This window comes from Pelmatolapia mariae, linkage group LG23 (assembly GCF_036321145.2).
Source record: "Pelmatolapia mariae isolate MD_Pm_ZW linkage group LG23, Pm_UMD_F_2, whole genome shotgun sequence".
NCBI classification, from domain to species: Eukaryota; Metazoa; Chordata; class Actinopteri; order Cichliformes; family Cichlidae; genus Pelmatolapia; species Pelmatolapia mariae.
The window spans coordinates 46,001,803-46,073,295 of record NC_086246.1 but is presented as its reverse complement, the minus strand read 5'-3'; the positions used below and the strand labels follow the sequence as shown (position 1 = coordinate 46,073,295).

At 37.5% G+C, this 71,493-nt stretch overlaps 6 protein-coding genes across 7 annotated transcripts in view; all 6 read right to left on the bottom strand.

Moving 5' to 3' along the window:
• The window catches only part of LOC134621278 (granzyme E-like), a 1,710-nt gene extending 785 nt beyond the window's left edge, over positions 1–925 (bottom strand). Inside the window, exons 1-3 of the mRNA XM_063467704.1 lie at positions 868–925; positions 351–510; positions 38–170 (exon numbers count right to left, since the gene is read on the bottom strand). Coding sequence (XP_063323774.1) covers positions 38–170; positions 351–510; positions 868–925 — 351 coding nt within the window. The remainder of the gene's footprint in view (positions 1–37; positions 171–350; positions 511–867) is intronic.
• A 6,209-nt stretch (positions 926–7,134) lies between these two features.
• On the bottom strand, positions 7,135–8,645 carry LOC134620979 (mast cell protease 1A-like). Its single transcript, XM_063467363.1, has 5 exons — positions 8,571–8,645; positions 8,310–8,469; positions 7,968–8,106; positions 7,573–7,797; positions 7,135–7,453 (listed from the first exon to the last, which is right to left on the bottom strand). The coding sequence occupies exons 1-5, from the start codon at positions 8,626–8,628 to the stop codon at positions 7,307–7,309; spliced, it is 729 nt and encodes a 242-aa protein (XP_063323433.1). The 5' UTR covers positions 8,629–8,645; the 3' UTR covers positions 7,135–7,306.
• Positions 8,646–29,932: 21,287 nt separating this feature from the next.
• On the bottom strand, positions 29,933–31,668 carry LOC134620752 (granzyme B-like). Its single transcript, XM_063467038.1, has 5 exons — positions 31,582–31,668; positions 31,319–31,478; positions 30,949–31,087; positions 30,530–30,751; positions 29,933–30,434 (listed from the first exon to the last, which is right to left on the bottom strand). The coding sequence occupies exons 1-5, from the start codon at positions 31,637–31,639 to the stop codon at positions 30,270–30,272; spliced, it is 744 nt and encodes a 247-aa protein (XP_063323108.1). The 5' UTR covers positions 31,640–31,668; the 3' UTR covers positions 29,933–30,269.
• A 9,675-nt stretch (positions 31,669–41,343) lies between these two features.
• On the bottom strand, positions 41,344–43,066 carry LOC134621058 (granzyme B-like). Its single transcript, XM_063467465.1, has 5 exons — positions 43,002–43,066; positions 42,702–42,861; positions 42,017–42,155; positions 41,661–41,885; positions 41,344–41,513 (listed from the first exon to the last, which is right to left on the bottom strand). The coding sequence occupies exons 1-5, from the start codon at positions 43,057–43,059 to the stop codon at positions 41,361–41,363; spliced, it is 735 nt and encodes a 244-aa protein (XP_063323535.1). The 5' UTR covers positions 43,060–43,066; the 3' UTR covers positions 41,344–41,360.
• Positions 43,067–57,653: 14,587 nt separating this feature from the next.
• On the bottom strand, positions 57,654–59,317 carry LOC134620747 (granzyme B-like). 2 transcript variants are annotated; one of them, XM_063467030.1, is made up of 5 exons: positions 59,232–59,317; positions 58,969–59,128; positions 58,657–58,789; positions 58,285–58,512; positions 57,654–58,207 (listed from the first exon to the last, which is right to left on the bottom strand). In XM_063467030.1, exons 1-5 carry the CDS (start codon positions 59,284–59,286, stop codon positions 58,019–58,021), a joined length of 765 nt encoding a protein of 254 aa, XP_063323100.1. In that variant the 5' UTR covers positions 59,287–59,317; the 3' UTR covers positions 57,654–58,018. The 2 variants fall into 2 exon arrangements, with proteins under 2 accessions (XP_063323100.1, XP_063323101.1); XM_063467031.1 differs by having other exon boundaries at positions 57,654–58,189.
• A 2,609-nt stretch (positions 59,318–61,926) lies between these two features.
• On the bottom strand, positions 61,927–63,338 carry LOC134621277 (granzyme G-like). Its single transcript, XM_063467703.1, has 5 exons — positions 63,281–63,338; positions 62,998–63,157; positions 62,605–62,737; positions 62,190–62,417; positions 61,927–62,094 (listed from the first exon to the last, which is right to left on the bottom strand). The coding sequence occupies exons 1-5, from the start codon at positions 63,336–63,338 to the stop codon at positions 61,927–61,929; spliced, it is 747 nt and encodes a 248-aa protein (XP_063323773.1).
• Between the last annotated feature and the right edge of the window lie 8,155 nt (positions 63,339–71,493).

The following is a 71,493-nucleotide window of genomic DNA, read 5'->3' as shown; positions in this document are numbered from 1 at the left end:
GTTATTAAGTACAAATGAAGTCATTTGCTTCTCCTACCTTAAGGACCATTATGTCGTTTTCAAAAGTATTTGCATCATAGTCATTATGAGGAAAGGCTTTCTCCACATGTGTGTGTTGTACACCATTCTTATGATGGTAATTGTGAAGACCCAGGAATATTTCGTATGTCCTGAAATACAATAAGAGCAAAACTGTTAAGTGACAATAAAGAGATTATTTATTTATCTATTGTGTTCAATAAAATAAACATATATGGAGCCATCATAAAACATATTTCCCAGTTTCAAGACTTATCTTATTAGGGGCATTAGAATCCCTGGTAGTTAAACATAAAGTGTGTTTAACCTACTCAGCTTGGCAGTGGGCTGCAGTCAACACAAAATTCTCATTCAGAAGGAAGCCACCACAGTGTGCTGTATGACCATTTGCCTTGTTCTGCTGTAAAAGCACCATGTACGGTCTGCTATGTGGCACGGTCTCATGGCCACCGATGATTTCCCCTGCGCGGACTGAAAAAAAAATCCAATACCTTATAAAACAAAAACATACTGTCTTATAGTTCAGACATGATGCAATACATAATGGATGCTTTGATGAAGGCACACTATTGGGGGAGCCCCTGTATGTGTTTATGAAACTCTGTGAGGACAGAACTTCAGGGTTAGATGATCATGACTGCTCCAATGTGTCTTCACCAGTTCTGCTTCATAACCAGTGGTGTTCCATAATATTTATCTGTATGCTATAAATTAATTTATTCATCATATAACTTATTCTATGCAATTACTGCTGCACAGAGGCAAAGCAGGTCTCTTCATGAATTACATAATATAATACATCTATCTGTGTGATGAGAAGAATCTTACCTTGATCATGAAGAATCAGCAGAACAGTGAGTATTGCCAGGTTACAGTGGGCAAACATGATGAGACAAAAGGCAGGCTGAGATCCTGAAGAGCAGTGGAACACATCACTGACAGCTTCACTCTTTAAATACTTCATTATATTTGAGACAGAAGGACGTCCTTGTGTTATTTGCATATGCAAATGATGTGGCCTTTAACCACATAAGGAACACCTCCACAGCATGACAAAAACTCTTATTTTCATAGTATTACATTACGTATATATTTAGATTACCAGTTAGCACTTCAGGCTTAATGCTGGTCATAGGACAATGAAGGAAATATATTTGTAATATTATAAGTTAGTAAATAAACTGATTATGAGACACGCATAATTCATTTGGCTATAAATTACTTCAAGATTTAAGCATGTGGGGTGATTTTGTCGGATCACAGCTCAACAAACTTCATGAAAAAAATGCTTCAGTAAAAATCAGTAACTTTACACAAACACACACACACACATATATATAGGTAGTAGTTGTTTTCTGGCATAAACAGATTGTGGTGAAAGGTCTGAGAATATAAATGAAGAGAAGGTCGATCTTGTAATTTTGATGCAGTACACCAACTGCTGGCATTATCTGGCAAGTCAGAAACAACCTAACCTGCAAATAGGGTGCTCTTTGTCTATGTGGCCATCAGTGGTTATGCGTGCAACTGGAAAAATAGCTGAGCTGGTAAAAGCAATGCAGACTTTTGAGGTAAGTAAGATCTTTTCTGATAAATTGTCAAAGGTGGGATGTCTGTTTAGTTCATGGCATGAGTGGGCCACTGTATGCCACTAAGGCCAAATTCAGCAGCCTGGGTTCAACTTCAGCCCATAGCCATTTGCTGCGAATCTTCCGATTCTCTCTAGTGCTTTACTGCTACTCTCTGCTGTATTATCTAATAAAGACAAAAACATAAAAAAAGAAAACTGAAAGTCTTCTTTCAACAACAGCTTGTGCTCCAACAATTATATCACATATTATTAAGAAAGATTTAAATAGTTTGAAAATATAAGTGATGCAGCAGTGTGAAAGAAGCAAGTAATGATGTCAGGAGTGTGTAAAACTATACAACACTATATAAAACTATACTATCAGCTAGGTAAAGATACTTTGTCCTTCAAGCTGTTCTTATCTTTGCACAAGACAATCATAGTTTACTACATATACTGAATTTACTATAGTCATTGTTTAAATGATTGCTTATGAGAATGAATTGTTAACATGAATGCAAATCTGATACGACTGTCTGTGGTTCCAAGAATTGATTTCAAGAAAGCAGTTATGAACAGATCTATGCCATGAAAACTTTCAGTCCACAGATCTACCAACATATACAATAATAGATTACCATGTACTTTCAAAATGAGTAGACCACAACACTAACACTTTCCACCCAAGAGTGGTCCACACACCAACTGAGCAGCGCTTCACTAGCTTATATACTGCTGGGTGGCTGACTGCTGAATGACGCCATCTGTGCACTGTCTCATCAGGAGAGATGGATGAGATATGACACACCCACGCAGCACACTGACCTGCTAAAGCAGTAACATTATATTATGATTTATCCAGTTGTTTCATTTTGAAACAAAGTGCCTTTTAACTGCTGCCTGTCTCAAGTGATGTGGTACTGCTTATACTGCCTAAAGTATTTTTAAACAGTACTTGTAAGCCCATTTCCTGGTGACCTGAAATATTGTTTTGACTTGCTGCGAACAGTCACCTAAAAGGATTTTAAGAGTGTATCCATAAAAACTCAATATTAGATAGACTACACATTTTTGTATATTTTTAATCTAAACAACAAGGCAAAGTAACAGACATAGCACCCAAAATTCTGCATATTCTGTCTTTTACATGAGCTATCCATTTAAGAATAATAAAGGCCTGTATTTAATACTATTTAGCTTAGTAAGTTACATTTTTTGATATGATATGATTACACATTTATTGGGGAGAATATGCACCTGACTCAAATGATCAGTTACTTCTCAATTTCAGTTACTATTTTTTTTTTGTTTCAGGTTTTAGAAAAGTAATCAACCAAAACAAAAATTTGTGAAACATAGCATATTTTTTTTTACTATCACTCTACACTTGCTACTCTGAAGGTCTATTTTAAACCCTCAGTCTTTCTACTCATTTATCTGTTTATGTATGTGAAGTAATGCGTTCATCCATCCCATTCTCTTCTTTGGCTTGCATATAGTTTAAATTTTTTTAAATATTAAAGTTTCCTCTATTTTTGCCCATTATATATATATATATATATATATATTGTTTGTTTGTTTTTTGATGCAGATTGTTCTATGATTCATTTGAACTTCAGTTCATATCTCAGTCTTGTGTAACTGGTTGAAATGTTCCTGCATCTATCAATGTGCCTGCAATTTGCAAAAAGCAGAGATTACTATCATAAACCATTTCCTCTGCATGATTATGTAAAATCTCAGTATTTCACACGCAAATTTCTTTCAGTCTTTGAGGTGGTATTACATGTTTTACTCTTTTTTTTTTCTTTGATGTAAAAGCGCTTGAACAGTTGCACCTTTTCTCAGACTCAGTTCGGTTTAAAATGTAACAATGGATACTGCATTAAATGTGGTAAGTATCAACTAATTTCAGAAGGCTTATGTTGGTGCAGGAAAATCCTTTTACAGCACATAGTGCTCAAAGCGAAAGCGCACGCACATTTCGGTCATTGGCTCTTCTGCTAAGCATTGACAACAAAACAGGGAGACCTATATAATGTAGCGTATTTTCGACTTGCTACATAGTCATAAAGAGAAAATTATGCAAATGATTTTGTGCCCAAGACGATTTATCCTAACCAAGTCATTTTTCATTTTGTAGGTATGCCGTGGCAACCTACAAAATGAAAATGTGCCCAAATGCTGACTATGCTAAAGTGATCACTTTTCTGATGCATTATCTTTTTGCGGCTTCTTATCATTTTATCGCCACTGTACTCCAATCAGTGAAAAATAACTATGCGGGAAAGAAGCCTTTCTGCACGCATCGCTGTGATGAAGAGAGATATGCTGTGAAACGTTCGTCACAGAGCTCCTCAGCAATGTAATGAGCTGGGGATGATAAAAGATAAACAAGAAGTCGTGCACAAACTTTCAGAATTTTGATGGTGGTTAAAACCTACTTTACACTGGTTTCACTACCAGCCAGTAAAAGAAAGAATCCCCTGAAAATGAGGTGAATAGGAACCTACAGTACTGCAAGAAGCAAAGATAGAAATAAATTGACAGCTCTTTAGAATTCATGCATCAGGTATCAGGCATGCAGTGTCCAGGTTCCTGTATTCAGAAAAGATTTGAACATTAAGATGGACAGGAGGAACGCATAAGAAAAAAAGAGAAAGAAAGCAATATACAGGGCAGACATGAATTGAAAACACTGGCAAAAGCACACTCATAGACTGTTTACATTGTTGTAGCTTATGTTCTGTGAAATCAGTGCAGGTATGAAGGGTTTCTGAAAGGTTTCTCCAAACCATTTAAGCAATTGAAATAATGCTGGACTTTTTTTTCTTTTTAATGTTTCTAGAAATATTTGTATCCGCTATAACACGTACATTCCAGGCAATCCAGGTAGGTATGTTGCTGGTTATCTTTCAAGGGTACATAGATGGAAAGTGGTAGAACAGGTACTCAGATTTGTACTCTTGTCACAAATATTTAGTTTTTGTTTATTTTTGTTGTTATTGTTATTTTTGTTTTGTTTTTTAATCTGAATAACCTTGCTTGCACATTAGTAAATACATTTGTTCTGGCCTATTATTCCTTATGCAAAGTGTAAAATTATGTATTCTGCATGAACAGAATGTTTTCGGACGACGACATAAGTTATAGTTTTATTTAGATATTTCCGTAGCCCTACATTTTAATATCACTGCTATATACTGCACAGTGATTTCTATAGTAAATACCTCATTTGAACAAATATATTTCCTCCAGTGGCATTCCATCAGAACAAAACAGAAAATCAATTAAATATTAGACATCAGTTCAAATGTAAGCGAAAACATCCCTCTCCTTTCATCTCAAAGAGCGTCCTGTCATAAAGTTTCTGGCCTGTTTGTGTCCATTCTTTAACCTCATAGGACCTGGCGTCCTCATATGTGGACATCACATTTTTGGTTGTCTAGACCAAAATGCAAAGTTTTGCTGTACAAGGGCCTGATATCTACTTACGAGGATATTTTCATCTTTCTCTCATCTTTCTCAGAAACAAATATTAGGTAAAAAAAGAAAAAAGAAAAAAACCCCATCTAATTCTTTGTTTTTACATTCATTAGGTCTCAATCTGCCCAAATAGCAAAGAGAAATTAAAAATGCATGTCATGAAAGAGTTCGGGTCTTAGGAGGTTAAACTGCTGCCATCTTGTGGTTACATTTGGCTAATGTATTTATGAGCAGGATTAAATCTGCTTCACTGCAGCCAGGGTTCTTGTAATAATAACTATAAAGAGTAATAATAATGATAATAATAGTATATAGCAATTATTTAACTCATAGTATATTGCTATTCGAAGGCTTTGATGTTACTGGAAACTGCCGGGACTGTCCAGCATTTTTTTGTTGTTGTTTTTTTGGGGGTTTTTTGTTTTTGTTTTACAGGAATAGACCAGACCGCGTGTAAACTCATAACCTCTTCACCAGCTCCATGCTCCAATTCAACAAACCCTCAGCTGCCCATTGTTCTTTCTGTCTACTCTGATCTCTGAGGTAAGAAAGCTGCTTTTCGTTGCTCCGACCTCAGTGGATGCGTCCTGTTCTGTAGGTGGTGCTTCAGCACCCTGTAGTGGGTGAGAGAGGTCATGCAAGAGCATGAAGCTTTTACAAATAAAAACATAAATACATGAATACAAAGACTTGACATAACTTTCTCTGGCATTTTTCACATATTAATCCATGGATGGATGGATATTATTTTTTTTTATTAATATGCGCCTTTCCTGTGAGCCGGTACTAAAATGAAAAATAAGTATATAGTACGTATTTTATGTACATTTTCTTTGATATATATCATTTCACAGACAGATATTTTATTTATATTAAAGCATGTTTTTTTTTAAACATGTCCCCATGTCTATGGTATAATCAATTTAAGCTCATTTATGTGCATATGCAGTGATCTGCTGCTCTAGTCTAATCTGCATTACACTTTATGGCAGGAAGAAACTGGAGGATCAGAATCAGAATACTTTAATAATCCCTAAGGAAACTATGTGGGTTACAGTTGCCCCAAGACAGTAACAGTAAGAGACTAAACTAATTAAATAATACAATTTATTACAAAGTTGACACATTTAAGAAATAGCACTAATATATAGAAAGCACTCAATTATAAATACCAAGAATATTACAAATGTGAAATATAAATGAATGACATTTAACTCTAACCTGTGAACTTTGTCATTTGTTATTTTACTGTAGAGCGTGTGCAAAACTAGATGGAGTGAGATACACAACGATTCATTTAGTCATAATGTATACTAGTAGTTAGGGCCATAAATATTTTGACCTCATGCACCTGTGAACTTCGATTTGAACTTCAGCAGATCATCTTGACTATGTCTACATTCCTAATGCATTGAGTTCCAATGCATTGATGGCTGATTAGATGTTTGCATAAATGAATAGTTGAACAATTGTGCTCAGTGAGTGTACATGTTCATAAAGTGTGCTTAAAAGAGAAAAACCTGATGGTGGCTCTAAAGGCAAGCTGAAATGATCACCAAATTCTTATGTACATTCTCAGTGTTACTTAGGTCATATGAGACATCATGGATATACAAAGTGTTGGATGTGTTTATTTGAACAGCCAGTGTACTGTACCTCATATCAGGTCATTTGATGATATATCATCAAATGAACTATGTAACCTGAGTAATTTCTTTCAGATCCCAACCTGATGTCTCCATTTAACAATGTGCTTTTGTGATTCTGTTCCTGTTTGTTTCACTTGTAATGCATGCTTTAGCTTACATGTTTAACATCAAGTGCCTTTACAATGTATTTCCTGATTTTTGTTCATATATCTAGGAAATATATATGTTTACATTGACTTAAAATATGCTGCATAATCATGTAAGATATGTTTTGTTTGCATTGCTATTAAGAAAATAAGACATCAAAGAAAAACAGTGAAAGAACAACAGTTTATTGTCTCATTAAATGTTATAAACAAGCATAACGTCATGGGTTCTCTTTGAATCTACTCTAAAAGAAAGGCAAAGCAATAATTAATCATTGCTGTTTTTAAGAACATGAGCATCAGTATATTAGATCACAATGATATCTTGTCTGTTAGGCAGTCTCAGTTCAGTGGAATCAGTCTAAATATTGATATCTCAGTCATCAGATGTCTTAGCGATCTGAGGTTTAAATGTATTATGACTTTAACTTATGTTTTAGTATGCAGTCAATCCAGTCTCTGTATTCAGGTATCATAGTATAACTGTAGATGTTTTGCTGGTTGGCAGACACCACCCCATACGCCTTTCCACATTCACAGACTAACGGGCCACCAGAGTCTCCCTGGAAGTACAAGCACAATATGTAGTTATTGTGATCATAAGTGAACAATGAGCTAATTATCAATGCTGACCAAACAGTTTCTTTTTTCTTTCTTGTTATAAGATGCAAAATCTACTTACATTGCTTGGTCCAGTTGTGCCTTTAGAGCAGTACTTTTTTTCCTTAGCACAAAACTCAATGTCAGTCAGGTTCACATTGACTTCCCGGAGTACATCAGATGCTTTACCATTCTCTGTGTTTCCCCAACCAAGGACTGCACATGATTTTGGGACAGAGCCAGTGTCATCACGGCCTGCGAGAGCAATAGATGTCACATTCTCGTTGAACTTAGCCTTGGGATGCAACTTCAAGAAAACGAGAAATAAGAAAACTTTAGTATCAATATATACAGTATATAGATTAACAGCTGTTTGTTGATGACTGAGCTTTTCCTAATATAATAAATGAAAGTTGATTATAGCTCAAATTAATAATAATCTTTTTGTTAAATACAATTATTTTAGTCTTTATTTACCTTAAGAAGCATTATGTCATTTTTTAAACAAGTTTTGTCGTAGCCTTCGTGTGGAAAAGCATTTTTCTCATTCACTATCACAGTCTGTACTTTTCTGCGATTTTTGTAATCATGAAGTCCCAGAAAGACTTTGTACGATCTGAAAAAATAGGGGAAAAACATTTTGAAACAATAAAGATAATAATTTTTAGTATTGACAAAAGAAAAGATAAATCCTTCATGAAATCTATATCGCAGTCAAAGGTTATGGCTTGAAGTTGTGTAACTTTAGCATTATTGTGATAACAAAATTTACTTGGCCACATAATTCATTTTAGATAAACATGAGTGGGTTAAACTCACCTGGCTTCACAGTGGGCAGCAGTCATCACAAAATGCTCATTTACAAGGAAGCCATCACAGTATGATTTATTACCATTTGACTTTTTCAGCTCCAAAATCACCATGTACGGCCTGCTATGTGGTGCAACCTCATGGCCACCCACGATTTCTCCTGTATGAACTGGAGAGAAAAAGGTTTACATATTCTATGCATCAAAATCTTAACTTCATGGACTCCGTTCTGACTTTGTATAAAAGTTTGAGCCATGAAAAGTGACGTACCTTGATCATGAAGAGTCAGCACGAGTATCAGTGCTGCCAGGTTACAGTGGGTAAACATGGTGAGATCAAAGTCAAGGTGAGTTACTGAAGAGCAGTGGGGCACTTCACTGACACTCCAGTCTTTAAATGCTTCCTTGTAATAAAAGAGGAAGTGTTTGTGTTTTTGTACATGCAAATGATGGGGTGTCAAACCACATTTATAAGTCATCTAACACCTCCAGAAGCTGAAAAAATGTAGCTTATTAGTCTTAGTTGGAGTCTTTAAGCAGGCTTAATAGTAATATAGTTCTAACAAGGGTCACATTATGCATTGTTATAGATTCGAAATCTTAGGATAAAGATTAAAATACATCTAATCAAACAAAACAAAAAGGTGAATATAACATGCCTTTTTGTTGAGATATTGTGAGACAGGCTTTGCTATTTTGGGGGGTTCATGATGAAAATGAAATTTAAAAGAAAATTAAGAAGCTGATTAACTTAATATACTTTAAGAGTGACAACAGTGTAAATGTGAAAAGTTATTGTTTGTTAGCATGACGTGTTAACTGGAAAGCTATGACTGTTGCAAGAGTTGCAAGAATTTGTGCACATGGCTTCAAGAAAGCATCTTCACAATATTTAGCGACACACACGTCAACCAAGATTGATGATAACAGATTACTAGGAAGCAAACTATTTTCAGAATGTTGGGGGCGCGTGAAACAGGAAGCCAGCTGACATGTAGCACCAGTTACAGGTCAAGTCATCTGTCACCTTGCATTTTTGTAATACTTTTAGAAGTAGAAGAATTTTAGGCTGGTGTTTGACACTTACTTCACACCCTTCCTATTAGCAACCACTATACAAAATGTTAAAAACACAAAAAACATGCAGGGAGCAGACTAGTGAGGAGCCCTGTAGATAGATACCCATGTAGTTTGGGTATCTGAATATATACGTACTGGACACCTCCAATGTGAAGTGTTTGTTGTGTGTCCAACTTGGCCAAAGCAAAGCTATCATGATCTGAAAAATACCTCATCTGCCAAAAATGATGAAGCCAATGTTATATCATGTTATACAGCAATGTAGAAGTAGCAGGATAAATTCTTAAGTATACAGCGTTTTACTCAGACAGCCCTTCGCGGTATAATATGATAAGCCAGTTAGTAAGATTATGTTTATTGTTCTTGTAGAGTCACATGTACAATCACAAAGGACGTGTTTAGTTTGTATTACGATGATGAAAATAAGATTACAGTTTATTGTCTTTTATGTGTTACAAACACGTATCTCATCATCATTGTTATCAGCCTGAATATTGATATCTCAGTCATTAGATCTCTTGATAGTGATTAAGTGTTTCACTTATGTTTCAGTATATAATCAATTCAGTATCTTAGTATAAGTGTGGACTGTTAGATAATTTGGGTTTGGCCTGCTGGCAGACACCACCCCATACGCCTTTGCAGCTTCACAGACTAAAGAGTCTCCCTGAAGTACAAGCACAGAATGTAGTTTTTGAATTCTTAAATATAAAAAATTAGAGTCTATAAAATTGCACAGGTGTATAAAATCAGTAACCTCAACAATTTAATTTCTGCTCTTCCTGCTTGCTTGCTTGCTTGCTTGCTTGCACACAGTGCATAAAAGTTGCCAATAATTTGTTGAGTCAACAACTGCAAAGTTTCTAACCTCCTCTTGCATAAACCTCAGCACAAAAACTGTGCACCAGGAACTTCATGGCACAGCAGCTGTAGGTAGTGTTTAGGTGGCCCAGTTCTTGTGCCATTATGGTGTATGTATGAACTGCATACTCAAGTTACATTATTCCAAATACAAATCACTCTAACCACCTTATTTATGAAATAAATAATGCTTTGATGCATTGCCTTTAAGCCTTTAATTTTTGTCACTTTTTAATCTGTTTTTTTCCCTTTGTAGCTCACTATCAATGATATTTGTGCTTTTGATGAATCAGTTGATGGATTCATTACCAGTTCCAGTTTTGTATATCTGGCTTGGTCACATACCTAGAAATGTTCTTGCATCTATCGTCCTGTTTGTAATTTTCAGGGAGTGTTATTGCTTGTGATAGAATACTATCACAATTTCCCCCAACTGACTTGTGAAACTGCAGTGTATCTTTCACGTTATCTGGGTTATCTTTCAGTGTATGAAGCTATTCCTGTCTGGGTATACCCTGTCTCTCTACAGAACCATTATCTAGGCAAGAGTGATAGGTCTCACATTCTTGCTGTATACTTTTGCATTATATTATATCCTTTATGCATCAATGCCCTTATGTTCAGTAGCATTAGATCATTCATGAAATTCTGTGCAATTTGGTGCTCATGTGGAAATTGATCCATGTTCCTTAACAAACATTTCCACATTCAGTGTATTTTATTACTTCTGCACACATTGTGAACACCTGGTAAGAGTAATAAATCAGTGTATCAGTTTTATTTTGCAATATCTGTGTGTCAATTACCAATTTTATTAATACAAATATTCATTATAATGGATTCTCTTTAATACAGTGGTCATTCTCCTCTTGCATTAACATGGCTTTTTCAGATCTTATCTTTTTCAGGGTCACAGGGGGCGCTGGAGCCTAACCCAGCTGTCATAGGGCAAGAGGCACCTGGACAGGTCGCCAGTCAGTCGCAGGGCTGACACACAGAGACAGACAACCACATTCACACCTTAGCTTACTTGATCAATTAACCTAAACGCATGTCTTTAGACTGTGGGAGGAAGCCGGAATACCCGGGGAGAACCCACGCAAACACTAGGAGAACATGCAAACTCACAGAAAGACCCCACCCTGATCGTGGAATTGAACTCAGGACCTGCTTGCTGTGCAGCAACAGTGCTAACCACCTTGCCACCGTGCTGACTTAAACACCTTTTCCTGATTTTGCAGATATGTATCATTCTTTCAAAAGCTACTGTTTTCATCTAATTGATGAAAATAAAATTAAGGTCATCTTTAAAAAGTAAAGTGAAAGAGCAACAGTTTATTTTTTGATAATGTGTTACAGACAAGCATATCATCCTGGATTCTCTTTGGATTGACTCTAAAAGAAAGACTAAGCAGTAATTTATTTATTTTTGATTTTAAGAGCATCTAAGATCAGCAGTTATCTTACATTTATACTTCTTTTAGACCATAAGTAACATCGACCCTTAGGATTGTAGCTGGCAGGAAATAAAGCAGCTGTACCTTAGAGTGAAAGTATCACTTTAGTTATGCAGTCTCACTTCAGTGGAAACATAACAACTCAGTTATCAAATCACTTCTCTTTCATGGCGAATTTGAAAACAAAAACTCACATGTAGAAGTTTATCAAATTTTGTGGTTTTCGCCATCACTCTGAGACAGGATGTTTCAAATTTTAGGGACAAACATAAGTTTGTAGGATTATAATATAATCCAAATACGCAGGACTGCAGTCCTACATATTTGTTTAATATGAAGGACATATTCTGGTCAAAAATGACTCCAAGATTCCTCACAGTAGTACTGGAGGCCATCCAGAGTAAATATGTTTCTATGATTTTTTGGGGCCAAGTATAATAAGTTAAGTCAAGTCAAGTGGCTTTAGTGTCATTCCAACCATGAGCAGTGGTACAGTACACAGTGAAATTACACAACGTCCCTCCAAGACCATAGTGCTACATATGACATATAACAATCAACACAGGACTACATAAAGTGCAACACTTGCAAAAAACCCAAAAACAAAACAAAGACAGTGCAACACCAGCCAGAACAGAATAACTTCAGTTTTATCTTAATTTTTAAGCAGACGCAAAGACAAGAGAAGGAAACCATCATGGGGCTGAAAAATCAACATAAACTTATCAGAAAGGTAGCAAAAATTTTAGCAGACCAAATCTGGCATATTTCTTAAAAGAAGGAATGCCCTGGCTATAAAGCTCCATGTATGGTGTTTTACTGTGTAGAGAAATGCAGCTACTCTACAGTATGTTTACTAACATGTTGTTGGACAATAACTGTTTAAATGAAGCACAAACAGTGTATTCAATTTACATATAGCTCCATATATTAATGCGCTTGTACTTAGAAGCATCTTTTCACAAGTGGTTTCCACCATGTATATTGTGAAATGTATATTTTTTTTAAATTATTTTTAAATCTAAGCTTTTTGGCTCATTATAAATAATATTTGTAGTTTTGATGGCTCACTCAGTGAGTCATTTCAACTTTGTTCTGGTTTGGTCACATATCTGTGAATGTTCTAGCATCTCTCATCCTGTTTGTAATTATCAGGAAGTATAGATTTCTATCATAGTTTCCTCTGACTGACTTGTGAAACTGCAGTGTATCCCCCATGGTTCGGTATGTCTGAGTCTTTCAAAAATCGTCTGTTTTAAGTCTTCAGTCATAGCAGTAAAAATTTTCCCTAATTATGTCACTTCTTATATGGGTTAATTTTTAGAGAATATCTGTAAATCAGTGTAGCGATGAATACCTGCAATATTTGGTCAAAAGTTTCGGGCCACACTTTTTAATCTTTGAATTCATCTCTCTTTCTAATGGCACAAGTGTATAACATCAATAACCTAGTCAATTTTTGGTCTTCCCAGATAGCCCACAAACAATTGTAAGTAATTTTTTTCTTGCAAAGTAGAAGAATTTAGGAACCACAGCAGCACAGCCACAAAGTGACAGACCACATAGAGTTATAGAGATGCAGAGTGCTGAGGCACATTGTGCAGCACAAGTCACCAACTATTTGCTGACTCAAAGACTGCAGAGTACTAATCCTCCTCTGGCATTAACATCAGGACAGAAACTGTGCTCAGTGAACTTCATGGCAAGTTTTCATGGCTGAGAGGCTCTTGTAGGTGTAGCGTTTAGGTGGCCCAGTAATTTTACCATCATAGAATGTGTATGAACCACATGCTACACATACATATACTGGTAGGTGAACCATATACAAATATTGAATATTTAATATAATTTAGAAATTTACAACAGTGACCCTAAAAAATTACAGTTTTGTAAAAGTAAGTGAATGACAGAAACAAGAAACAAATTAGTAAAATATTTGAATTTAGAGAAACTCTGTGACAAATGACAGGAAACAAACAACTCAACACTTAAATCATAAAAAAAAGAAAGAAAAAGCCTGGTGTCAACCTCTGAAAAGTTAATACACAGTGGAAACGAAGTGCTTTCAGAGGTGTGGAAAAAGTTTTCCCAAGTCTTTTTATACGGAGGTATCGCCCTCTGGTGGCTATTTAAAAGAACGGAGGATTAAGGCTTAAGAAGCTAAGTTTTTAACTTTCTTAACTTAGGTCATCAGTAGGAGGACAGCGGTCCGATTTTGACGGGCTGTGAGCAACGTTTCCAGTATTTATGGTAGCGTTATTTTAATCGCAGCTTTTTTCATTGCCTTTACGGTAGTCATTGTACATCTAGGAAACACACAGACCAGTAGCATGCAGTATAACGCATTCAACGTGACCCTCTTAGCCAATCAAATAATTTATTGAGAGCAAAGTTGCGAATTCCTGTGTAAATCGAGAACTGCGATATCACTTATCAGTTCGATTCCTTATCAATTCTCTTATCAATTGTCATTGGGTTCTCATCGGCTCTGTTTTGAGAGTCTCCACCACTGCTAAGCAGCGATAAAGAAATTATATTAATGCAAATCAATTGAATACTGTGAGTCAAGTGTTTGTGCATGTTTGTTACGTTATTTCCCCTCTTTTTGTGATCAGTGTTGGAATCATTACTCAAAAAAGTCATTATTACACAGAACCACCACAAAGCCTATATTCCAGTAAAAATTCCGGACCTGATTTTGAACCATACACTGTCTTAATTCTAACATGGTGTAAAGGTTTGTGCCATGAAAAGAGCTTGCCATGATTATGAAGAGTCAGCACAAGTATCAATCCTGCCATGTTACAGTGCGTAGATATAGTGAGGTCAAAGTCAAAGTAAGTTACTGAAGATCAGTGGGACACTTCACTGACACTTCAGCCTTTAAATGCGTCCTGATCACAGAGCGAGAAGGAGGGATTTGTGTTGTTTGCATATGTAAATATTTAAAAAAAAAGAAAAAAAAGAAAGAAATTTATAATACTGGCCCTTAAAAGAGATAAATTAGTAAAATGCCTGAATTATGTTATTATTGTAAGAGAAATGAAAAATCATTGCAAGATTTAAGTGTATGAGCATATTTTACCAGATCAGATCAGACATTTTGAAGTTATTTAACATGATGCCCTTGTCATGAAAAAAAAGTTACACTGGACACTCTTGTGGAAGAAAATAAGTATGTTGTATGGAGGAGACAATGTTCATATGTCATAACATTTAAACACCCTACAGTCGATCTATGCAAAAACAAGGCCAGAGATGCACAAGACAATGTGTTAAAAGGCTGTGTAAAAGTGTAAATGAGATGGTAAGATCTTCTTACAGAAAGCTTGGATGTGGTATAAAATACGAAGAAACTCTTTTTAATCAGGGTATAACATCACATCAAACATCTGGGATATTGATCTACTCAGTTCACTAGCAAAGCAGTTTCAGTTTCTTGCGTCTTAATGGAGTTAACAACGGGTGCACTAGAGGGGTAACAGTGAAACAACCCCCAAAACACAAATGGTTTTACAGCTGGACGCCACTGATATTTTTTCCCTTCTTAGATTTTTCTGACTGCTTTTTCAATAGTTTTGCATTTGGATGTGTCGGTGTCACTAATGGTTGCTTGAGGCGATACTTGATCCCTGCAGAGGTTGGAAAGCTAGACAAACTGCTCCAGAATGCCACATCAATGTAGTGATTGCCAGAAGGGTTGCTGTGTCTCCCAGCACAAGTTCAAGAGCATGGGGGAGATTACAGGAGACTGGCAGTTATTCTTGGAAAGCTGAGCAAGCCTGTAGAAGGTCATTAACCCATCAGGAGGACCTGTATCTACTCCTTTGTGCAAGGAGGAACAGGATGAACACTACCAGAGCCCTGCAAAAGGACCTCCAGCACACCAGAGGTGTGAATGTCTTTGACCTCCCAATCAGAAACAGAGTTCATGAGGGTGGCCTGAGGGCCCAACGTCCTCTAGTGGGCCCTATACTCACTGCTGTAGACACTGTAGAGTCTGATTGGGAATTGACATAGAATACCAGAATTGGTATGTCCACCACTGGCACCCTGTGCTTTTTACAAATGAGAGCAGGTTCACCCTGAACTCATGTGACAACTGTGAAAGGGTCAGGAGAAGCCGTGGAGAATATTATGTTGCCTCTAACATCGTTCAGCATTACTGGCTTGGTGGTGGGTCAGTGATAGTCTGGGGGGTTGTAACGCATATTAATATAGATATAGCACTGGTTGTTTTCGGGTGGGGGGTTCCCATTGAGATCTGATATGTACAGTGGCCCTGAGAGGTCAAACAGACACCAGCAAATAGAAAAACGCTGCAAAGGCACACAAAACACTTTCCAAAATTCAGCAACAGTGCTACACGTTGCCAACAGCTTTGGTTGTGTTTGATTAGGTTTGTGTATTTGTGTATTTTGTTGAGTTATGTGAATCAGTTGAACATTGAAATGTTCTAAATTCTGTTTCCAGAAAGCACAGATCACTATCTCAAACCTCTGCCTTTCCTTTCCTCTGCCTTATCGATCTAGTCTGGGGGTTTTGAGATTTTGTTATAGATACATATATCTAAAATGAACACTGCTAAAACAAAATAATATAGCTTTATATATGTGTGTGTATGTGTGTGTGTGTGTTTAAAAGAGTTGTACAGGACCAGGCGCAGACATGAACAATACATGAATTTTCAGCTAGTGGTGATCAGACAATGATCTGAAACACACCAGCGAGTCCACCTCTGGCTGCCTCACAAAAAAGGTGTTGGAGTGACCTAGTAAAAGTCTGGATTTAAATCGGATTGCAGTGCTTTGGCATGACCTTAAATAGGCTATTCATACTATTCATGCAGAATTATTTAAACAGTAAAATTCTTTCTCCAGCTAAGATTACTGTAATATGTGTGGTTTAAACACATATGTGTTTAAACACATAAACTGTTGTGTGAAAATGTTGTTAAATATACTAAATTATAATTTCAGATTTGATTGTGACCAATTACTATTTCATATCATTGTTTTATCAAATAAAGCAATTGTTCTGAAGATGTAGCAGGACATGTTATTTCCCACCATGCCCACAAGGGGGATTCCATGGACTGTACTTAGTGCAGTTGGACCCCTTATAATCAGTTCAGCCAAGCTGGTAGTCACAGTTCAGGGCTCGATCAGATCCATAGTTAATTGCTGCTTGTGTAGCAGTCCTTGATTTTTTATGACAGAGTTATTAACAACAATTATAATTATTTATGACTTTCCAGAAACTCATGCATACACATATTCTCAGTGCTGCATTTAAGAGTAAACCCATCAACACTGTTAGGATTTTTTGTCTGCATTAAGCCTTAGGGGGAAAAAGGGAGCACATTCTAACCGATGCACACTCTGTGATTACCACCAAATGTAGCCAGCATGTTAGTGTAGAGCCTTCACCTTAGCAATAATACATTTATTTACATTTACAGACAGAAGTGGAATGGGAGGATGAAAGGCAGAGAAAACTGGAGGTTAGAGCAGGCAACTAGTCACATGCAGGTCTCAGATTTGAGTCTCAGATGATGTCTCAGATCTCTCTCTCTCTCTTTGAGATGTTTGCAGACAGACAAACAGACAAAAGAATAAGGATAATAAACAAATATCTGACTTAACTAAGATATATGGCACTAATTGGTTTCAATCCATATGTAGCAGGATGGCTTCTATAGCAGTCACTGCAGTACTCAACATTAGAAGACCTTCTTTTCTTTCTTTTGTAAGCTGGGTCATCCAGGAAAGTTGGGGCTAGGTTGGGGAGGGAGAATAGATGGAGGAGGGAGGGGTAGAGAAGAGAAGTTGAAAGGGAGGAGAAAAAGGAAGCGAATTAAAGATTGAGGCGTGAGTGTACAGAAGATGAAGAAAAAGTTGGAAAAGGAGGAGGAAGAAGAAATTATTCTTCTACCTGAGATGAACTATCACTCTCCTCAATCATTGTTGTTGGGACATATTTTCTTTTAGACTCTGCTCCAGATGCCACTCTTTTTCTTGATTTTCTTGTCCACAGCCATTAGCTTGAGTCTCTATTAATTTGCTGTTTGGAAGCAGATAAACAGAAAAAAAATAAGTATAATAAACAAATCTGACCAACATTTAAGAAACTGCAATGATAAGTTATCCCTCCGTTATATACAACATTACAAGTGCAGAGTCTCAACTAGTTTTAAAAGGTTTGCATCAATGAAGAAAAAATCTATTGGAGATGTATAAGTACAAAGGCATATTTATACACTGGCCATTCAGTCTTGAGAATTATCAAACAAGATGTATATAGTATTAATGGCAAAAACACGAGAAGTTGTAAAGACTGCACTAACTGCGATTCCCCAACTAACTATCATGGAAAAGCTAGATGCGGGACTGACATTGAGCGAACTACAAAAGGCCATCAACTGTCTTGCAATGAAAAGGTTACTGGAAGCGATGGCAGTGGTGCTGAGGAGAACCTTCCAAAAGGATAGCCAATTCTGCAGTACTCCACCAATCAGGCCTGCGTGGCATGACCATGCCCAGACATCCTTAATGATAACCTGCTCCAGAGTGCTGTGGACCACAGAACGGAGTAAAGGGTCATCTTCCAACAGGACAAGGAGGCCAAGCACACAGCCAAGATAAAAAAGAGAGAGAGAGAGAGAAAGAACTTAGAGAAATTAGAGAAGGACATACACAATGAGTTAGATCCAAGAAGATTTGAGAAGTTATATTTCTATTTGTAATTATGACTGTATGCATCAAACAATTAACCGATTAAAGTGCACATTTTCTGCTCTAATTCAAGCGATTAACCAAGTATTTTCTTAACTGTTTAGGAAATACACACATTTCTATGCATAGTCCCTGATTTTCAAAGGCTTAAAACTCAGTCCACGAAGGAGAAGTGCAGAAAGAAAATAATAAAAAAGTTGTCATTTTCCAAACAGATATTACACAGTGGAGCTAATGTTACGTATAGATGTGCATGAAGTTGGCCAATGCATGAAGTTCTCAGTTAGAGCTAAAATCTCAAGAACTTATTAATAAGAGAGTATAATTTTTGGGCTCATTAAGTTATATCAAAGGCAAAGTAAGTAGTGATTTAAATTTTGCAAAACTCATGAAGGCAAACCTGGGATAAAAAAAATTGGATATTATAGAAAGATATCTCTTTGAATATACAAGGTATTGATCCAAGTGGAATGATGTTACTATGATGCATGCAAGGACCAATCACACATACATAGCTGATATTTTAAAACCAGCTGAAGATTCTTGTTTGTTTGACATTTGAGGTGTCAAGAATGAGCTGAAACTCCATTCCAAAGAAAGTTACAGTGTAACTCTCACAGAGTATTGCAGTAATGTTACTGAATTACACCATATAGTGTCTATGTTATTAATATGTTGCTATGCTTAAGCATGAAGAGTCCTCAGGCCTATTTTGGATTTTTCCTAAAAACTCTTAGTTATAGTTAACGTTCTGTTCTCCTTTAAAGAAATCTGACAATTACAAAATAATCAAAAGTGGTATCTAAAAGTAGTGTCTTTTCTGTGTCTAATCCATCTATTTAGATGCATTATTTAGATGGATTAGACACCGAAAACTCTGAATGATGACTCAGAAATGGAAGTGAAATTGAGAGCTGTTACTTATCTGTTTTCATGAGCTTGTAATATTACAGTGTTTAGGCATTTACGTACAGACGCAATATAAATTTGCAAAAAAAGGCTTTTCCACAACTTAACACAGACAAGTGCAAAGCAGAGAGAGTTCTGTTGCACACCACATAGATTTAGGAAAAGCTGCTCTTTGTCACTTTTACAGTGTAGCTGTCCAGACGGCTCTCTGGACTAAAAGGTTTTTAGACTGATTTTAGGTCCCTGATGTCAACTAATAAAAGTCTCTGAGGGAATGAATATCTTTAGTCAACTTCTGTCCTAAGCACTACAGAAATGGGTCCAGAAATGTAAAGAATACAGAAGAAAGTGGAGTATTTATTATGATGAAGTAAAAAGAAAACAGTTAAAGTTGGTGTGACACACCACGGACCCACATAGTGTTTCATTATAGTGAAACAGTTTATTTTTACAGGGTGTCAAAACACTACATGCTTTTCTTCATGGCAGCTCAGCCACAGAGCTTCCTGTCTGGTACCTTGGCTGCTCTGGAAAGCTTTCCAGCTGTCTCTGCACACACACACACACACACCTCCTCTCTGGTCCTCAGCGTCACTACAAAAAGAGGAGCGTTCACTAGTGAAATCCCCTTCACCTGGCACTTAGCCTCCCTGGCACTGCCCCTCTAGCCCGCTGCAAGTAAGTAAGTAAAGTTTATTTATATAGCACCTTTCAAAGACATATGTCACAAAGTGCTTTACAAAGTAAAAACATAATACAGTCATAAAATACATCATAAAAACCCTGGTCTAATTAAAAGCTTTTTGAAATAAAAATGTCTTTAGCTGCTTTTTGAAGGTCTCCACTGAGTCCAAACTCCGTAGAAATAGGGGAAGTGCATTCCACAGTCTGGGTGCAACAGCTTGGAAAGATCGGTCCCCTCGGGTTTTAAAACGAGTGTGGGGGACCACTAAAAGGTTTTGGTTTACTGACCTCAGGTTACAAGTGGAGGTATGTGTACGAATCAGATCAGCAATGTAGGGGGGGCCTGTCTCTGTAGTGCTCTAAAAGTTAAAACTAGAATTTTAAAATGGAACCTGAATCTGATTGGTAGCCAGTGCAGCGACTTTAAAACAGGGGTCATATGAGCACCCTTGTTCGAGCGGGTCAGTAGCCTTGCTGCAGAGTTTTGAACAACCTGTAGGCGGGCTAGCCCTTTCATGTTTAGACAAGTAAACAGGCTGTTACAGTAGTCAAGTCTTGTAGAGATAAAAGCATGTATTATCATCTCGAGTTCACTTGTTGACACGATGGATCTAAGTTTAGAAATGTTCCTCAAGTGAAAAAAGCAGGTTCTTACTATCTGATTTAAATGTCTCTCCAAAGAAAAAGCTTCATCAAAAATGACACCCAAGTTTCTAAGGTTATGTTTCTGTGAGGAACCTAAGTCACCCAGTCGCCATTTAATATCAGGTATTGCACTGCCTGGTGCAATAATCAAAGTTTCTGTTTTGGCCGGGTTTAGCTGTAAGCAATTATTGTTCAACCATTGTTTAATGTTGGTTAAACAGTCAATCAGATTGGAGAGCTTATGAGCTTCAGCAGGCTTAAAAGAATAATATAGCTGAATATCGTCAGCAAAAAGATGATAAGATACTTCAAGAAACTGCTGTATTATCTGACTTAAAGGAAGAATGTATATTAAAAACAGAATAGGTCCCAGCACAGAGCCCTGAGGAACTCCACACAACAACTCTGTAGATTCCGACATGATCTGGTTTGCAGACACACTAAAACTCCTTTCAGATATATAAGATGAAAACCAGTCTAGAACAGAACCAGACATCCCAACCAGGTCTCTCAGTCTGTTTATCAGGATGGTATGGTTGACTGTATCAAAGGCTGAGGTAAGGTCTAACAAGACTAGGACTGTGTATTCTCCGGAGTCTGCTGACATCATAATATCATTAGTAACTTTCAGTAGTGCTGTCTCAGTGGAATGCAATTTACGGAACCCAGATTGAAAACGGTCATGGATGTTATATTTCTCCAAGTATGCCATAAGGTGGACAGCTACTGCCTTCTCAAGGAGTTTTGACATAAATGGGAGTTTGGAGATAGGTCTTAAATTTTGAAGTAGTGTTGGGTCCAGGTTGGGTTTTTTGAGCCTTGGTTCCACAATGGCATGTTTAAAAAAGCTGGGGAACACCCCAGTCTGAAGAGAAAGATTAAAAAGGTTCACAACCCAAGGACCAATGGTGTCAAAGGCATTAATAAAAAGCTTAGTGGGGATAATGTCTGAGGGGCTTGAGGATGGCTTCATTTTGTCAACCAGGGCTGCTATTTCATCATATGTTACAGTTGTAAAAGTCGACCAGGAGTACAAAGGGAGTGCCCGACTCGGAGAACAAGAAAGCTTTGGGGAGATTTTAGCATTGATGTCGTTAATCTTATCAACAAAAAATCGGAGGAGTTTATTACTATCTACTTTAGAGTGTACATCTAAAGGTACCACATCTGGGGAGACAATAGCACTAACTTTGTCAAAAAGAAACTTGGGATTTCTCTTGTTTTTTGTTATGAGTCTAGAAAAATATTCTGTTCTGACAGTTCTCACTGTGTCATTTAAGGAGAGCGTGAGATCTCGAAGATGGAGCCTGTGTACGTCAAGTTTGGTTTTCTTCCATAGTCGTTCTATTTTGCGGCATATTCTCCTTAAGTTTAAGATAGACTCATTTATCCAAGGGCATGTCTTCTTTTGTAAAGCCGAGCTTGTTTTAATAGGTGCCACTTGATCCAAAATGGATGTGCATTCCCTATTAAAAGACTGAATAAGAACATTTACATCGTTTCCGGTAAAAAGTGGAGACCTGTCAAACATAATGGAGAACCTCTCAGCAGTAGTCTCAGTTATTATGTGTCTATGAGTTTTTAACTTCACAGGCGTTTGTTTAGAGCTAAAATTAAGTTCAACGAAGATACAGTTATGATCACTCAAATGTACATCCTCAGCAAACACATTGCCCAAGGCCCAAGGAAAAAACAAGGTCCAAAGTATGGCCTTTTAAATGGGTTGGACCAGAGACATGTTGGACAAAGTTAAAAGACTCAGATATAGATAGAAGTTCAGCTGCAGAGTTAGATGAGGCATCATCAATATGAATGTTAAAATCCCCAAGAATTAAAACTTTCTCCAGCTTGATAATAGAAGATAAGAAGTCCATAAAATCCTTTAAGAACTCAGTAGCAGGGCCAGGAGGGCGATAGACTAAGACACAATAAAAGATGTTCGTAGAGCCCACCTTAATTGTTTGCGACTCAAAGGAAGAATAGTTTTCAGTTTGCATACCTCTGCAGGTGAAACTGTCCTTAAAGACAACAGCAAGACCTCCACCACGGCGACCTAAACGGGGGGCGCCCAAGTAAGAGCAGTCTGCAGGACGCAGTTCGTTTAGGTGAATAAATTTGCCATCCCTCTGCCATGTTTCAGTGAGAAACAGAAAGTCCAGGCTTTTCCCTGTGAAGAGCTCATTCAGAGAGAAGGATTTGTTTGCAATGGAGCGGGCGTTCAAGAGCGCAATCCGATTAAAAGCTGGCAGCGCAGGTTTCCCATCAGCTTGTCGGAGTGGAACTGACAGCAAACACCGTGTCCGCACGCGAGGTCTCCAGCAGCGCCACGGAACCGGCGGGGCCAACCACCGGTTGTGCGATGCAGGCTGTGAGGGCACAGCGGTGGGGAGATAATCGGCAAAATCCAGAGCATCAGATGGGCAGGATCCACGCTGTAGTGGCTGCAAGTACGTGTTTCCAATCAAATCCGGAAGGGTAACTGGCAGCAGAAACCGGGGACGCCTCCAGACGAGTCGGGAAATCTCCGATCTGTAGGCTCGTCTGATGTGTACCTGGATGCCGGCCCTACAGCCTCTTTTCCTCGATTTCTTCTTGGAATTGCTTAGGGCACGTTTCGCAGGTAGCAAGAAGTAATCCGGTGGGGTGGAAGAGTGCACAAATGGTGGGGGGAAAGTTTTTCTATAACTGTCCCAGTCATCATAAAGACGTTCCATAGACTCTTTGATGTGGAGCAAGGAAGAACAGCTATGCTGCTGTGATCGTAAATCACAGCAGCATAGCTCCATCTATTAAATGTCAGGGCTGATATAAAAGCATAAAATACAATACAGCGTAGGCAGGTAGACGTCAAGCCGAGCAAAGGCGCCATCTTCCTGTCACAGTCAGCTGATCTTTTTGCAGCACCACCCCTCCACTGCAGCGGAGCCAGAAACCACACCCCTGTCACACAACCCCACCGCCCAACTGAGGCTGGGGCTACATCCGGTTGAACCTACCACTCCCCGGAGTGGGAGACAACCATCTGTGACCCTGGCCTATGGACCACCTTGAATCTAAAGGGATGCAAAGCCAGATACCACCGGGTGATCCCTGGGTAATCACAGCTAAAAATCCTGGCACAACTTCACCTGCTTCCAAGGTGCATGGAGAAGATGAAAGAATTAAAAAAGCAGGAACTCCAGCAACACTTGAAGAAAGAAGAACAACTTTAACAGAAATTTTTTTTTTCTGTTTCCTGTCTTGTATTTAAGCAATTTTTTTACAATGTTTTACTATGACCCTGATGAAGGCCACAAGCCGAAACGCGTTGGTCAATTATTAAAGTTGTTCTTCTTTCTTCAAGTGTTGCTGGAGTTTTTGATCCCTGGGTAATGGCATCCTTCATGGGGTGCAGCCACTGGAGCAGGGCCCTCTGTTTGGGTCTGCAGGATGAAAGGGACGGAAAGGTTAGGAGTGTGGAGCAGTGGCTCCCCACAGAGAGCCTTCTTTACCAACACAAATGCCGCCTGGCACTGCTCAGTCCACTGGACCAGATCTGGGGTGCCCTTTCGGGTGAGATCGGTCAAGGGGTCACCCGCGAACCCAGGTCCGCGAACCCAGGTCCGCGAACCCAGGCATGAACTGGCGATAGTAAGCAGCCAGCCCCAGGAACTGTCTCACCTCCTTTTTGGTCTTGGGGCGAGGGCAGGATTCAATAGCTGTCATTTTCTCCACCTGTGGACACACCTGCCGCACACACAGACAGGAAGCTCCTGCTGCACATGCCCCACCCAGGTGTCACTGTAGATGATAACATCATCCAGGTATTCACTGCATATGCGGCCCCAGCACCTGGTCCACGAGGCACTGGAATGTGGCTGGGGCTCCGAACAAGCCAAAAGTAAATCTGACGAACTGGTACAAACCGTACAGAGTGGAGAAGCCTCGATGCACCATCACTCTCCTCAACCGTTGTTGCTGGGACATATTTTCTTGGACTCTGCAGACAAGGGAATCTGCCAGTAGCCCTTGGTTAAATCCAGTGTCATGAAAAAATAGCTGTGCCTAACCGGTTCAGGAGCTCATCGACCCAGGGCATGGGGTAGGCATCAAACCATAACACTTCGTTCACCCTGCAGTAGTCAGCACAGAACCGTATAGACCCATCTTTTTTCACAACCAGAACTATGGGGCTACACCATGCGCTTCTATTACTCCCATTTTCAGCATTTCAGCCAGTTCTTTCTGAACAATTTGCTGCTTATGTTCAGGCAGCCTGTAGAACAGATTTAACGCCCAATAATTCGTACCGCTCTTTTAGTGTGCGAGACATGAACGATGTGGCCTGGTCAGTAGGTATCTCTTTCGGGATGCCGACTTGGAAGATTACCTGAAACAGCACCTACACCACACTCTTTGTAGAAATGGTGCACAGCGGCACTGCTTCCAGGTATCGCATTGCATATACCACCAGAACTAATACAAAGCAGTAGCCACGTGCACTCCGGTGAAACGGCGCGATGATGTCAATGCCAGTGTGCTCAAACAGGACCTCCATTAATGGTAGTTGGCGCAAAGGCACTTCTGGAATGGCAGGCTGGTTAACCAACTGACATTCTGGGCAGGACGTGCACTCTACAGGAAAGGGCAGAGCAGGCTGTACCTGCTGCGGAGACTCATATAATGAGCCGCCTGGAATATCATTTCCTTTTTAGGCACCAACAACTGGGTGTGTTCTTCCTCTTTGTGAGTGTCATGACCCACTCAATAAAGCCTATTAGTCAATAACAAATACTACACGCTACTAACAGCTGTGATCGCATCCCCACATACGGCCCTGAAGGGTATTAAACCCCAGCCAATTTGTTCCAAAAATCAGGGATGTGGCAGGTCAATTTGGTTGACCTGTATTATTCTGTCATATTTCATTTATTCTATTATTGTTCATTTCAGCTTTAGCTTTTTAGTTTTAACTATCTTCACTCATTTTTCTTCATACATCAATGTCTGTTGTACTGTAGTATGTATCATATTGTAAATCTAAGATACAAAAATCAATTTTTACTTAAAATGAGCTGTTTACTCATTTGCATTTTCATGGTGAAAAGAAGTCATCTTGAAAGATCACAGTGAAAGAGAAAATGTTTCTTGCTTGATAATACGCTGCTAAAAAACATGATATTCTGGATTCTCATTCTCGATTAATCAAAGCTGCACAGCACAAAGTAGGAAATTACTTTTTTGGTTGATTTTCAGGGCAGGAAATCTGAGTTTTGCTTGCCGGCGGATACCACCCCATAAGCCTTTCCACCTTCATAGACTAATGTTCCACCAGAGTCTCCCTGGAAATACATGAACAGTATGTAGTTATTGTAACAATTGAACAATGAGCTTGTTATTATTATTGACCTAACTTTTTTTTCTCTAGTTAAGATACAAAAACTACTTACATAAGTTGGTCCAGTTGCACCCTCAGAGCAGTACTTATTTATCTTAGTACAAAGCTCATTGTCAGTCAGGTTACACTGACTTCCAGGAGTACATCAGAGTCTTTACCGTTTCCCGTATTTCCCCCAGGCAGGAACGTCATGAAAATAACCTTACCTTTGCCTTGAAGAGTCAATACATATATCGTTAGCGCCAGATTACAGAGGGCAACCATTGCGAGATGAAAGTCAGGGTGAACTACTGAAGAGAATGATACGACACTTCACATCTTCAATCTTGAAATGCTTTCTTGGAACAGAGAGAGAAGGAGGCGTGTGTGTGTGTGTGTATGTGTGTGTGTGTGTGTGTGTGTGTGTGTGTGTGTGTGTGTGTACATTTGCAAATGATGTGGCTTTGAACCACATTCACATCCACAAATATTAGCTTTTTAAAAACATTACATCTGATTAAGAAGACAAATGCATATGTTTTTCTTATCTTAGACTGTATTATTATTGTGAGAAGGAAAGTATTTGTTAGCTAAAAAGTTAGCGTATACAAGGTAATTGTGTTAGTTCAGATAAGTTAACTATAGCCTTTATCAACCACATTAATGATGAAGAGATTTTATGGATTTAAAGCAGATTTCAAGCAGTTTATGAGATTAACAATAATGGCCTCAATAACCATGTGGTAAAAGAAAATCTACATAGTCTACAGTCATCTGGAAAAGAAAAGGAGTGAATTACATGAAAATATTTGACACAAGCCCAGACTTACACAAGTAAGTTTGCAGTTTCCACAACTGGTGACTGATGCATGTGAGAAAAACATTAATACAAAAATGTGGTAAAGCATAAAAGTACAAATAAAGAGAAGACGTCTTCCTACAGGGAGATTGGATGTAGTATAAAATATAATTCACGTATGAATACGCGGACCACTGACATTGTCTAATAAAAAGAAAAAAAACAGCTGTGGTAAGTATAAACCAGGAGAGATTAATTTATAAGTATAAATTAATCTCTCCTGGTGATACAGCAATGTAAAAGAAAAACACAAGGAATGCAAAACTATCATGCAGGAGAATATAATTACCTTAATCATAATGTTCTAACCAGTTTTCATTCCTTATACTTAGTTCTGCATAGATTACAGTCACTCTTTAAAATCTTTATTGAAAAAAGAAGGCTTGTTAACTTGAATTCAGATCTGATACATTTTTGCATGAAACAGTGCACATGGCTTCTAAAAATCATCTTTGTACCAATATTGTGATCACAAGAGATAACAAGAGATATGCTGTGAACCTTCAACGCATAGACCATTTTAAATGATAAGAGATTAACAAGAAGTCACGTACATTCATAATGACGACAGTTGTGGTTGACACTTACTACCAGTTCTACTAAAAGTCACTCGGGGAAAATAAGAAAACAAAAAAGAGATGACATTAAAATTCCATGTAATAAAGATGGCCTTCTGTTATGCCAGCTGCAAACATGCTAATGCATCTTTATCAGTTGAGTATTTGATTTTTCACTCAATGAGACATATGTTGTCTATCTGATTCTACTTGAGAGTTGAGAGACTTGAGAGAAAGCGAGAGGGAAAGAAGAGGAGAAGAAGAGTAAAGAAGAGAAATGCCCTTTTCAATATGAAGCTAAATGCAAAAAAAGTCCCATTCGTGGAGCAGATCAGTCAAAAGAACAGTCAGAAACACACCCACACAGCCTGTGAACATGTGTAGGTATAAAGAGTTTTCTTAAAACTAGTGCCTAATCTTTGGAAAATTTAAAACAACCTTGGATTTCAATTTCCTAAAAAAATATCTATGTACATTGTTCTGCGTGTCTAGCCTTGTGCAGTAATGTGAAAAAGAAAATGATTGGAAATTTGTTGAAGCCCATTGTTCTCGCCATTTTTAAATCCATGCTTTCTCCACTTTTGGTCTTTTAAACTAAGAATTAACAGATTTCAGTCGATAAATCAATTGAAGTTCAGTTCGATTCTCAGTCTTGCATATTTGGAAAAATTTATGCATCTGTCATCCAGTTTGCAGCAATCAGGAAGTATAGATTACTATCACCATTTCCTCTGACTTGTGAAACTGCAGTGTATAACACAGAGGTTTTCTCTGTCTTTGTGGGTTTTTGGTGTTATAGTAAATGGCCACACATACACTGTGAATGTGAACTATTCTCTTGAACATTAACAAACATATACACCCATATGCTGCACAGCACTTCCGACATAAAGATCCAGCTATAAGAGACCCCTCAGTACGATGTTTGACCTCATCAGTTATACCAATACAAAGCTAGCATAATGTTTCCTCTTCACATGATTTGATTTATTTCTATATGTGGACAAGGAAAATGAGTTAGATGATGAGACTACCTAAGAGCTACATAGACAAGGATAGATAAAGAACTTACATCCATGTTTCTCAGAACACGGTCCTCTGTAGTTGAGCGTTTACCATTTACTGGGAGCAATTTAACTTTTCTAGTTAACATGCAAGGAAAGGTTTTTGAGTTTGGGCTGGAGCCCCAACACCGTTTTCTAACCTACAGCCAACTTATAGCAACCCGTTCTCACTCCCAAATCGTAACATTTTACGCTAGGTGACAAATCGTCAACATATTACGTTTTCGGGCACCCAAGGCGTTCCTACGTCACGACATCGGAAAACTGCGGACACATGAGAACCGTTTGGACTCAATCTACACATCTTCGCTTTTTCCCTTAAAATCGCTTTAGAAAACACTATTTCACCTCATTAAAGTGCTGGTTAAGGTTAGGAATAAGGTTATGGTTAGGTTTAGCGATAAGGTTAGGTTTAGGCTTAGGTATACGGTTATGGTTAGGTTTAGGCATAAGGTTATGGTTAGGTTTAGGGATAAGGTTAGGTTTAGGCGTAGGGATACGGTTATGGTTAAGGTTAGGAATAAGGTTATGGTTAGGCATAAGGTTATGGTTAAGGTTAGGCATAAGGTTATGGTTAGGCTTACTGATAAGGTTAAGTTTAGGGCTGCAGTACAGGGCTGGAAACCGCCGCGTACCATAACAACGTGGAAGGTCACCTTTCGCGTTCCTCAGGAACGCCGCAGGACGTGACAAAACGTCGGGATGTTACGCCTCGGGAGTGAGAACGGGCTCCTTATAGTCACCATTTAACCTAACATGCATGTTTTGGGACTGTGAGAGGAAGCCGGATAACCTCAAAAGAAGACATGATGAGACACTATGAGGCAGTCAGTGGAGGTTTAGAACCCAGGATCTTCATGCGAGGTGACAGCGCCAACTATAGTGCATGCAGAAAGTATTCACAGTGCTTTATGTGTTCCACATTTTCTCATGTTACAGCCTTATTCCAAAATAGATTAAATTCATTTTTTACCTCAGACAGCTACACAGAATATCCCATAATGACAAAGCGAAAAAAGTTTGTATGAAATTCTTGCAAAATTATTTAAAAAACACACAAACAAGCAAAAGGAAAAACATGTACATGAGTATTCTATTAGTACTGTATTACTACAGGGTCCTCTAAAAAAATCTAAATTATCTCCATTTATGGAGCTAATAAAATTTGCTCTTTGTCATCTCTGTCTGGGTCATTTGCTGAACAATTTTTAAGCCAACAACTACAGCTAAACAATGAACTACAGCTAAACAATGAATGTATGTTGTCAACCTCTAACCTGGGATGTTCTCTGGGAAGCATGTGCAGTTTACAACTGTCATACATACATTATACACGCATACACACAAAAACACACACATATTTTATACATACATATATTCTCATTTATCCATATGTTTGTATAATGAAATATAAACACAGTGAGTAGCACAACAGTTTATTGCTGTTACAATCCAACATATCATCTTGGTTTCTCTCTTAAACTAATCTGAAATCTTAAAATCTGTTGATTTTAAGAGTAGTAAATGCAGTATCTAACATTAAAATTGAAAAAATGGTATTCATTCTACATTTAAATTTAAGATTTTAAACTATGACTAAAATGAAACTACAGGTTTGCAAAGAAAAGGTTTGTAGCTGGAAGAAAAAAGGCAGCAGTGTGACCATTGCACCACCTTGCCACCCATCATTTTAATAGAATCAGTCCAAATATTCAAATCTCAGTTGTGATATAACTTTTTTTAAAGATAGATTCAATACATGAATTACCACTTTCGATGATGATCTATGACAGAATCAATCCAGTCTCGTTTGTCAGGTATCTTAATGTAACTGTAGAGCTTAAGGCCATCTAGCATTGAGTTACTACTGGCGGACACCACCCCGTATGCCTTTCCATCTTCACAGACTAATGGGCCACCAGAGTCTCCCTGGAAATACAAGAATAGTATGTAGTTATTGCAGCAAGTGAACACTATCATTGTCATTACTGACCAAACTTTTTTAAGGTATAAAAGCTACTTACCGTGGATGGTCCAGTGGCACCCTCAGAGCAGTACTTATTTTCCTTAGCACAAATCTCATTCTCAGTCAGGGTTACATTGACTTCCAGGAGCACATCAGAGTCTTTACCGTTTCCCGTGTTTCCCCAACCAGGAACTACACATGATTTTGGCGCAAATCCATCATCACGGTCTGCGAGATCAATAGGTTTCACATTCTCGTTGAACACTGCCTTGGTGCTCAACTTCAGGAGCAAGGAGAGACAAAAATATTTGTTAAAATATTACAATATTACATATTTATGACCCTTCCTTTTAATGCTGTTTGTTTTAGTTGAACATTATCTAAAGGTAATAACAAACAATAATAAGAAATTAAATTTGACTTGGAAGAAATAATAAAAATTTGACAACCCAAAAAAAATACTGTTGTTTATTTTACCTTAAGAAGCATTATATCGTTGCTGTAAAAAACTGGATCATAGTCTTTGTGTGGAAATGCATTGGTCTCAGGCACCGACACATGCTTTACTCCCTCCTGGTTGTTGTAATCATGAAGTCCCAAAAAGACTTTGTAGGACCTAAAATGAAATAAGTGTAGGCACTTTTTGTAAGTGTAAAAGAGAAGAGCGTTGGTCTGATACTAATCAGAGAAAAAAAAATTCCAAAAATTTAATGAGTACATTCATGAAACCGCCATGAAAACTTTTATCCCAGTCCCTGAGTTTATGAGTAACATAAACCCAGCTTACTGCGATAACAAAATATACTGGCCACATACTTCTTTCTAGGTAAACATATGTTAAACTTACTTTGCATGGCAGTGGGCAGCAGTCAGCACAAAGTCCTCATGAACGAGGAAGCCATCACAGTATTTGTTATGACCACCTAAGTTGTGCAGCTCCAAAAGCACCATATATGGTTTGCTATGTGGCACAACTTCACGGCCACCAATGATTTCTCCTGTATAAACTAGAAAGAAAAATGTCATCAGATTCTGCACATCAAAATCTTTATCATGCAGTGTTTCAGTTCTGACTTTAGATATAAGTATTCACTAAGAAAATATACTTACCCTGATCTTGAAGAATCAGCACGAATATAAGTACTGCCAGGTTACAGTGGGTAAACATGGTAAGATCAAAGTCAGGGTGAGCTAATAAAGAGAAGTGGGACACTACACTGACAGATTCAATCTTTAAATGCTTCCTAATCACAGAAAGAGAAGGAGGAGTTTGTGTCATTTGCATATGTGAATGATGTGGCTCTATTCACGAACCATATTCACACAGGATCTCTCACCTCCAGAGCCTGATAGGTCTTATTTTTATCTGGTATTATAGCTGGTTGTTGTACAGTCTTACCTTACAATATAAAGCACCTTGAGGCATCTGTTTTTGTAATTATAATTGTTGCTGTAATTGATGCTATATAAATAAGACTGAATTGAATTTAATTGAATTCAGTTTAATTGAAAACAGTATTAGTGACCAGCACTTCCTATGACAATCCATTTCACTGGAGGAATGGCTAAAAAACTATCAATGTGCAGGTGAACAACAAAAGAGTCCACTAGAGGCCTGTGTGTTGTCAACATACCCAGAGTATCTTTCCATGATCACTTACTGTAATACTGGCAATCAGCATAGGTAGTTACACAAAGTTAACCCTAGGTTTCCTCTGCATGAAAAGAGTGGCATTGGCAGCATCTGACTAATCACAATAACTGATAAGTGTACTCACAGAAGTTTACATGACTTTTCAAAGGAAGATTAAATTGTGCTATGGAAAAAGATATGAATAGATTAAACGAGCAATACAAGTTGAAAGCATCAGAGCAGTGAGTGTAAAAGGAACTGCACAGTAGTGTTAAAAGTGTGCATATTGAGTGCTTTTGTCATTATTAATGTAATAGTAATATCTCTGTTCTATTCCTAAAGTTTAGAAAAATGGAAAAAGGTAAAAGTGCAGATTCTCTGCATTAACAGACTTACCAAAATTACAGCTCTATCATTAAGACAAGGGAAAATCAGATGGATTATCATTAAATATTTAAATGGGAGTGTACTGTATAACGGCATCTATACATCCCCCAATTTCCAAAAATATCAACGATTACATGAAAAGCTGTGTGAAAAGGACAAAGCTGAAAATCAATAGTGACCAACTGTGATCTCGGGTGGCAAAGCATTAAGAGCAGGCATAATTCTGTTGTGGAAATCATATAATGGAATACTTCAAGAAATCAGAAGAAAACACAATTCATAGACAGAAAAAGAAAAGCAATTTTTAAATCCAAGTTCCCGCAGTTTTTGGGTTTGTTTGTTTTTTCCTGTTAATGAGTCAGTTGAAGTTCACTTTTTTTCTCAGTCTTGCGTATTTTTCTGTCTTAGTTACACATATTGAAATGTTCTTCTGTAATCTTTTTTTTTTTTTTGCAGTTATCAGGAAGCATAGATTACTATCACTTATTCCGCTGACTTGTGAAACTGCAATTTATTACATACTCCTCTCTCTAGTCTTCTCTACTCAACGTTGCTCAACGTTTATGGCTCGCTTTACAGCCACAAAGATCTCACTAGACATATGATTTTCTGCTCAAAACCAGTATTGCATGGGCGTTGGTTTATCTCAGTGGTTGAGCAGGTGACCACATGCCACAAGGCCAAATGTAGAAACCTAGGTTCACTTCTAGCCAAAGTACATCAACTCATTTTACTTTTGCAGATTTCTGGTCAGAATCTGTTTGTTTTTTTAATAATGTACCCAACTGCCGACTATGCTAAATCAGCTTTATAAGTATATATTTATACATATTTGTTTTGTGGCTTCTTTTCTTCTTTACATCTCTGCTGTATTCAACCAGTGGCATACAAGACTTCCAGACTTCCAAAAACATCCTACAAAGCTGTAGGATCTACCAACATATCTAATAGGAAATTAAAATGTTTTGTTCATTAGAATGAGATTCGTGGCTGACTCTTGCTTGCATGCACATGCAGTTTTGATGTTCTTATACGGTGCTCATATTTAATTTAATTAATTCAGTTTTATATAGATTGAAGTTGTTCCTTAATTTATTTATTGTTTACTGTTCGGTATTTTGAAGGCAAACCTGATGACATGCAATCGGTGTAGGCTGCAATAAGGGGTGCACATGGCTTCAAAAAGCATATCAGCAAACACTGCAGGAACACTGCAAAAAAAAAAGATATGTAGTTAATGAGACATTTAGTACACAGATCCATATATATGATAACAGATCAACAAGAACTGATAGCTGACACTCATTTCACTCCAGTCCTTCCAGCAAGAAAGGTCAAAAGTACTAGAGAACATTAAAAGTTCTCTGTATCAAGATGACTTTGATTCTTTCAGCTTCATGGTGAAAGATTAAAATTCCTTATTTGAAATTATTAAAGGCTACATTGTTCACCTCACATATGTTAGTGCTTGTATTTTTAACAGGATTCTCAGATAATATGAGTAAACCAGTGGCAGACTGCTCATCAAGAGCACCAGGACATTTTTATCTGCTGTGAGCAGTCAACATATTGGTGAAAAAGTAACAATCAGGAATGAATTGGCAGCCCATTTCAGAATCCATAATGCAGGAAAAAACTCTGTCACTGCCACTGTCCCTGGTTTGAGTGTACCAAAGAAATACGTAGAGCTGCCCAGTTTGAGATGGAGTCACATTCTCTAGTGCAAGCCCACATGTTAACATAGCTCAAAATATAATGAAAAACATATTATTATAACAAATGACATGACTTAAACCTTTGAAAATGACACCAGATGCTATTGTGGGCTGTTAATGCAATATACTGAGATTTATATAGTCATTACCTATCAACTTAAATTCAGTTTGAGCATCAGTCTTGTGTGTCTGTCTTGGCGACATGTGCTGAAATGTTCTTCCGTCTGGCATCCTGTTTATAAGATGAAGTTTAGATTACTGTTATAAACTGTGTCCCCTGTCTGATGATGTAAAATTGCTGTGAGATATCTCTCAGTTTTGAGTTGATCTTTTTTTTAATCATGCATCAAAAGCATTCAACAGTTGCAAGTTTTATATATTAGATTTATAATCCAAATTGTTAGGGTATTGTTACAAATGTCATTGGGAGAGTGCAGCACCTGAATCTGATGCTGGATTACATAAACATCTACAGTATAGCTATGGTTCAGAAGTTTACATCCACTGAAAGGCCAAAATTATGATTCATGCTCATGACGAGTGGATGCAAACTATTTACCACAACTGCATCTTCCATAAACGTTTGCCATGCCATGCCTCTCTCTACAATCTCTTAAACCTATTTTCTGCATATTCCAGCATATAAAATAAAATATTTTTTGTGTTTACACTCACTGTTTCAAATAGATAAACGCAAAACACAGCAAAAACTAAAGCACTAAGCAGCAGCACTAAGTCCTGTCTCTCTTAAATCTATTTTTCACCTGTTTAACAGGAGTAGAGCAGTTGGGGAGTTGCCCGGTGCTGCAGTGGTCATCTCAGTGGGGGGATCCAGGGGTTTCTCTGTGAATTTCACATTCCTGTGGCGGCTTGCCAGGTGCTTGCTCAGATTTGAAGTTTACTTTTTCACTGTGGTAAGAAGTTTTCTTCCCACAGTAGGGACACTAATGTTTTTGTCACTTTTTACGGAGTAAAACTTGAAGGAATGTCAGTAGTTCCATGCTTTTAACACTACATGGTTGTACTCTCTCACACACTCCATATTATCTACATAGGTCTGTTGCTGCCACGGACGTCGCACGCACATCATTGTCATGAGACACTCACAAAAAAATCACGGTTTAGTAATGCAGTAACACAGCATGCTTAAGGGACCTCCGCCTCTCTGGGAACATCTCAGCCCCCCTCAGGTGTGGCGGCCAGGTCTACAACCACCACACTCCCTGCCAGTGGCTGATGCCCTCAGCCGTCGGTGCGTTGGTGGTTCTCGGTGTATGGAGCTGGGTGCTCAGGTATGTATCCGGCTCACTCCCAGCGGCTGCTTGGCGGGGCCTGGCGCCCATGGCTGGGTCGGGCCCCTTCTGGGGGGTGGGGTGCCCTCGGACCTCTGGGACCAGGGCTCAGTCCTCTCTGGCGCAACTGGCTGGGCCTGTGGGCTTGTCCCCGCAGCCCCCTGTGGCTTCTGCACCTTGGCTGCTGGGTGACCCCCACTTCTGTAGCTCTTCTCAAATCTTTCAAGGAAGGTGGCGCAGTTGCCTCTCCGCTGGTCCTCCTTGGGCTTTCGCACTCTGGGCCTCTGGATGTCCGGGCCTGGGTCTCCTCAATGTCTGCTTCATGCTCTGGGGGGCAGGGCTATGGCTCCCCACACCCTCTAGCAAATCGTTACGTGCATAAACCTTTTGAACTCAAGCGCGCTCACGCACACAGGTGTACACACAGGTGCTCACAGACACAAACTATATCTTCCTTGGCTGCTACCTTAAAGCATATTGTGCGCTTTCGGTCTTGCGTGCTGCTCAATAACATTCAATATTTAGTATTTACTGTTACTTACACATATCTAGGTTGTTGCTTTGATGTCTGTGTTGTTCTCTTGTTGTTGTTTTCTTTTTCTTTTTTTAACAGCGATCCAACTGATTTTCTCAGTGTTATCTCTTAGTATCCCCCCTTTCCCTCTGTTTTTCTTTCTCCCTTTCTGTCTGATTGTCTGTCCCATTTTGTAATAACTTAAAATAAAATAAACTAAATAAATAAACAATAATAATATAGATCAATTAAGTGGACCAATATGGCATTGCCATATTTTCTCCACTTGAAAAAATAAATCCGTTGGGCATCTTTCCTGGCCTTCAGACAACAATTCTGATTGCTAAAGTACCAAACGAGACAGGCAGAACCAAAAAAAAATAGCAATAGTAATCCCTTACATTACTCATTACTTGAAAAAAGTAATCGGATTACAGTAACACATTACTCCCCATTTCTGGTTGTAAGTGCAGTGAGAGTAGAGGTTTACTGCTTTATTGCTCATTATACAAATTTCCCACCTGTGGGACTAATAAAAGTCATCTTATCTTACCTTATCTTGTCTTATCTTATCTTATCTTATATTTCTATGCTTATTGTAATCCTTAAATGCATCCACCGTTTTAACTCTGTGTACTTCTCAAACCTTTCATAGTTTGGTCTTTTAAATCTAAAATTTCTTTGTTCGTTTAGCTCATTCATTTTGGTTTTTGTTTTTGTTTTTGTTTTTGATGCATCAGAGTCAAACAACAACTGGAAATTCAGTTTGAGTCTCAGTACACAAAAGTATTCTTGCATTTATGATTCTGTTTGCAGTTATCAGCAAATATAGACTGCCATTGAAACTGCTTCCTCTGTCTGATATGTGAAATTCTCTAAGTCTTAGAACTTGCTCCTTTTTTTCAGACTGTATACAGTAGTTTGGTTTCAGACAGCGGATGTGACATCAAAAGGACCAAGCCTCAACTAACAGAAGGGTTACATTGGTGAGGAAAAAACCAATCTTAACCATAATGTAGTTTTTTCATCTTAAAAGGTAAAATAAGTAAAAGTACATTTAAATTCTTCGTTCATGTGTTCTTTTCTTAAGCATTAACAAAGAAAAATGTAAGTCTACATGCTGAATAACAACCCTGATTTGCCATATAGTCATAAAGCAACCTGATTTCAAAGTGTATAATAGACATGCCAGACCACGGTGTCAGTTTCACACTTTGGCAAAGCTCATATTTATTTACATGTAAATGTATGTAATATGTATTCACATATAAATGTGTTAATAATGTCTGTTTAAACACTTTCCTGCGATTACTTTAATTTTGGCTTGAAAAGAAACATCTACTGGAAATGCATCTTACTGCAATTTACTGAAACTTTTGCATGCATGTCCATTTTACTGCAACCAACGCGTGAAATGGACACCAGCATATCTATTAAACTTTTTGCTGTGAAACTGAGTTGCAAGAAGGGGTCATTATGCAAATTATTTGCTACTGAAAATTAATGGTTCCTCAGAGCACCAGGTCATTTATTCTATTTTGTAGTTTTCTGGTGAGTACCTGCTTTTATAGAGTGCACCCAAATGTTGATTATGGTAAAATGACCACATTTGACAGCTGATATATTTTTATCTTCACCACTCTGTTCCAGCCCCTCCAATGGCAGCCATAGGTCTACCAATTAAAAGGTTGTGGATCAGGCTACTCCTGTTCATGTGTCAGAGTATCCTTAGGAAAGAACCCCACGTTGCATCCATTACAATGTGTGATAAAAGTTAGATAAAGGATAAAATGTAGAACAAAAGCACTGTTTCCTCACAGTCCTGTGTTTTAATCCACTATTTAGCCAGAGCCTTGCTATGTGGAGTTTGCATGTTCTCCTTGTGTCTGCGTGGGTTCTCTCTGGGTACTCTGGCTTCCTCCCACATGCAGTTTCTGAGGTTATAGTGCATTCCTGAATAGGTCTGAAGTCATAAATTCCAGTTCTCAGTTGTAAACGTTTTGTGGAATGCCCTCTCAAGTCGCATTTCCTATTCAGAAAGTTGGAGCACACCAGCATACATAATAAGTAAATCAACATGATGGAACTGAATGTAAAACAATAGTAAAACTGTAAACTTTTGATCTGTAGTGCCCCAGACCCAAGGGCACCCACCCTCAGCAGGGGCCCGACAGAGCCAGGGGGCACAGGCCCCGCCAAGAAGCCACCTAGAACGAGCCAGCACACACCCAAGCATCAAGCCCTGGAGACTGAGGGGGGGTGGAAAAGCCCCCATATCTGGGGGAGTCTAAGATGTTCTAAGAGAAAGGGATGCATTGTGCAAATGACCCTCCGCCAGACAACAGGTGGTGTCAGCTCAGCAGAACCCAGTAAAAAGTGCACATGTCTTAATGAAAGCATCTATTCAACATTACTGTGATGAAGAGAGAGAACTTATGGTACATAGTTCAACCAAATTGTGACATGTGATGACTGATTAACAGGAAGCCTTGTACATTCAAAATGTTGAGGTTTGTGGTAGACAGGTCACACCAGTGCTGCTAGCAGTCGTTGTCAGGAAGAACACGTGCAATGTATATGTGTAACCTAGCAATGTAAATAAGAAAAGTCTAAGGAGCTTGGAAAGAAAAGCGTCTGGACTTCTTTAAGTTGCTTGAAGACGTTTCACCTCTCATCCGAGAAGCTTCTTCAGTTCTAAGGGTCAAATGGTGGAGAGTCCCAGATTTAAACCCCGTGGGAGTGTCCCCCCAAAGAGGGACAAAAGGACCCCCTGATGATCCTCTACCTAATCACATGAGCCAAGGTGTGAAAACGGGTGTGGGTCATAATCAGCCAGGGTTTCGGGTGAGCTCATTGTAAAACCTAGCCCCACCTTATCATGTGATTTCCTGAGGTCAGATGGCCCAGGATGTGAGTGGGCGTTAAGGCGTCTGGGAAGGGATCTCAAAACTGGATTAAAGATGGCAGACAGTTGGTGTCGTAAACCACCGCCTCTGTTCAAAGATGGTCGCTCACAGTGGACATAAATGGCTTCTTTCACTCCTCTTTCAAACCATCTGTCTTCTCTGTCCAAAATGTGAACATTGTTCACGGGGTTTAAATCTGGGACTCTCCACCATTTGACCCTTAGAACTGAAGAAGCTTCTCGGATGAGAGGTGAAATGTCTTCAAGCAACTTAAAGAAGTCCAGACGGTTTTCTTTCCACGCTCCTTAGACTACGATGACCTGGATGACTGAGAACCTTCACAGACGTAAATAAGAAAACAGAGAAGTGCAAGAGAAAGATAAAACACCACTGTTTGAAGGTGACTTTGTTCTGTTTTGAACCAGATAATAATCATGGAATGGATTATCATGATAGCTGATAGTACTTATGTGCAATTCTGGTTAACATTAGGCAAAGCTAGTTAGCACAGACTTTGGTTCTCCCGCTGTCTTCTTGATTTTTCAAGCTGTGTCACACTTTCCTCAGATGCAGTTCAGTTTGAAAAATAACAAGGTATAACAAAATAAACCTTTCCAATGGATAGGAAAAACTGTAAGAGGAGTCAAAAAAAAAAAAAAAAACTTATGAAAAGACCAGGAAGATTATGAAAGGCAAAGTGAATGACCACAAACATCCTGAGCCAGACTGGGACCTGTCCAGAGTGCAACCCTATTACATCTAACAAACGCTAATATTACTAAGGTAATATGATCTTCACAATAGTTGATAGCCATGAAGTCAATGCTGTTGTAGGTACCCATGTACTGTACAATATGCACAGATAGATACCTTCTTAAGGTGGAGAGAGACCTCTTGTGGACACTTTAGAGTGTTTATGATAGCTCTGGCTGTTCTGGGAGATGTTCTGATTTCTTATTTAGCACTTTTCTACTTTTCATACTCATACACATTCATACTCCAGTGAATGCATCTAAGAGCAAATTGGTATTACTATCTTGTCCTAAGGATATTTGGCATACAGAATGGAGCAGGCAGGATTCAAACCACCAACCTTCCAATTAGTAGATGAGCTGCTATACCTTCCAAGCTCCAGCTACATATAGTGCAACACTATACGTAACAGATAATAATGAATAGTAAAAGGAATGGTTGTGAGTTGTCCACTGAAGTTAACTTTATTTATTATTTTTTAACCCCAACATTCATTTAGTGTAGCATAGATAGATGAAATGCAATATGATTTAAAGTTCACTTAATATGCTAAGCTGTGCTTTGCTACTATGCTGTGTACGTTGGCCACAGCAAGGTAGACTGACCATAGAGGGAGTCATAGAAAAAGGAGTTGGTGGCCTGAACACATCCAATCCCACCCAATACCCAACTTGGATGGGAAGCATTTTGTAGTACCTATGCTGAACGCACTGGAAACCCAAGCTGTGCCTGGCAGGTTTGTGTTATTCGCGGTGTAGCCAACATGTTAATACATGGAGTGTATATGTCTGTGTACAGCACAATTGTGACAAAAACAGGCAGATTCAGTGGCTGATGCATTTGCTTCTTTGTGTGCTGACTGTTCTTTCTGCAGAAGCTTAATAAACATAGACTAATGTCTTGTTAGGAGACTCAGTCAGTGTAAGTGAAATTAGCCATTTAATTGACTAATGATTAGATAAACCAGGCATATTATAAAGTACTTGTACTTCAGTTTCACTAAAAAAAACATGTCTAAAGCTTTTTATACAGATGTCCACTTTTAAGAAGACCACTGTTGTAAAGACAGACAATCCATTCACACCTGCAGCCAATGTAAAGTCAATGAGAATCGATATGGGAACCAAAACGATAAGTAATATTGATAATGAAATCAGAATTGCTAAATTCTAATCAATTCGTAATTCTAATGTATTTACTGTAGTTTTATGCCATTAATATGACATAATGATATAAGACTGGCTGATGGATGATGAAAAGAAGTCAGTTGGAAAAACACAAAAACAGTGAAAATGCAAAATTTTAATGTTTAATAACATCTGTCAAACAAATCATCCTGAATCTGAAAGAAACAAGAATCTTTAAAGTACAGGCCTTTTTAAAAACAAAAAAATCAGGTAATGCAGTATCTAACATCAGCATCTCATTTAACAAACAGCATTGAGTATATAGTAAAAGTTCAGATTCTACTTAACTGTAACTAATGTGCAACTTCATGTATGTTTGTGTCGTGTTGGGGTTTGGGGTTTTTTTATTTGGGGGGGGGGGGGGGGGGGGTAAGTTTTTTAGATGCATGTCTATCAAAACAACTCAGTTATCTAATTTTAACGCAGTATCGCATCACTTCGTTTTCAAGCTAAACCCAAGCACAAATTCTAATCAGCTAAGTTTTACATGGTTTATTTTATCTTAATTATGTTTCATAATGCAGTCAATCCAGTCTCGGTTGTCAGGTATCTTAGTGTAACTATAAATTGCTGATCTATCTGGGTTTAGCTTGCTGGCGGACACCACCCCATACGCCTTTCCATCTTCACAGACTAATGGGCCACCAGAGTCTCCCTGGAAATACAAGCATACAATACATTATGTAGCTACTGGACCATAACTAAGTGTAATCATAACAGTAAGCTGATTATCATTAGTTACCAAACTTATTAATTAATAAATTAATTTATTTACAGTAAAGGTTTAATAAAAAACACTTACTTGACCTGGGCCACCCTTGTCCTTTGAGCAGTACTTATTTTCCTTAACACACATCTCATTTTCAACCAGGGTTACATTGACTTCCAAAAGTTTGGGAGATGGGTGTTTGCTGTTTTCTGTACTTCCCCAACCAGAGACTATGCATGATTTTGGCAGCGATCTATCATCACGGTCTGCGAGAGCAATAGGTTTCACATTCTTGTTTAACACTGCCTTGGTACTCAACTTCAGGAACAAAGAGAGATAAAAATGTTATTTAATGCTGTTGGGTTCAATTGAGCAAAAATGATAAGAAACCACATTTAGGATGATAACACTGTGAAGTCTGTCATTAAATATTTTTTAGTTTATTTTACCTTCAGAAGCATTATGTCATTTTTGAATTCAGCTTGATCATAGCCTTTCTGTGGAAATGCATTTTCCCCAGGCACATTCACATGCTGTACTTCATTCTTGTTGTTGTAATCATGAAGTCCCAGAAAGACTCTGTAGGACCTGAAATAAAATAAGTGCAAACACTTGTTCAGACATTTAAGTTAGCGGTCCCAAACCCCCGGGCCGGTCCGTGAGTCGTTTAGTACCCGAGAGTTGAGGCTTGGGTGTGAAATTCATGTTTGTTTGTTTTTTGTTTTTATCATCAACTTGGTTTCCCTGGGTCTTTTCAAATGTGTTATGAATATTTTTTTTTTTTTTTGGGGGGGGGGGGGGGGGGGGGGTACTGGTTCTGGTTTTATTTTGTTATATTTATCCGCAACACCTTAAAGGCCAGTCCGTGAAAATATTGTCGGACATAAACCAGTCCGTGGAGCAAAAAAAGGTTTGGGACCGCTGATTTAAGTGATACAATATACAGCAAAAGGAAAGTTTTTCAATACTAATTTATGACCAAACTTATAAAGCCACTATGAAACATAGATCTCAGTCTCAGAGAGTAACTTAAGTTTGGTGTTTGGATAAGAAAGTTTATCGGTTCACATAATTCCCTTTAGGTAAACATAAATTGTTAAACTGTTGATAGGTAAATACATTTGTTAAACTCACTTGGCTTGGCAGTGGGCAGCAGTCACCACAAAATGCTCATTCACAAGGAAGCCATCACAGTGTGCTTTCTGACCACCTGGTCTGTGCATCTCCAAAAGCACCATGTATGGCCTGCTGTGTGCCACGGCCTCATGGCCACCGATGATTTCTCCAGTGTGAACTGCGGGAGTGGGAGCAGGATGGGGGGTTGTGTCATATTCTATTAAATCAAAATCTTAACCATGCACGGTCTCAGTTTTGACATCATGTATGATGTCATCATGACATGACATGACATATGCACTATGAAAAGAGACTTACCTTTATCATGAAGAGTCAGTACAACTATCAGTACTGCCAGGTTACAGTGAGTAAACATGGTGAGATCAAAGTCAGGCTGAGCTACTGAAGAGCAGTGGGTAACTTCACTGGCAGGTTCAGCCTTTAAATACCTCCTCGTAACAGCGAGAGAAGTTGAGTTATTTGCATATTCAAATGATGTGGCTGTGAACCACATTCATAACTTTATCAGACTCTCCAGAGCTTTATTTTACAGTTGATTTGTATGCATTGCTTTAAAGATTTCTTTTAGCACTTCATTCCTGAAGGACTGATAATACTATATTGATCATTCGTTTCTTGGACTGTTATTATTGTGACACAGACAGTTATTTTATTTGCTTTAAAATGTTCTGTCAGAAAACAGCACAATAACCTTCTCTACCAACATTAATACTGAAGGGAGTTTATAGGAGGAATTCTGGAGCCATAGAACAAAAATATTTTTACAATAATGATGGCCTTACCAGGAAAAAGAAATACTGAGCCGCTATGTGAAAAGTTTGTATGTTGAATCATGTGTTTGTATGTTGGATTTTATTTCAAGGTCCTGTACACAGGGAGAAAGCCAGCCTTCCCATGGCATGTAAGTCTGCAATTTCAGTACCCCACAGCTGATGCAAGACAAAACTAAATTAATGTTTATGACAATGTGGTAAACAGCATATAAATGATGAAGAGTGATCACCTTACAGAAGTCTTGGATACAGTATAAAATATAAATGACTGGTGATTATACAGACTACTGGCATTAGAAACAACCTAACCTGCAAATTTAAAACAAGTCTTTGCTTTCAGTCATGATAAACAATTACACATTACAGGTGTAAAAGAAAAACAGCTAGCAGCTTTTAAAGGCACTGTTGAGTTTAGATATAAGCATAATGATTGTGAAAGGGTGTCAAAAACTGAATCTGGTCGAGTAGAAAAACATCAGCCTTGTGCTCCAGTGTAGTTATTTTGGAAAGAAATAATAGTTTCTTAATCATTTAAATAAGTAAATTGGTTAAAAAAAATAAAATAGAAGAGATCGTTTTCTGGTGATAAAGCAACATGATAGGTGGAAAAAAGCAAGTCATGATGTAAAGATGGCAGGATTGCAGATGATTTCAGGCAAGGTCAGGCAAGGCAACATATTTTTCATTTAATTATGCTGTCTGATGTTTTAACCAGGATAGAGATAAAAATCTGCACATGTGCACCAATGCATATGACTTCAAGAAAGCATTTCTGCAAACACTCCGATGGTAAGAGATATGCTATGAACTTGTGGTACACAGATCCACCAACATATATGATAAGGGATTAACGGGAAATCATACAGTACATTCAGAATTATGATGGTGGCAGCTGATACTTATTTTACAGCACTTTACTAGCAGCCAGTAAAAAGTAGAATAAAAAATGTGATAGAACATTAGGGCTGTTATGCTAGCATGTGCTGTTCTTATTAGCATGATGCAGACAGCACACCCTTTGTTAAAATTCAGTCTGAGCTCATATATGTTTTATGTTGTTTTAACACACAAAAGTTGATGCACTCAGTTCTTAAACACCCTGTTTTTCTTGACCTACTTCTTTAAAAATATTCAATGTCTGTGATCAATACTATTTATTTACTTAAATTTAAGTATTGAGAAGGTGTGATTTCGTATTTAATGGGGACAATGTCATGCCTGAATCTTATGATCTCATTACACGAAAAGAAAAAAGCTCCACACATGTTTACTTCTTGCTTTAGGTTGCTTTAAGACAACAGGCCAAGTTCCAAAAGTACTTTCTTTCTCTAATAGGAGACACAAAGTTGTATTTACTGTTTACTTATTTGTATGAAAAGTTTTCATTCACCCCATATATAAGTTTTCATTCACCCCATATATAAGTTTTCATTCATCTCATATATTTTCTCAGTCCACGAGTCAATTGACTGTCACCTCGTTTCTCACTTTTCTTGGTAGCACATGTGGAAATGTTCTTGCATCTATCTTCCTGTTTGCAGTTACCAGGAAGTATAGATTACTATCACCATTTGCTCTGTCTGACTTAGTATATCACCCAAAGGTTTTTCTCCATTTTTGTGGTGTGAAAGGACACATACACACTTGTTTTATAGTCATTAAGAAACTGCTATGCAAATGAAGCTTCTCAGTGCAACTGTTTTACTGTTTTCTGGCCAGAAACTATTTTTATAATGCATACATCTGCTGATTACGGTAAACCACCTTGATAAATAATATGTATTAATTTTTTCTTTGTTATCACCTTTAGTTTGATATAGGGACTGACCAGTGGCACACGGCTCTAAGTTTAACCTGACTTGCTAACTTGAATCCAGATCATATTAGCGTTTTCATGGGGTCTACATTGCAAGAATGCACGTGTCTTCAAGCATCTCTGCAAACATTACTCTGCAGATCAATATATGATAACAGATTGACAGGAAGCTATGCACAGAATGATTAGTGTGATGGTTGATATTTACTATGAAGAAGAATCTAAAACAGTGAGAATAAGAAAATACAGAAGAGAACATTAAAAGTTTTTCTTGTGCTGATTATCATTAAATAATATTGATAGAAAAGCTTATTATGTTGTTCTGATTATTATTAGGTAATGCTAATTCTCACACTCTATTGAAAACTCTATCATTAGTAGCTGGGTTTTTGATATTTTCAGCTGGTTTATTTCAAATGAAAATGCTGTTAGAGGCTATGCGTCTCACCTGATACTTGTATTCTCAACAGTATTGTTGAACATTACTAATAAAGTGGAAGACTGACTGTGGAAAGCACTGAAACATTATCTGATGGTCTGAAGGTCATTGTGACCTGCTATAAATTGTCATGTTATCAGTAATAATATGACAATCAGTAATAAGCTGACAGCTCTTTCAGAATTCATACATCAGGTAAAATTCTCTCAGTCTTGTCGTTCCCTCAGCAACACAGATTTTGTGATATATAACTGTAAATGAATTGAATTTAGATTAACTGTGCTGTTCCTGTAACATCTGGACAAAAGAGATGTATAATCAGCAAAAAATAAGGGGTAGAGAAAAGAGGTGGAGAACAAAAAGACACCCGTCATAGAGGTAAAATGCTAAAATAAACCACATGTTCTGTAAATATGTGTGCATGTAAAGATTGTATGTGTGTAAATTATATTTCCAGCAGGAATATTACTAGTGAGTTTAGTGTGCACTTATGGAAACAAAGTTATAGATTTCATAATCTGAAAAACTTCCCATATGATAAAAAGATATTGAAAAAAATGTTCTATGCTGTTACTCATTTCAAAAAGTGGCTTGAAAGCCTACAAATATATCAGATTATCTGATATTATAACACAACACTGAGGGTCCAGTATAACCCTACAGAACGTACTAACATTATTAGATGATTAACATAAATTATTTCTTTAATTACTGTAATCCATTAATGCATAACCTTTAGCCTTTAGCATGGAAAAGCCTCAAAACTTTAATTGCCGACACTTTTAAATCTAAGCATTTTTTAAAATCTTTTTTTGCAATTTTTATTTTGGATCCATTGGTTAATAATTCAGTTAAAATTCATATTAAGTTTCGTCTTCTGTATCAGGAAGTACAGATTACAATTAAAAACCTCTGTCTGACTCATGAAATTACAGTATAACACCCTTCTCTACATCTTTGAGGGTTTTTTTCTGTTTTTGTAAAACGAGCTACTGCAAGCATTTGGGCGGTTGCCATTTTTCTTTTAGGCTTAGTTCAATTTGAATTAAATGGTGGATATTTTAGAAAGGTTTAGTCCCTAACGTGGAGGGATGGGGGCATCTCTTACTTGGTATGCAGCCTTTTTAACATATTGTGCCTAAAGTTCCATCTTAACCCTTTATTGACCGGCCCTTCAAATTTACCTGTAAAATGGGCCCGCCGGTGGGCCCACGGTCAATAAAGGGTTAAAAAGTATAAGTAAAGGACACATATGCACTAATACATTCTTCTTTTTAGAAACTGACAAAGAAAACATTCTTGAGTTGCTGTGCAGTCATAAAGAGTCACTATGCAAATATTTTTTCTGCTCAAAATGAGTGTTCACAGGTCATTTTTCCATTTTGTAGTTTTAAGGTGAGAAGTTTTTTTTTTAGAATGCTCCCAAATCTTGATTATGTTAAAACAACCACCTTTGATAACTGATAGCTCAAATTAGAACTTTGCTCAAACCAGTGACATACAACTGCACCTCAACTTCAAAGTCAACTCAATGCAGCATGTGAGATCTTCTGCGGGTGTACTAATGCTGACACAAAAAGCTGGTCTGGTTAGCATATGCTTAACCATGGCGAAGCATATGCCTCTTTATCTGGATACTAATGTAAATGAGCAAACTGGAATACATACACATCTATATATACACACACACATACACACAGCATCACTAAACACACACACACACACACACGTGTGTATATATATATATATATATATATATATATATATATATATATAAACCTAGTTACAGCATTTTCAGCAAGGCATTTACTGTCCCCACCACTGTATAATTCATTACTGTAAGTTTTAATGTTATCAGAAAATGATCAGACAAAAGAGGATTTTCAGGAAGTATTGTTAAATGTTCAGTTGCTATGCCATATGTTAAAACAAGATTCAGAGTGTGATCAAAGAGGTGGGTGGGTGGGTTTTACATTTTGAAAGCAGCTAATTGAGTCCAATAACAGATGAAATGCCATCCTGAGGCTGTCATTTTTAGTATCTACATGGATGGTGAAAATCCCCCACAGTAATTATTTTATCTGAGCTGAGCACTAAATCAGATAAAAAGTCTGACAAATAAGACAGAAACTTTGTGTAAGGCCGAGGAGGACGATAAATAACAACAAACTAAAACTGTTTTTTGAGTTTTCCAGCTAAGGTGGACAGAGCTAAGTGTCATGCTTTCAAATAAAGTAAAACTGCGTCCTTGGTTGATTAATAAGCTGGAGTGGAAGATTGTTTCCGACCCCCTACGGGGCATGTGTTTCCAGAATTTTGACTATTAATATAACTCGAGGGTGCTGATTCATTTAAACAAAGATAATCATCCTGCTGTAACCAGGTTTCAGAAAGGGACAGTAAATCAATTTGTTGATCAATTACTAATTAATGTACTAAGAGGGACCTAATGAGAGCTCATGAGAGACCTAATGTGTAAAGATGTACAATTCACCGTTTTACTGTTTGGAGAAGTTGTGCATACTTTAGCATTCTTTCTTTGTGATTTTTTTTATGTTAAATTCCTTTTTTTGCTGATTTGTAGTTTGATTTTAGTTGTTTGGGAGCTGACATGGTCTCTAAGGGGATGGGGTTTTTGGGGGACAACAGGAAGAGAGAAGCTACAGAGAGACGTGTGAAACTGCAGCTCTGCTTCCTGGTCCCATCTCTGGATAGTCATGTTTTGCAGGGTTTAATAAATTTGTCGAGATTTTTAGAAATGAGACCTGAGAGCTCCATCCAAAGTTGGAAAAAAATATATTACAAAGTATCAAAGCATCTCCTTAAAATTACAAAAGGAACATTTATATATTCTTTTGAATACATTTTCCAGACAAATATGAAAAGAACATGAAAAACATTTCTCAGTTAAAGATTAGAATCTGTTGTCAGTGTAAGAAAACCTATTTGGGGCCTCAATCTTCCTGCAGAACTAGATTCGGAGAGGGGTAGCCATCTGCCACCATCTGAGCGGATGAAGACAGGACAAAGATATGCTGTGGAAGAGAGAGAGCCAGAGATTAATTATAAGTAATAATTAAATGCTGAGTATTGTATAAATACATAGTGAGTGAAAAGGGTGACTGAATAAGAAACAGTCGGTGTATCGTGGGAATCCCCCAGCAGCCAACACCTATTACAACATAACTAAGGGAGGATTCAGGGTCACCTGATCCAGCCCTAACTTAATGCTTTATCAAAAATGAAAGTTTTAAGCCTAATCTTAAAAGTATATAGGGTGTCTGTCTCCAGAATCCAAACTGGAAGCTGTTTCCACAGAAAAGAGGCCTGAACCTCCTGTGTGAGGAGTAGGATTTTATTCTGAATTTAACAAAGAAGCCAGTATAGAAGAAATCTTCTCTCTCTTTCTAGTCCCCATCAACACTCTTGCTGCAGCATTTAGGGTTAACTTAAGGCTTTTTGGGGAGTTTTTAGGACATCCTGACAATAACGAATTATAGTAGTCCAGCCTAGAAGTAATAAATGCATGAACTAGTTTTTCAGCGTCCATCCCTCTGAGACAGGATATTTCTAATTTTAGAGATATTGCGCAAATGGAAGAAAGGGGTCCTACATATGTATTTAATATGCGCATTCAAGGACATATCCAGGTCAGTGACTTCAAGGTTCCCCACATTGTTTCTGGAGGCCAAGGTAATGCCAACCAGAGTAAGCATCTAGCTAGATACTGAATTTCTAAGATTTTTTAGGGCCAAATACAATGACTTCAGTTCTATCTGAATTCAGGTCATCCAGGTCTTTATGTCTTTAAGACATTTAAGACATTCCTGCAGTTTAACTGTGTGTTATCTAACAGAGTGTGTCCACTGTCAGAGGCCATAAGAAGTTCATTTGTAAACTTCACTAAAGCTGTTTCTGTACCGTGATGGGCTCTGAAAATTGACTGAAATGCTTCAAATAAGCCATTCCTCTGCATATGTTCATTCTGTTGTTTTACAACTACTATTTCTAACTGCTTTGTTAAGTGATAGGTTTTTAAGTGACAGTCTAGCTAACCAGCTTGAAGGCCTGTGGTACATAGCCGATTAACAGAGATAGGTTGATCATAAGTATGATTGAAGCATTTATTAAGGGTGCAAGACTTCTTTGAGCAGTCTTCTAGGAATAGGCTCAAAAAGACAAGTTGATGGTTTAGAGTAAGTCATTACTGAAATTAACTCCAAGAGATTAATTGTAGAAATAGAGTCTAAATAAATATCAATAGTACTGGAATTTGCTGTACATAATGTTATGACTGTTAGATGATTATGAGTAACTTTTCTCTAAAGGTTAAAATTTTTGACCCTATGCGACCCATATCCGATCATGGTATGACAGTGTGAACGGCACAAATCCAATATTTTCAAATTCGATCTGGGTCACTTTCGTATGTGGTACTGAATCCGATACATATCTGATGTTTTAGAAAGCGACTGCTGTTTGAATGGTCATGTCGCATTAAATCCGTCTTTTATGTCACTGACACAAGATAGATGCCAATTATCAGCGCCGGAGAAGCGCCTGATAAGACATCGCGAACGCTTCCTGGCCATCCCGTGTAGATGTTAGTGAAACTGTTGGGAAGACAATGTTGGAGAAACATGAACATTTTATTTGTACTGTATAATCTGCAAATTCTGACAGAAATTTCCAACTATCCTTTGAAGCACCGCTCCTCTCTAAAACAGCAATAAGGATAATTATTAGGCCATATGTAAATAACAAAATAACTTTAGCTTAAAGCAAAATTGGGAAACGTAAAGTCCGAAACAAGTCTTTATATTAAGGGCCATCAGTTAAACAATACTGTTTGGTCTGGGTCTAAACAGAGCGCGTTGTGTGTGACGTCTTCCTTTGCGCATGCGGGTCGCTTTGAGGATTCACACTAGAGCGCGTTTGCTGTCACATTTTACTTGTAGTGTGAACAAGCAGACAAAAAAATCGGATTTGATCAAAAAATCGGAATTGAGCATTAAGACCTGCAGTGTGAACGTAGCCATAGGGCTTTGGAGCGTGATGTCACGAGAGGGGGCGTGGCCAGGATTTTTGTTTGAGGCGCCATCTTCCTGGGCCAAACAAAGCTCAAGCGAAAGAGGAGCGAAAGCACACACATCAGCCATTGTTCGTACTTGCTATGTGGTCGGCTGTAATGTTCGATCGCACGACCGGCAAGGGAATAAGCTTGAGAATGGTATATCTTTTTATTCTTTCCCAACCTGGAAGCAACATGAGGGAGCTCATATAGCGGACCTTACCAAAAGAAGGCGTCTAGCCTGGATAGGGCTTTGGAGATGACGTCACGCCGCAAGGTATTGTGGGAGCGCGACGCCATTTTCCTGGGCCACAAATCAAAACAAACACACTGTGTCGGAAGGACGACTGCAAGAAACATGCTTAAAAGCAGCTCAAAAGAAAAAGGACGGTATAGAGACCGATTGCATCTGGAGGCGAAGCGATGGTACTTGCAAAAAATAGAGTGCATCGCAAATGTGGATCCGTATGAAATACGCCAGTGGAGTAGAGACCCAGATGACTTACCGCCATTGTCCTACCCCGATATCTTTACCTACCTTGTTTGTGGAGTCAGCGCATACACGGTGAACCCGTTTCGTAATTACAAATCGCTGGAGGCGCACATCCAGTTTACTAATGGCTGGGTGTAAGATTTGGCTATTTTCAAGCCGACAAACTGTGAGTACATCGTCATTCAAACCAAGGTAAGTCAGCTGGAGTGCGTCGTATAATAGCCATTGTCCACCCCCCACAACAATTAATGTTATACATTTATTAATGAATTGCAAAAATCTTGTTGTCATATTATGTGTCCATAATTATAAAGTAGATGCAAACCGCTACATTGATAATCCGGTTAGATATTACTTAAAACCCTTTGGTTGGGGCGGGGGTGGTGTTTACCTCCGACTAGTGCTCTTTGTTGTTGTTGTTGCGTTCGCCGTCTTTGATGGTCAGAATGTGAAGTTCGGATTTCGGAGTGCCCCATGTGTAGCATTGGTACCCAGTCTGGATTTGTTTGATCCATTTCATAGGCAGGTTTCCCTACAGTTGTGCAAAAGAATTAGCAAATCTTTACATAGCACGTATGTCTGCAAAGTCACTCAATACGATGTTTGTTTGCAATTTCTATAACCTCCGAGCGCATCAACAATAAAATTATTAAGCTATAAAGAGTGATATGAACATAAATTGAACTTACCGGAATGAAAATGTCTGGAGCACACCAACAGATATTTGGAGATGGAAGAGAACTGGATATCAGCTCATATCAGATATCAGATACGCTTGGCTTTAAAGGGTTAAAGTGCGTGTTTTACAGTTATAACAGAGAGGCAGGTAGTTCTGATTTGATGCTCTCTTTTTCAGAGGAGCTATAGTATCAAGAGTTGTACGAATTGAAGAAGTAAAACTATTAACACATATCTGCATTGTTACATGTAACGCTGTGTATAATGGCCTGTGGTGGTACAATGTCTGTATGGAAAAAAAAAATCTAGAGTAAATCTAGGCTCATAAAAAAAGATAAATGAAATCAGATAAAAAATAAATCAATTAAAAAAGCATAGAGTTAATGCTGAAGCTACATATAAACACAAAAACCAAAGTTTCTCCCCAGTTACATGTAAGTCCAACAACATGCTTTTATAACCAAGTGAATTTACTATACTGTACCAAAAGAGTCAGTGAGACTACCAAGCGGATATTGATATAAACAATCAGATACTCGTTCCGCTTCTTTTTATATGTTATAATGTTTCTCTTCTCTGCAGCTGGCCAATGGACCAGTAACAGCACATGCAAGAGTGGCCATCGGTCTCCAGTGATAATCAAAACTAAGCCTCTGGCAATGAAAGACAAACTAAGACTTTCAATAACAACTAGAAAACTTAAAACAACCTTACCGACAGCCACAGACAATGAAACATAATGCACTGCAATATACTACAGAGTAACCAGTTTAGTCCACACTTGTTTACACTCTCTCCTATTCTCACACACTATTAGAACATCATGACATTATTATAATACAATTTGTTATATAAAATGCTTTTTAATATAAAATAACCAAATAACCTCAGCAACATACATTGTTCAGGTCATTTAAAAAATCTACAGCAAGATTTAGGCGATTTAATGTAAGGTTTAAAGTTTCAGTGTATAAAATGCCACTTGCTGAGCAGTCCTTAACTTTGTAAAATAATCTTTCATCATCTTCTCATGCCCTCTCTCTCTTATCGTTCTCTGTTTCTGAGAATAGGTTTACCTCACTTTCACAATATTTCTTTCTCTTTTACTTATCTCTGTGGGAAATATAGCTTATGTAAAGATTGTAAAACTGCACAAAAACAGTTTGTGTTCATGGTGATATTTATTGTGTTTTTTGAAACATTGCTGTTGAGTTTACCTGCCATTTTAAAACCATAACTACTCTCTTGACATTTGCATATATGAATGTACAATAGTTATTATAAGGGAAAAAAATTGATTTAAATGAAGGTGTAAAAGATGTTTATTTTTATTTGGATTTATCTACGTTTTTTATTTCGGTTTGTTCCAGGTTTTCTGTAGCTTTGTATTGCTTGGTCACAAGTATATAAAATGCTCTTGCTAGATATTTCGTATCTAAATGTTACTTTCACGCATACAACACACCTAAACATTGCTGCATATCCAAAACATCTGCTGCCAGTGTCAAAGGGCCACACACCACAGGACAACAGAGGAAACTATTCAACACATTTTAAGGCACCAACTACATGCTGACTATACATGCAAATTTGTTTAGTGGTGTCCTCCACTGATCTCATTGTCGCTTGAATTTACATTTTTTTAGATTGTCAGGCTAAATGTGTATTTATACCTATGCTCCAATAAACATCCAATGTCCAAACATGGTGTGCTGCAATCTTTTCGACTTTAAGCTATTGAAGGGTCTTTAAACAATCATCGTAATGTTCCTCTTATAAGAATTTGCCCTACAACAAGACTACAAGGTAATAAATTACAACTGTAATAAATAGGAAGAATGAGATATGCAGTAGCTAGAGATTAAGCCACTGTCACAGCAGAGTAGCCGTTGTGTTTATGGAGCAGACCCAAGTGCAGACACGGGAGAGATGAACTGAGGTTTAAACAAAAAGCAAGCCTTTATTATGACTGATACAAAAAACCCCAGAAAAACAAGGCAAGGCGAAACTAAACCAAAACCTAAATAGGGAATGAACTAAACTAACTATGAAAACAATGACACGAGAACATAACATGAAAACTGAACAGGAGCATGTAAAACCTTGAATGTGAAGAAACCTGAGCATGAACATGAACATGAACATTTGAAAGCAAGACTCTGTGGCCTGACGTGACCTGACATGGAGACAACAGGCGACTCGACAAAGGACAGACTTAGACAGAGGAGTTTAAAGACACCTAAGGGAAATGAGGGAAGTGGAAACACCTGGGGAACACACACACATGCACATAGAGAGAGTAGCAAGACATAGAAGGGCGAGACACAAGAGCAACCTACATAGACAAAGACACATGAAGAAACATAAACCAGACTAAAACTCAACTAAGACAAACTAATAATAATACCAGAACTTAACATTATTTCATTAGTAATCAAAAATACAAAATAACTCAACTACACGCTTAACTAAGAGTAACACATGAATCTTAAGTAAGAAAGAAAAACAACACAAAATAAACTCGAGACTCCGGGTCACAGCCCCAGCCCCTGACAGACATAAATCATAATAAATCAAAATTTCAGTCATTCAGTATAAATTATGGTATGATAATAATGAAAGTCATTCTATCACAGTATCGAAAGACTTATGACTGTACTTGACATTATCACTATTGCTATTTATGATGAGAGAGAGAATATAATACATGTCATTTCACTGGAAATAATGGCACATGCTGTTAGTATCCATATGAAGCTTTGTCAGCATTTAAATGTAAGTTCAGATCATACATATTTGCTTAGAAAGCTCATAAATGAAAAGACAACTGAAACAGTACAGCCAAGGTGCATCAATGCAATTTCTTCACAAGGAGGCAGTGCTGTCTTTATGTGTCTGAACTCATGTTTAAAAAAATCTAACTTGCAGTACAGGATTTCTCTTGTTCCACTTCAGCCATATAGAGTACATCAGTAATAACTGCTAAGTTCTTAATGAGAAGAAAGCTGCAGTTTAGACTTTAAGTCAGTAGTGGACCTCTTCTTAATGAAGCAATGCTTGTTCTTCACTAGGAAACAATGTTGTGCATACATAGAGAAGCATACATGCCTGGATGTGCTGAGAAAATGCAGTTTATTGTTTAAAAATCTGGTTCAAAGCAAACTGTGGATTCTTTGTTCTCTGCTAGTCTCAAAGAAGATGCACAGTGCAGTAATTTATTATATATCATATATAAAAGCAGGCTGAAAAACATGGCCTCTACAAAACAAGAGATAAACAGCATTAAGTCATGACAGTTATATGCTTTGGTTTAAGTCTAGTTATAAAAATCACGTGCAATCAATAAATATAAACATTAGCAATGTTGGATTTTGCACGTAGTGTTGCTTAAAAAAAATGGCATTGTTTGTTTGTCCATGGTGATTTAAAAGAAATGCATATGATGTGCATGTTAACATGGGCAGCTGTCGTTCAGGTGGTACTCTGGGTTGTCTACCAAATTGAAGGTTGGTGGTTTAATTCCCACATACTCCAGTCTGCATCTATAAGAATCGTTGGATAAGATGCTGAAAGTTGTATCCATTGCACCTGTGAGTGTGAATGTGATTGCTGGACAAGGTGCACTGGTATTAAAAAAAAAAAAAAAACCCTGTGTGCTCAGATAGAGTAGAATGTGTTTGTTTGGTTTGGAATTACGAGAAAAAAAATGGGGTGGGGGTGAGGGACTAAGAATAAATAATTACTAATAATTACACAACAAAATTATGAGTAAGAATTTCTGGCACCATCCTTCTGTGTGTTTGTGGGGTTTTCTTATATGATTTGCACCTACAGCAACAAAGATGAGTGTAAGGTGGTGGTGAGATCACAACTGAAATACTAAAGAGCAGCGGTGCGCATACTGCCTGTTTCAGTCTTTGAATGTTTATTTGTAAGATGTGACTGTGCACTGCATGAGCCATGACGTGGCTTTGAACCACAGTCAATAGGACGTCAGCAGTCCTAAATATCATTGTAAGTGTTAAATATTTAGTTTCATTAAATTACATTTTGTTTTATTTAGAGTGACTTTATAATCTTAACCACTGAAAGATGCTTTGTTTAAAAGATAAGGCAGTTAGTTTCACCAGTGATGTACGTTTGACCTTCAGGAATATGATGATTAAACTTTTAAAGCTACGGGGAAATTACTCAATGTACTTTCCTTGAAGGGATGCACTAATTTAGTAATACTCTGGTAATTATGAAACAGCGAGATACTATACTGCACCCTGACTACTTCCTCTTTGTAGATAATCAACAATGACTGATTACTGCTTTATGCTGTTCAGTGTTTGAAGCAAAGGTATCATCACCTAAGTTTTCAGTAATCTAGTGTTGTAAGTGTCACATAAATAAAAATGAATTTAATTATTTGAAAAAAATTAAAACATAATGATTTATTAATTTAGTAATAAGAAGACAATTTAACTGGGGAGAAAGGTATCATTGATTCATCTATTTATACATTTATTTTGGGCCACCTTTGCTTTAGTACCTTCTTCTTCGTACTATATGCTTAAGGTGTTTCACATTTATTTTGGTGCATCAGTGCAGGATTTTAGCTGCAGCTTGTTTGTTTACATCTTCTGTATCTCAGTATTGCTTGGCTACGTGCAAAGATATGTTAAATAGGATCTTTAGATTAATGTCAGAGACAATTTCCTCTGCTTCAGTTGTGAAAAAAACAGGATGTAGTTTCTGATAATCTATCACTTTAAAAAAAAATGCTTATGGTCTGTTTAAGCAAACCAAGAGAACCAACAATCAGCCTAAACCACTAACTATAAAACCACTGCTGGGTGAAATGAATTACACAGATTATCCTTTTGTTAATTAATGTTCTGCTCTGTTTCTGTCTTTGGAAACTTTGAGGTGTACCACCCTCTTAAACATTGTTACAGACTGCTAAAATAAAAATACCTCCAAGCCTTGAAGTCGACTGATTCGCTTTAAGAGTAACTATGTCTTTTAATAAAGTCTCTCTCGTTAACACCTTGGATCTAACAAAGGATTCCACTAACTGTGGGATTCTCCCTTCACTTTGGGTTCTTCCTGCATGAATGCTCCCACCCAACTTCCTGAATAAAGTGTGAAGCAGACATGCTAAAAACCCAGTGGCACCAAAGCATTATACAATAAAACAATGTGACCAATACACAAATAAAATAAACTCCAATACAGAGTCAATTGTAAAGAGACTTCCACATTTGTTTAGTGAATGGGATAGAATTAATGTCTGTGAAGGTTCTCAGTCATCCAGGTCATTGTAGTTCAAGGAACTTGGAAAGAAAAGCGTCTGGACTTCTTTAAGTTGCTTGAAGACATTTCACCTCTCATCCAAGAAGCTTCTTCAGTTCTAGGGTCAAATGGTGGAGAGTCCCAGATTTAAACCCTGTGGGAGTAACCCCCTGAGAGGGACAATGGACCCCCTAGGGGGTCTTTTCTTTCCAAGATTTCCAAGATTCTACTGGTTTCAGGTCTTCCAAAACCGAATAAGTTTAAAGCTCGCAAATAGAAGGACAGTTGCAACTCTGAATTCAAGATAAGAGCACTATTTTTCACAAGGAGGAAATGCTGTCTTTTTATTTGAAAGAACTGCACACATATAATGAGAGACAGTCAGAATTTATTATTTGAAAAAATATGGCACATATAACAAATTTAAATGTAATCAAACACACTATCAAATGTCAATTGAAATTACACCTTATGCACCGCTACAGTTATAATTTTAGATTTAGAGTTATATTTAATCTGTGTGGAATGAACGAGTTGTTGCAAATACAAATTTAGAAATTCCTTTTAGAACCTTATAAAAACTTTGACACTCTCATTTTTTCTGACAAAGCTTTTGCTGTGGAGACATCAAAGTGAATTATATTCTATTTAGATCTGTCCAAAGCCAGCAAGCCCAAACTTAGCATTAGCATTGCAGTGATCAATTTTCAAACACAAACAGCAAAAGTAAAAGATGAAATTTAAACAACCTGCCTTCATAAGCGTTACATCTTTATCATGGCATTTCTAACGTTCGAAAAAAAAATCCAGTTTCCGGAGTCAGGAATCTTCGAGTATCTATAGATATCTGAGCCACCTGAGTGTGGTGTGACTGCACTGGACACCACCCCAAATGCCTTTCCATCTTCACACACCAATGGACCACCAGAGTCTCCCTGAAAGTATATACACACCTGATGCTTAAAGTGAATAGTAAAGTTATTACCATAAAGTTTGATTGTCCACATGATATTTAAAGAAATGTATGTACCTCAGCTGGACCTGTGTCTCCCTGAGAGCAGTAGAAGTTTTCTATAGCACATTTTTTATTGTCAATCAGTGTAACACTGATTTCCATGAGTGTGGGAGACATATATTTACTATTTTTGTCTGTTCGCCCCCAGCCAGCGAGTATACAAGATTTTGGCAAAGTACCATTATCACGGCTTGCCAGGGGAATAGGTTTCACATTTTCATTGAAGTTTGCCTTGGTGCTCAACTTAAGGAAAAAAGACAGATATCAAAATATGATTTTTTTACAGCATTTTGCAATACAAATGAATGAAGTAAATTAAAAAAGATATTATAATAAAAGAAAAATGCAAATGGAAAACATATATTTTCTGTGTGATGACATTCTTACCTTTAGAAGCATTACATCATTCTCAAAGGAAATTGTGTTGAACTGTTCATGTGGAAATGCTTCTTCCACAGATATGCGTTGTATTTCTTTACTTGAATGCACATTGTGAAGTCCGAGTATGACTATGTAAGACCTGAAATGATAAAAAAAATTGAATAGGCACAATTGCTGACATCGTGATACATATAGATACTATTTATGTACAAATGTTTATGCATGAGCCTTAATTTTATTATGGATAAGAATTTATGTCAGGGTCTCCATGAACTATGAGTTTTTGGCCTCATAATTAAATACATTTATGAAACTCACTTGGCGTGACAGTGGGCAGCAGTCATCACAAAATCCTCATTCAGAAGGAAGCCACCGCAGTACTTTTTTTGACCATCTGACATGTACCTCTCCAAAAGCACCATGTATGGCCTGCTATGTGGCACAGCCTCATGGCCTCCAGTGATCTTTCCCGAGTAAACTGGGAGACGAAAAGAAAAATACCCAGTTAAATAGATCCATCATCATGCATTGTCTGTGTAATGCTATAAAATGCAAGCCATAAAAAAAAACACGACACCTACCTTGATCTTCAAGAGTCAGCACAAGTATAAGTAAGGCCAGGAAGTGGACAGACATGGTGAGGTCACAATTCTACTGAATTTCTGAAGAGCAGTGGCATCAGTCACAGTCAGTTTTCGTATTTAAATGCTTCTTCATATCAGTAAGAGCAGGAAGTTTTTTTGGTTTTTTTTGAGTAGTTTGCACAAGCAAATGATGTAGCTTTAAACCAGAAATGTTCAAAACCTCCAGAAAGCTGTATTTTGACAAGTCAACAAATGAATTTTTATATAAAGTGTAATTTTATAACGAAGTAGTGTATTTATCATATTCTATGTAAGCATGTGTTTTGCATAGTTAGTTTGTAAAGTGATCGTATCTTTACAGAAGGAAACTATGACCGTGGTAAGAATGTGTGGCCACAGATATAAAACACAGACAGACAGAGATTCTTAAGTATTAATTTCTTATATATTTTACAGATTTTTCAAGTCATGACTTTTAATCAGTAAGTTATTCCTCTACCTGTTCACTTTTTATACAAAAAAAGAAATTCTCATATCAGTAAAGAGAGGTCATTTGGAAAAACTGGACTGAATATTATTTATTGAGATGATCGTCAGCAGAGTCACAAATGTGTGTAGTATTCTGATGTCCTCTTTGGATTACCTTCTTACATTTTCATCTTTTGCACTAAGAGTTGAAAGTGGAGAGGACAACACGGGTGCTGCACCACGAGCTGGGGATTAAAGTTTGAGGTTTTCACATCATCACCACGGGGAGCTACTGTGTGAAGATTGTGTACTAAACTGTTGCAACTTCCATTCACTTTAGATAAATTCACTATCTCATCTAAAAAGTAGACCTGCATTCGAGTCCGCTCCTTCCACACTCTGACAGCTAGGCAGCTAATATGCATATACAATACCACCTTTATTTATAAAGCACTTTAAAATAAACCAGGGTTCACAAAGTGCTATACATATAAAAATAGAATAAACAGAAAATAAAATCAAACATGGTAAAAAAAAAAAAAAAAAAATTTAAATAGAAAAATAGAGTCAACATCTCAAAATGTGCCAGAGGCTTTAGCAAATAAATACGTTTTAAGAAGAGTCTTAAACTCAGAGAGAGAGAAGAGGTCTGCCTAATCTGTAAAGGCAGATCATTCCACAACTTTGAAGCAACTACAGGGAAAACACGGTCACCTCTAAATTTATGCTTGGTTTTTTGCAACTTAAGGAGCTGCTGGATGGCAGATCTAAGGGAGCAGGTAAACATGGCTGTATTAGCTCAGAAAATACAAGCACTTTGGTGATACTGCCATGGAAAAACTCCCTTTTAACAGGATGAAACCTGTGGCAGAACCAGGCTCAGGGAGGGCAGCTATCTGGCCCGACCGTTTGGGGGTGATGATGAGAGGATGACAGGACAAAGACACACTATTGAAGAGAGCTAGAGATTAATAATAACTAATGATTAGATGCAAAGTGGCGTGTACACACAGTGAGTGAAAAAAAAAGTGAGTGAAGAAGAAACACTCAGTGCATCACGAGACACCCCAAGCAGCCCAATGTGTGCAAATACATTTTTTTTTAAAAAACGATGTCTATGCAACTTTTGAATTTAGGATATGAACTAGTTAAATGGTTATCATAATTTATTAATTTAATTATAACATTTATTCTATACCAAAACTAAAACTCAAAATACAGTGTGATAAAGATAATACGATATGGTTTTAATATTTTTAATACAAATGCCTTTTGTGTTCCATACCATATTAGGCCTGATTTAAGCCTTATATTTAAGTCTTATATCAGGCCTAAAATGTGTGTAGTTTGGATCATTACTGTTGCAGATGATGTATCACTGCTGATCAACAAAAGGGTTATTCTGTCCTAACATTAGTAATTTAATAATTTAGACAAGTCTTGGCTTGTTGATTTTTTAATATTTTAATAAAATTCCTATACAATTGTCTGTGTGAATTTAAAAAAAAAAAAAAAACCCATCATGTTCAGTGTTGCATTTCCTTACTTACAAAGTATTCAAGGACATTTCAGTTCTACTACACAAAAAATATATATATATATAATGGAATTATTTTAATTTACTTTAACCAACTCTGGAGTGGTAATAAATTACTTTATTTGATAATTAAATGTATTTAATGCCAAAATGATTTGAGTTTTAATTGGAAATGACACCATATGCTCTCAGTGTCACTTCTCCACTTTGTCAGTTACTTATAAAATAACGTTATTGGTCTTGCATAGTCAGTTAGTTTTAAAACCCGTAAATGAAAAGGCATTTATGACTCTGAATTCAAGAAATGAGTGGTGAGCCTTTTCTGTAATGTAATAGTACCTGTTTTACACAAGGAGGCAGTGTTGTCTTTTTATTTGAATTAATTAAATTAAAAAAAGATTACACCACACACACATGCGGAGAGAATGCCAGAATTTAATGTTTAATATATGGTACTTGGAAAAAAAAATTAGATTTCAAGTCATAATTAATCTGTGTGCAAATATAACTTTTTGGAAATGCAAATGTAACTTTTTTTTTTTCCTTTTTTTCCTGCAGTAAACTATATTCTATCTAAATACCCCCAAAGCCAACAAAACCATACTCACATTAGCATTGCAATGATCAGTTTTGATCACAAACAGTGAAACCAAATTTTGTGGTTTAAACAACCCGCTTTCACAAGCATTACACCTTTATCATGGCATTTCCAATGGTTGAAAATATCCAGTTTCTAGAGTCAGGAATCTTCGAGTATCTATAGATATCTGAGCCACCTGAGTGTGGTGTGACTGCACTGGACACCACCCCAAATGCCTTTCCATCTTCACACACCAATGGCCCACCAGAGTCTCCCTGAAAGTATATACACACACAGCGCTTAAAGTGAATAGTGAAGTTATTACCATAAAGTTTGATTGTCCATTGGATAATTAAAGAAATGTATGTACCTCAGCTGGACCTGTGTCTCCCTGAGAGCAATAGAAGTTTTCCATAGTACATTTTTCATTGTCAATCAGTGTAACACTGGTTTCCATGAGTGTGGGAGATATATATTTACTATTTTTGTCTGTTCGCCCCCAGCCAGCGAGTATACAAGATTTTGGCAAAGTACCATTATCATGGCTCGCCAGAGGAATAGCTGTCACATTCTCATTGAAATTTGCCTTGGTGCGCAACTTTAGAAAAGAGAAAGATATATACATGAAAATTAAAATATGGGATTTTTGTTGTTTTCTTTCAGTGCAGATTTACTAAAACAAAATTCTCAATATAATTACATAATGAGGTAAATATATGTATTTTCATAAACAAACAATGCTAATAGTAAATAAATATGTAATTTCTGTGTGATGATATTCTTACCTTCAAAAGCATTACATCATTCACATAAGAAGTGTCATTGAAGTGTTTATGTGGAAATGCTTGTTCCACAGATATGTATTGTATTTCACTGTTTGAATTCACATTGTGAGCTCCTAGTAAGACTTTGTAAGACCTGAAATAAAAAAATAAAATATGTGAAAATATCATTTATGAATGAAATTATTACTGTTTCTGTCAGGATATTATACTCAGAAAACAAACATTACTAATCACTGTAGTTGACATTATCGTGGCACACATAGATATTACTTATTAATGTGTTTTGAAATTTTAAATGCGTCTTCTTAGTTTTATTATGGATAAAAATTTATGTCAGAGACCCAGACTTTGGTGTCGTCTCAGTTGATAGGTAAATACATTTATGAAACTCACTTGGCGTGACAGTGGGCAGCAGTCATCACAAAATCCTCATTCAGAAGGAAGCCACCGCAGTACTTTTTTTGACCATCTGACATGTTCCTCTCCAAAAGCACCATGTATGGCCTGCTATGTGGCACAGCCTCATGGCCTCCCATGATCTTTGCCGAGTAAACTGGGAGAAGAAAAGAAAAATACCCAGTTAAATAGATCCATCATCATGCATTGTCTGTAAAATGCAAGCCCTCATGTCTGTAATGGTCCAAATAGAAAAAAATAAGTTATAAACACCACATACCTTGATCATCATGAGTCAGGACAAGTATGAGTATGGCCAGTATACAGTGTACAGACATGGTGAGATGACAATTCAGCTTAGTTACTGAAGAGCAGTGGCACAGATCATGCACAGTTTCTGTCTTTAAATACTTCCTTGTATCAGTGAGAGGATGACGTATCTGAGTAATTTGCATATGCAAATAATGTGGGTTTGAACCACGCTGTTTAACATCTCAAGAACCTGAGAAAAGTTGTATTTTCATAAAAGAACAGATGAGCTTTTATACAATGTGTAATTCAATAATTAATGTAGCTATATCGTGTCATATTGATGTAGGGCATGCATTTTGCATTGTTAGTATTTAAAGTGACTCATTTTAGCTGAAGCAAACTATGACTGTGGTGGGAATGTATTGCAAAAAATAAGGAAAGTTTCATAATTAGTTATAACTTGTTACCTTATTTTGTAGCTTTTGTAGACTTTTATTAACTTTCTATCACAAATAATTTCACCTGAGTTCTCATTTCCATAAACTTGAATTCAAGAAAATCACCTCATAAGTATGTGACCACAGGTTAACTTGTAATTGAGTTAAATGGAGCTTGTATATGAATAACATCAGTATAGTGATCTATCAATGGTAATAATTTAGCCACGGATGCCTCTGTGGTAATACCCAAAGCAGTGAAGCTCTCTATTCACATTTTATATTCAATGCCATGCCTTTCTCAGAGGAGCCTCAGTGTTAGTCACGCAACCTCAAAAGTAACATTACTCTGATGTTATCATGTCATAAGAAAGTGCATAAAAATAGGATTTGTTTGAAAGTGTGGTCCGTGGAACTTGAACTGAAATGTGACCCTTGAGCTACCAGAGGAATGAACAAGTCAGTAGCATAGCGTGCAAGAGGAAAGGAGATCAGCTAGCAGACGTATTTTTGTAAGCCAGCATAGTGAAGAAAGATTTTTTTGTATGCCACACTTTATAAGATAAATGTATGTGTTATATATGTAAAATGCAATTTGTGTGTCTATTTATAGCATGTGGGTTTAACAGATACAGAAAATGCACTCAGTGCTTCAAGTAAATGATTCAGTATCAAACATCAGAATAAACTTCAGCAACAAACAGATTTGAAAAGATTAAAACAGCAATAATTATAACTACTTTCTTTTTCACAGTGTGGTCAAGCCTAAAAGTATGCAGCTTACTGACCACATTGTGCTGACAAGTCTGTTACATCACTTCCTCAGTCTAGACTCAAGTATGTCCGTCTTATATCTTGGCCATAAATGTTATTGTCATTGTTTTGAATGATGCACAAAAAGGTTTTAATGTGTTGGGAAAAAAGAGAAGATGTGGGAAGATGAGAAGGAAATGAGTGAACAGGTTTTGGGATGTGAGCTCCTGGAGTCCAGGGCAGTAATGGGAATCACAGGAGGAGATGCGAAGAGGAACTTGCTTGGTAGAACAGGGCCTTTACCGTTAGCCCGTCACTTTTATGAGGACCACGGGGCTGAGCGGACTGGCTGGTTTAGCCATTGGACATAGCAGCAAGGAAAGAGGGAATGTAATAGCAACCATCAATCAAAGTGCAAATTACATGTTTATTAAGAAGAAAGGAAAGGGACAACAATAAAATGAACAGACAGGGAAACAGACATTGCTAGAACAGTCAAAATAGATCAAACTGTGGATTTAACTGAAATCACATATGAGAACAGAAGTTTATGGGCTGAGACACATACCAGTGTGACACTGACTCCACTCACCATTCATTCCATTAACTTTCTCATGTTTGTGCTTACATATTAATCTTTCTTTAGTTAAATTTAGACTCATGTTACACTTTATTACAAAAAAAAGTCTCTTTTCTTCAAGGTGGCTCCATCACCGTCACCTCACAGCAAGAAGTGTTGGCCTCACATTTATGTTTAGAGTTTGCACTAGCCTGTCTGACATCCACAGTCCAAAGAAATCATAACAACTGGGAACAAGAAGAGGGATGGACGGACATATGGACAGCCTGAGATTTGTTCAGCGACATGTGGTCCAGCACATGCAAATGAAGCTGCTAGCTTGCTATCCAAATAAAGACAGCAGTTTTATAGTTTAATGAGAATATATATTAGCCAGTGAGGTGGAAAGGTGTCAAAAATAAGCACATTCCTGGTAAAGCATGCACACTTGACTAAACTACTTGGAATTATGTGTCACTGGCCTTTAAACAAATAAGTCACAGGGCTTACAACATACTTTTGTGTGCAATATGTTGTGGATTTATTTATTTATTTATTTACTATTTTTACGTCTTGTACATTACACCATGTGAGTTCTGAATAACTTCCTTTGTTTCCGGTCATTAAAGAACAACAACAAAAAAACAAAGAAAAGATTTGAGTTTTGTGCTCTTAGGTTTTAGTTCTGGCTATTTTGAAACCATAGACTACTAATGGTAGTGAGGGTTTAGAAAGTGTGTTTTCTCACGTCCACACCCTCACAGACAATCGAAAAGCACAATGCAAAACAACACTTGAAGACAGCTTGACATCTGTGTAGGTTCTTGAAGACGTTTTACCTCGCAACTGAGAGCCGGATGGCCTAGATGACAAAGAACCTACACAGCCCAATCTAACAATGGAAAGGACACCCACAATTTGCTAAGCTAATTTTGAACTACTAGATTGTTTTTGATATTTAATGGCACAGAGTGAGGCATCAGTAAAACGACTGAAGTTTCATTACCATAACAGAAGAGTTTTAATCTCTATATTCGCACAGAAATTATTTGTGCCAGTTTTCTAACAGCCCATTTGACCTAGTCTACATTGCTAGTCATTTTGAAGTCTTTATGTTGACACTCATTTTTAATCTTAAACAACAGAACAAATGAGTCACATATAGAAGTGGTTACTCTGCTTAAGATGCAATCTGTAGTGCAAGTTTCCTTTCTCATGATGAAGAGATAAGCTAGAGAGCTGCATTTTCCTATTTGCTAATGCTAAACTGAAGAGACCTTATTGCAAACTGCTAAATTACACAGGTCTTTGTAATTAATACAATTTTAGGATAATTATGTGAATTATGAAAATAAATATTAAATGTGTTTTAAATTTGATGCCTAGTGGTGGTCTACGTCAGGTTGTGGCATTGCAAAGAATCAGCTTGCTATGAGGTGAGAAAGTCTTGTAAAGGTTTCTGACGAGAGCATCAGCTGTTGGTTTTGAGCCTGCATAAATGATTTTGAATGAAAGTCACATACTCATTTTAATGTGTTCTGAGCTTTTGCAGAGTTTTTGCAGATGGAAAACTAATGCTACACAAATAGACAGCTGGCGGGTAAGGCCTAGGGAGAATGTGAAAGAAGAGTGAGAATAAAAAGCATTCTCAGGTGCACATATAGTTTATATAAAGCATTTTTTTTTTGTCCGAGTCAGACTGTGCTCACTTTGACTTTGACATGTTCTCTTTAAGTTAACTTTAACAAAAAATAGAAAAATCATAAAGAATTAAAGTGATTTTTTCCAAAAGTGAATACACTTTTAGCTGATTGGCACACAAGTCACTGCAAGCAATTTCCCCCTTTTCTTAATGTAACTGCTTTAGTGCTGTTAGTCATAGAGAGATCTACACAAACCATAGTTTATAACCTTCCCCGCAAGACTCATGTGCTTTCCATATGACAAAAAGAAAAGCCCTGAAAATGACTTGAGATAAGAGAGAGACTTAAGCATGTCAGTGCAGAATAAATATTTATATATAATGAGCACATATGATGGTACTGCAGTGAAACACAAGAAAATATGTTTTTCCTATCACACTACAATCTCAGTGGCAAGCTAAGGACTTTTATGTGCACAGCCTTTGAAATGAAATCATGTGTTTGTGTGTGTGCTGGACACATTAGATATAAAAATATATATATAAGAAAGTTCACTTTCCCACCGCAGACCATCATTCTCTGATGCAAACTTTGGCTTGCATGTGTCAACTGACAGTCAGTCTTACCGCACTGACCGAAGCTTCGGGAGATATTAGATCCTATGATTCAGACCTATGATCTTGTGCCGATTTACCTCGCTTCTGCTTGTTTAACAGTTCATAAAGAATGAGCTGTAATTCTCAGGCATCAGCTCCTGAGCACATTTGGTGCTTCTTTGCTCTATTGCTATAAGGCTATGCTTTGTTGGACTGTTTTTCGGGGGGTCTCGGTTACCCACAAGTAAGATCACACTTAGTTATTGTGGATGTAGAAGGACTAAAAGTACGCAGTGAAAGCATGATGAGACAGAATGTATGTAATTGTTGACTGATTACCTAAAAAACATGCGTGCGCACAATCACAAACACACACACACACATACAGACACACAGGTGTCTCGTGCTAAAAGTGAGCCTCTATTCAAATAACACAGCCCACAAAAAAGAGTGAGCATAGAGACGAAGCATTTAACTGAGCCTTGAACGCATAAATTATGTCAGCTCTATCGTGTTTTTCTGTTCTTCTTGGACCATTTCAATCTGAAAAACATATGCTGTCTATCCGCTCTCGACATGGAATTCATATTTAGATGTATCAGATTTAAACCAGTATAACGAGAAGATGGGAATTCCAACAAAACAGTTGAGCCACTTTTTTTTTTTTTTTGCAAGAAAAGTGATACTGGGAACTAAAAGCTTCCAAGTCTTAAGTTGTGCTATTTATCAGGCATTTCAAGAGAACCTGTCAAAAGTGAGGAGGTGTAAACCACATTGTAATTGCCAAACATGTTCTCATGAGTATGATGGCCTCTTTATCTAGTCACATGTTCTTAGATAAAGTATGTCAAGTAGAGAAGGTATTCCTCTTATACCTGGATACATCAGTCTTTCTGTTCTCACACACAAAAGCAGTCATATATCAAGCTAGTTAATGTTACCTATATATTGCATTAATACAGAGCTGCTTTTTAACTTAAACACACTCCAGGAAAAGTGTATTTTGGTGAATGTTACTTCACTTTGATGTTTGGCCTTCTCAGTACAGAATGAAATAGAAAAGTCAAATAATTTACTCTTTAAAGTTCTTTTAAGTTCTTTGACGTAATTCCAACCAAGTTTGACTAACTGAACTCATTGAAAAGTAGATGAATAGTTCCATAAAGACTTTTGTGTTTGGATTTGGGGTTTTTAGACAGATTCAAAAAAAGAACACTACCTATTCCTCTTCTTAGGCTTCCTTGGAGATTTGTGCGTGCTATTAACATCGCTTAAAAAAAGAAAAAAGGAAAGTTTAAGTTTTTCATCAGCAAAGACACACGAAGCAAAAACACTTTTTGATTTAACTATTTACATAATTTAAAATCTGACTGAAATTTAAAATGTCTCTGGGTACCAACACATACAGCAGAGTGAGAACTTCTTTGCTGTCTCTCAGACACATATGCATGCATGCATGCACAGAATACGTTTGCAGAGCACAGTATCTCCCCATCAGTCCATCTGTCTGAGCACACAGATCTGGTGATCTGAATAGAGTGAACACCTCTGAAAGAGGTTCATGTCGGTCAAAAAGCATGGAAACATAAACACACCAGTGAAAGAGTGTTGTCTAGGCTTTCACGGTGGTGCAAAAAAGGTCTAAAAGTAGCCACCATAAGACTAATACATCAGCCCTCTTCAAAGAGGGCAAAGTAAGGGTCAGATGTAATTAATAGGAATGGAAAGCTGATATTTAGACTTTCCTGTTGCCCCCGTTATGGCTGGGTGAAATGATCGAAGTGCCAGATGTTGGAAGTTAGGACTGGTTTGGTCTGACAATGCCACACTGGGTCATGATCTGCTGTGTTTAGACTGCTAAGTTCAGGATTCACCTTTATTTTTGTGAAGGCTCATTTGCAGAGTTTCTCTCTCTTTTCCTTTTATCAATTCTTTGAATAGAAATTTTAAAGTTCGAATGGGAAAAGTCATTCTTACCATACAGGCAGATTCATTACCCAGTAGGCTGACAGAAAACCTCTTAGATTTTTAGCTTTGTCCTCTGACCACTGTTATCCCTTCTCTATAGTCTTTTTAAGATCTGTTTTCCATTCTACTTCTGATTCCATGTGCTTTGTGTGTGCGTGTCCTCACAATGACATTTTTCTAGAAGGTTTGGTTTAAGGTGCTATATGTTTGATTGTGCTGTTTTATGTTTATCTGTTTTATATTATTGTGAAGCAGAAGTTTTCATCCTGTGAAAAGTGCTATATAAATCAATGAAGTAAAATAAGGTTAGGTTACATTTAGATTTAAGATAGTTACAGTAAAATAAGTCACAGTGGTAACACTGGTAACTGATAACATGGTTTTAGATCAGGGAAACAGATTGAAGTTAGCGTTACATTATTTCAAAGAGGCAATTGACATGTGTTTAATTTCTTCTGTGAAAATATGAGGCCAAAATCCTTGAATTCTTCCTCTGCTCCCAACATCTACTAATTTTGTTTTGCAATGTGAGGATTTCATAAAACTATTCTTAAAGAAAGACTACTATCACCTTTTTCTGCATAGCAGGAATACCTGCACTGTGGATGTCTTTTATTAGGGCCAGGTTTCTTTTTGCCCTACTCAGGGCAAAGCCTTGAGTAGATTGCTCCCACAGAGGATAAATGAAACTGGTATTCTGAGTATTTGGCATTCAGTATTCAGCTGCAAGAATAAAATGTCAGTATCTGCAGGCATTTGAATTAATGGTGGACACAAAGGATGTGGGTAAAGAGGATGAGAGTGAGAACAATAGAGTGTGTATCTTTAGAGTGGTCTGCCCCAAGGTGGAAGAAGAGGCAGACAGTCTGTGTTTATCATTAAATGAAAATTTGCAATGGAGAAAACAGATGAGCACTTCTTATCTGACTAATCCTGACAGCTGTGATCAGACACGAGAGGTGCATGAGTGTGTTTTTATGTGCATTTGTGCCTGAACGAGTCTTTGCATCTCCTTTTTTGTGTTTTTCAGAAAGAAATGGTGACACAATTTGTTTTCACTCCTGGACCACCCACACTACTACCAATGTCACACCTGCTGTTTACTGACCTAGCGGTGACTCCATTTGGCTAAGTAAATCAAACCTATTTAGAATAATAGTTCAACAAGAAATGAGAAAAGACAGAGAGATAAACATCAGAAAGTATGAGGAAGGCTGATGAAGTATTAAAAAAAACTGTGGAAAATTTCACCTTTGTGGGATTGTTTATAGGACTGTTGATGGTCTAGAGGCTGTCAGGAAAATGGGTCAGAGGGAAAGACAAGTATCCATACTTTACTTGTCATACATAATTTGACTACACTTAGACCTATCATGACATGAAAGGAGTCACATGACATACTGTTTAGAGCACAAGTTCAGACACATATTATTATAGCGTGTTTCACCTTGTACTTCTTAGGTTTCATTTCTTTTAACAATTCCTTGTTTGCCACAATGACTCATATCCCATATGTCTGCCTCTTAACAGTGTAGTATTCTTTTCAAGGTCTCAGACTTTTCATATTACAGGCCACTCATAATCTCGTACAACAGATTGCAAAATAAAGCATGAGGATGAATGCAAAAGCAATTATAGAAGAATTTAAAATGCTCTGACCTCCTTTCAAAACATTTGTTTTTGAAGTTTGAAATGATTATAGTATATAGCTATACGATATCGCTAAATACATTCACCACCTTCTTTATTAAGTACACTTTGTTGGTACTGGGTCAGAACCCTTTTTGCCTTCAGAACTGCTATAATTCTTCATGTCACAGATTCAATGAAGTCCTGAAAACATTCATTACATTCATTCAAATTATAGCTTAATTTTCCTGATCTTACCTAACAGGAGTGGCACCAGGTTTGATCCTCCATTAGCCCATCTGCTTCAAACAGGTCATGCATTCAGAGATGCTCTTCTGCATACTTTGGTTGTAACAAGCAGCAATTTGCGTCACTGTTGCCTTCCTATCAGCTCAAAACAGCCTTGCCATTCTCCTCTGTACTGGTATTTTAGCCCACAAAGCTGTTGGTTACTGGAAATCTTTTTTGGACCATTTCCTGTGAATTTTGGATGTGGTTCTGTTGGAAAATCTGTGTAGATCAGCAGTTTCTAAAATACTCAGACCGGTCCATGTGGCACCAACAACCATACCACATTCAAAGTCACCTAAATCACTAATCACTGATACTTAGTTTGAACTTCAGCATTTCATTTTAATCATGTATGCCTAAATGCA

Coding starts and splice junctions, on each gene's coding strand:
- LOC134620979 (XM_063467363.1), bottom strand. CDS start 8,628: ATGTTTACCCACTGTAACCTGGCAGCACTGATACTCGTGCTGACTCTT. Junction 7,798..7,967: donor ATGACATAATGCTTCTTAAG/GTAAATAAAGAC, acceptor GTTTTCTTGAAG/TTGCATCCCAAGGCTAAGTT. Junction 7,454..7,572: donor GCACAACTGGACCAAGCAAT/GTAAGTAGATTT, acceptor TTGTACTTCCAG/GGAGACTCTGGTGGCCCGTT.
- LOC134620752 (XM_063467038.1), bottom strand. CDS start 31,639: ATGTTTACCCACTGTAACCTGGCAGTACTTATATTCGTGCTGATTCTT. Junction 31,479..31,581: donor GCTGATTCTTCAAGATCAGG/GTAAGTATATTT, acceptor TTTTCTTTCTAG/TTTATACAGGAGAAATCATT. Junction 30,435..30,529: donor GTGCCACTGGACCATCCACG/GTAAGTAGCTTT, acceptor TTGTATTTCCAG/GGAGACTCTGGTGGCCCATT.
- LOC134621058 (XM_063467465.1), bottom strand. CDS start 43,059: ATGTTTACTCACTGTAACCTGGCAGTACTGATAGTTGTACTGACTCTT. Junction 42,862..43,001: donor ACTGACTCTTCATGATAAAG/GTAAGTCTCTTT, acceptor CCACTCCCGCAG/TTCACACTGGAGAAATCATC. Junction 42,156..42,701: donor GCTGCCCACTGCCAAGCCAA/GTGAGTTTAACA, acceptor ATTTTATTTCAG/GTCCTACAGAGTCTTTCTGG.
- LOC134620747 (XM_063467030.1), bottom strand. CDS start 59,286: ATGTCTGTCCACTTCCTGGCCTTACTTATACTTGTGCTGACTCTTGAA. Junction 58,790..58,968: donor GCTGCCCACTGTCACGCCAA/GTGAGTTTCATA, acceptor TTATCATTTCAG/GTCTTACATAGTCATACTCG. Junction 58,513..58,656: donor ATGATGTAATGCTTCTAAAG/GTAAGAATGTCA, acceptor TTTTTCCTTAAG/TTGAGCACCAAGGCAAACTT.
- LOC134621277 (XM_063467703.1), bottom strand. CDS start 63,338: ATGTCTGTACACTGTATACTGGCCATACTCATACTTGTCCTGACTCAT. Junction 63,158..63,280: donor CCTGACTCATGATGATCAAG/GTATGTGGTGTT, acceptor TTCTTCTCCCAG/TTTACTCGGCAAAGATCATG. Junction 62,418..62,604: donor ATGATGTAATGCTTTTGAAG/GTAAGAATATCA, acceptor TCTTTTCTAAAG/TTGCGCACCAAGGCAAATTT.